Here is a 72,089-nt window from a genome sequence, read left to right as displayed (position 1 = left end):
GAATCAAGAGACCAAACAATGCAGATGAGCTGAAGGACCTAGGCTTCCATACCACCTCAGCAGTGCCACAGACTGATCACCTTCATGCCATGCCAAATTCAGGCAGTAATTAAAGCAAAAGGAGCCCCTACCACGTATTGAGTACATTAAATGAACATACTTTCATTGGTCTTATATTCTAATTTTTTGTGATAGTGAATTTGTGGGTTTTGTTAAATGTGAGCCAAAATCATCACAATTATAAGAACCAAAGATTTAAACTAATTCAGTCTTTGTGTACTGAATTTATATAGTTTCACTATATAAGTTGAAATACTGAAATAAATGAACTTTTCCACGACATTCTAATTTATTGAGATGCACCTGTAAAACTTCCAGATATGCATTTTAAACATCTGTGAATAATGGGTTTTCTTGAGAAAAACAATGACAGTACCATTCCTTCACCATGATTCTTTATAGGGGTTTACTCATTGAAGAACCCATAGTGCTCTAAATGTCTTTTACAGCACTCAGGCAACTTTTTTTTTTGTCCAAAAAAAAAAATGGCTGTAATAGACTGTATCTTTTAAACTCTTTATTATTTATTTAATGTCTGATGAGAAACTTTAAATGACTAAACTTACAATTTACTTTAAATTAAAGTATTTTTTTAAACAATCTGCATGTTATTATTTCTAAGGGACTGTGGCTTTAAACTATAATGGATTAGTGTTTTCTCAACCAGAAAATCTACCATTTCTATTTTATTTTCAGAAAGTCTATATTTGAATATGGTCATAATTTTCCACAAGAACACATCTGTTTGAATTTGTCAGCTGTTATGGCTGAAGAAATAAATTTGCTGTCTTCCTACAAGTTTAGCTTAGTTTCAAAAGGAAATTCTATATTTACACATATGTGTGTTTGTATACTGTATACACAAACACACACACAGCAATGTGCAATAGTTTCAGGTCCCTGTGCAAAAAAAGTGTATAAAGTAAGAATGTTTTTAAAAATAAAAGTGTTAATGGTTTATTTTTTTTATCATTTATCAAAATGGAAAGTAAAAATGAACAGAGGAGAAATCCAAATCAATTCAATATTTGGTGTGAACACACTTTTCCTTCACTTGTACAGTTTCTGAAGGAACTTGGCAGGTTGGGTGTTCCAAACATCTTGGTGAACTAGCCACAGTTCTGTGGATGCAGGCTGCCTCAAATCCTTCTGTTTCTTTATGTAATCTCAGGCAGACTCAATGATTTTGAGCTCAGGGTTCTCTGGGGAACCATCTGGGGAACTTCTGGGACTCCTTGTTCTTCTCTATGCTCTATACATTTTCTGTATGTATGGGGTCATTGTCCTGTTGCATAATACATTTGAGGCCAATCAAATACCTCCCTGATGGGTATTGCATGATGGATAAGAATCTGCCTGTATTTGTCGGCATTGTGGACATCATTAATCCTGACCAAATCTCCAACTCCATCTGTAGACATGAAGCCCCAAGCATGCAAGGAACCTCTACCATGCGTCAATATTGCCCGGAGACACTCATTATTTGTCCGGTCTCCAACCCCTCGGCAAACAACCTGCCTCCTGCTACAGCCAAATACTTCAAATTTTGACTCATCAGTCCAGAGCACCTGCTGTCATTTTTTCTACAACTCCTTTTTCGCATGTTTTTGTGTATATTTGTATCGCATAGCCTTGTTTTCATTTCAGAGATATGGCTTTTTGGCTGCAATTCTTTCATGAAGACCACTTCTGGCCAGACTTCTCTGGACAGTAGATGGGAGTACCTGTGTCCCACTGGTTTCCAGCAGTTCTTCGCTGATGATACTGCTGGACATCTTTTTTCGATGTTGAAGTGAAGTAAGCATGATGTGTCTTTCATTGTGTCGTTAAGTTTCCTTGGCCGACCACTGCGTTTACTGTACGGTCCTCAACATTGCCTGTTTCGTTCTGCTTCTTCCAAATAGCTTGAACAACTGATTTTAAAACCATGTACTTTAAATTTTTTGTCTAGGTGAGATCTTGCTGATGCATTATGAATACCTTGAGTCTTGTTGCTGTTCTCAGTCTTGCCATGGCGTATGGTCTATGACACGAAACAGTCTTCCACAACCTCAACTTAGAAACAGAATTAAACTGTTCCTCAAACAATTTTAAGCCTCCTGTTTGTTTTATTAAGTTAATGACTTTCAACCTACATATGAAATTGATGATCATTAGCACCTGCTTGGTATAACTGGATAGTCATACACCTGACTCTTATCCTACAAGATCTCTGAATTTTTACAAAGTGTGCAAGCTGCTGGTTTTAAGCTAAAGGGTATTGATTTAACTGTAATCTAGATTTATTTATTTTTATTTTTTTACATTTTACATATTTTTGTTCTGTTCTGTTAATTGTACACACACACACACGCACATGCACATACATAAACACACACACATACATAAACACATACACACACACACACACATATATATATATATATATATATATATATATATATATATATATATATATATATATATATATATATATATATATATATATATAATAAATTGTTGTATATATGTTATTATATACAATATATAGTCATATGTTTTGTCTACCGAATTAACCAAGCAGACAGGGTGGTGGAATAGATATCCCTTAAATTTTATTGAAAATAAAATCATATCAACAGCTTTTACTATTTTATTATTACCTGGGACATTATTATAGACATGGGAGACATTTATCTATAGTTTAATAGGTGTTACATACGTGCTGCTTGTTGTTGTTGTTGTTGTTGTTATTATTATTATTATTATTATTATTATTATTATTATTATTATTATTATTATTATTATTGCGTAAATACTGTAGATGTAGCTGCATCTGTATGAACCATGTTTTAAAATACAAAATGTCCCTTATGCAGTATAATGGTACTGTTCCATTTGTCAGAGCACCATAATTCAAGGCCTTTTCATGAATACAGAAAAGAACTCATAATAACAGCACTTCCCAATGAGGCTATGCCTGTGTGAAACTGTCTTTTCTAAAATGACCATTGTGTATAGAATTTACTATTCAGCCTTCAAGGTAAAAACAACATGCACTGGGGGAGCTGAGTGGTAAATGCCTTGACCTTAAAGTAAATAATGCATTCAAATGGCAGGGTCCAAGGAAAATAAGAGTTGATGAATATAACATTATTTTCTTTCAGCCCTACTGACACTCAGTAAAATTCAAAATAGGTGTGGTATGCCATAACTAAAAGTTCAAACTTTTCTTTTATTCAGATAAACTCTTATGTCCGCTAAAGCACTAGCTTTTTAAAGTGTAATTTTACATTTGATTAAGAGCAGCAGCAAGAGCATTTCCTCATTAATCATTTACAGAGAACCACTGGGTTTCAATTCATCGACACCTCTACTTGTATTCAGCATCCTGAAGATTCAGTAGTGAAGCTGTTAGTCTATTAATTGATCACTGCAGGCAGAACAGAGAGAGATGAGCTGGATATCCTTGTTCTGGATTAAGTCCAATCATGACAGCTGCAGTGACTCTGAACCCTACTCTGTCATTTATACTGGAAGCTAAACTGCATGAATTATTGCACTGTAAGATAAAGTAATTTTTTATCTCAATTAATTGTATCTGTTATTGCTGCAGTCTTACCCTTTTATTTGTGTATCTGCTGGGAAAGATCTAATGCTGGTCTAATTTATACAGCTGTAATAACACCAACAGGCCCGATTTATCACTATTATTATGGCAAATACCCCAAAAGCCGAATTTATCACTAGCATAATGTAATGTAAGCTACATTATGTCTTTTTAAGTAGTGGTCATAAGTGATTATTACATTTTTTAACACTACATCGTTATCTGTGTAATTTTGCAAATCCTTTTTTAATTTTGGTTAAAATTACATTTTTAATTTTGATACTTCAAAATGTTCAAACATTTTAGTTTCCAGTGATGACTCTGTTAGGGCTGTGATGATGAAATTCTGTGCAAAATTGATTTTTTTTTTTATCCAATTAAAAGTATTTTTTAAAAACAGGGTGGAGGCGCTAAAGCACAAAGGGCCAAAACAATTAGACTGTATACGGCAATAGCCTTTGTTCTTTCCTGCAAAACCAATCAATACTTTGGGCAGATGGTTTAAATCCCTACTCACCAGTGTGATCCTGTAAGATCCCTGTCCACTTCCCTCCCTGACCAGTCATTACCACCCAATTCCCTCCAAATGCCATATAAAGCTTGCTTATCCTACTACAAAGCCCCAATACCATGCATTGTCTTGCTACCAGGGCAGTTGAAACAAGCACTACTACCAATGCCTTGACATGGAAAATGCAACTGACACAGTAAATGTACTGCTTTATTGTTTTGTTGTTGAATGGCTTCTTGTTAATCACACTCTCATCTAATTTAGCTTGATATACGTGGCCGCTTGGCTGGGTGACTCACTCTCTGCAAATGAGAGACATTTCCACAAGCTTCAAGACTTCAAGATTTTATTTGTCATGTACACAGTTAAATACGGTATAAAACTTGCAGTGAAATGAAATCCAGCCACTGCAAATTGTACTGCAAACAATGTACATAAGAAATTAAATCTTGAATCTTGAATGTTTGACTTTTGTATTTGATTTTACTGTACTTTCTCAAATCATAAGAAAATGTAGTAATAGGGAAATGTTTGCTTATTTGCAAAGTGTGAGTCCTGCAGTCAAGCAGCCATGACTGAGATCCAACTAAATACAAAGATTGTATTCAGGAAATAAATTCAAATACAAAGGCCTTTATACAAATTACATACTGTACAAATTGCATGTGTACCTGTACAGTATGATTGCAAGATATGGCCAAATGTTTGTGGACACCTGACCAAGATGTACTCTTTGTGATGTATTCTTTTGCTATTATAATAACTGTCACTCTTCTGTGAAGACCTTTAACTAGATTTTGAAGTGTGGCTGTGGTGAATTGCCCATTCAGCTATAAAAGTGTTATTGAGCTTAGATGCTAATGTTAAGCGACGAAGGCCTAGGATTTAATATTCCAATTCACTCCAAAGATGTTCAGTGAGGTTGAGGTCAGGTCATCATGTACTGTAGGCCACTCAAGTTCTCCCACACCAACCTTGACAAGCCACATACTTACAGTATGGACCTCACTTGCCATGCTGGAACATGGGTCCCTTTTGTCCTATTGAAGGAAAGTCTTAATTGTTCAGCATATAAAGATACTCTAGAAAAATCTGTGCTTCCACCTCTGCTGCAGCAGTTTCAGGAAGACACATGCATGTATATGATGTTCAGGTGTCCACATATTTGTGGCCATAGTATTGGTGTTTTGTTTGGCAGCCTCATTCTGTCCTTCAAGAGTAAATAATATGTCCTGGTGAAAGTAGAGGGTAGAGGTCATTGGGGTGGGCCAAGATCAGCTGACTGACATGTATAAGAAGCATGTGGTGAGGAAAGATTCTGTGGTGATGTACAATTCTCCTCTTGTCCTGGTCAGCTCCTGCATGGTGAGTTATTGCCCTATGTTTGTGCTTTACTGTATGTTGGGACACATGGAAACCCTTTTTCACTGATTTAGAAACACCTATATCTATCTAATTAATTCCACTGGGGATCCTGTGTGATACCTATTACTTAAATGCAGATTGACCTCTCTATATTTATCTTTTCTTCATTTGCATTAATGGATCTGCATGCTATTTTTTTTATGTCATCTATGTCATGCACACATCCTATATATACACATATACTGTATACTGTATATATAAACACAAATCCCAAATATCCTGTGGGAGTTATTATCTACAATGTTTATTTATTTATTTATTTATTTATTTATTTATTTATTTATTTATTTATTTATTTATTAATTATTTTAAGTGAAAAGTGAAGAAAGATCTCTCTCTTCGCACATCTCTTATGGATCATAGACAACTTACCCACTATACAGGAACAGTACCGAAGCACATTCAGCAGGACGCTGAGACTCCTATGTGCGCTACAGAATGCCTCAGAAGGTAATTCTACTCAGTTGCTATCAAAATCTACAACACCTCCCTCTTCTGTCACAGGGGCTGGGCATAGATGCAGTTGCACTATCGACACCTTTGCACTATCCTGCATCAAACTGTAACTGTAAACAGTAACTGGGTTAATATATTCAAAATTCTGTAACCAGCTTGCTTCATGCTGGTCTTTATCAAACATTTAGTCATTTAGGCACTTCTTTACTTTAGTTATTCTTTGCACTTTTATTATTTGGGCATATGCTGCACAGTATAAAATCGAGATTGTCACTTATTTCACTTAGTCCAAAGTTCAGTCTGATCAGGTGAGGAATACATTGTTCATTCATTTGCCAGCAATGCTGCTGTTGTTAACAAGCCCTGCTGAATTGATCTTTAGTTAATTCTAAAATTAAATTGTTTTCTTATTGGACGCTGGGGCCTTTAATATAGTCTTGAGCAGTCAAACATATTCAATCCCTTTTTTTCTACTTGTGCCAGATACACATGATGAAATATTAGGTGACAAAACAGTGTCAAAATTAATGAGAACAACTCAGTCGACATTTGCACAGTACCTATGGCTATTTAAGTATTTGTATTTCTTGCCAAGCATGATGCTGTTTACTGACAGGTTGATTATTAAATCCCCATATTTACTTGCAATGACATGTTTCTAAAATGAAGATGTTTGTCATGGCATCCTACCACCTGCACACCATCAATTTTTTATTTTTTTTAAATCCAATAAGTTAGTAGAGCTCAGTTAAGTTATTTTAAAAGGTGTAATTTATTATTCTTCATTCATTCATACATATGTTTTTCCAATTTTATTGGTGGAGGTCAGAGTGACAACGAACTGACTTTTCTCTCGCTGGCCGCAGTTTCCAGCTCATCCCAGCTATCCCCAAATTTTCTCAAGCCTTCTGCCAGATATAATCTGTCCAGCAGTTCCTGGGTCTGCCTTAGGGACTCCACTGAGTAAGACATAGATGGTATAGCTCTAAAAGAATAACAAAATGCAAATGGCCAATCTTGTTTGTTAAAAAAAAAAAAAAACACTAAGCTCCTCTCTCACTACTCAATTCTGCCAATACTTTTACTCACAGACTGTGATCAGAGATGAGTAAAGGGAGCATAGATTGTAAAGCAAACACAAAACGGAGCACCTGTCTCACACCATACACTAGTACAGAAGCATTAGAACAGCTGGCCTGATCTGTTTGTCAGTCTCACACTTTCATCTTCTATCACTTGTGAATAAAATTCCAACGTAATTATACTCCTCCACCAGGGCCAAAGGTCTATCCTGTCACTAGAAAGAAGCATAGCACTCTTTTCCAGAGGAGAAGCACAATCTCATTCAGATAAGTGTTCATTTTCATCCCATTCATTTCACACCTCTGTCTTTGTCCCAAGTTTTTTTGTCCGTCTTTGCTTCATCCACTGCCTATGCTTGAACATCTGCTGAGCTCACTGCCTACATTTTGCCCTCTGATCTTCCCAGTGGTTCTGTCTCACCTTCTGTTCCACCCACTGTCTCTGTCTCAATCACTGTTCTTCCTGCTGTTTATCTCTGTACCAACCCACTTGTTCCTAGCCTGTAAAGAAATTAAGTGTAAGTATTAAGTATTTTAGCAAATCACTAATAACTGTAATGAGCCTGGGACAGCAAGTGATACACAGTAAAATCATGCATTACTTTATGTTTAATAGCAAAGATTAAGGGCAAAAAGGTGATCTAACAACCTACGAAGAGAAGACACTTGCAGGGATTCTTCAATAAACATCAAACTGTAGTTTAGAGAGACATAATATACAGTAGGCTCGGTCACTTTACATTCTCACACGTTCAGGATAGGCATGCTGAGAGCAATTTGTATTAAGCAGGGGGGCTAAAGACAGAGATAGAACTAGACAGAGGCTCTCAGACCTAAGAAGTCACTACAGAAAGAAAGAGTCAGTACTTATTTGAATGTGGTCCCTTTTCCTCTGAGAACTCAAAAAAAAAAAAAAACATAACTGAAAGCAGAAATCCCAAGAGTTGAGCATAGTTTAATGTTCCATTTGTGAACCAGTCTGGGTCTTTTGTTTTTTCAAGAGTTACAGTTATTACTGACCTAGAAAAGTACCCACTCCTCCATAACCAGTCCTGCTGTGGGGGAGCTGCACTTAGAAGGAGCTCATGGCCAAGGATGAGAAACCAACTAGGACAGGCAGAAAAATTTATAAAGCACCAGATAACAGACACTTAGTGAAGGTTATTCTGCTCGTACTGTATGAGTTTCATTTTGCAAATTTTAGCAATGATGAAGTGTAATGATGAATATTATGATGGATACAATGATGACGGTGTAATGATTAACTGAAGCTTTTCACCTGTACGGTATCTGTATGGCTTTATGCACTGTACTGCTGCCACAAGATTGGCTGAATGCGGTATTTACATGAAAATTGTTAGTTTATCTTTAATAATCAACGAGAATAGGAGTATACAATTATTAGAATTTCTTTAAATAATTTATTTTAACTTGAAGACACATAGGATGTAATTAGCGTCTTATGTTTAGGCCACATATGTATGTTTAGGTCATTTATGAATTTTATGGCACTTTTTATTCGGCAGAATCCGAAAGATCTGGAATAAGTGCATGGAGTGTCTTGGTTTCTTTATGAAGTATTTACTGCACACATTTATTTATTCATATAAGAAATTAATGAACTAATATTCAGCTAGGTGTGTAGCTATTTAAATATGGGATTTTAAGCATTTTATATCAAATGGAATACTCATGAAATCGATGACACTTATATTTAGTGTTTACTCTGTACGATCCAAATACGTACTTGGTATATTGCAGTGTCATAACCCATCTCAGTCTGCTATAAGTACTTTTTCAAACATTCATGAGGACATTGATCAAACAGGATCCAGGCACAAACATGACATATTTGGGATCGTGATGAAACAGTAAGCTTACTAGTGTAGACACTATTCTTTAAAACAAACTAAAGCCAAGCAGTGATACAATTTCTTTTATATGAACAAATATCTGTTTGTTAGACTGGATTAATAGATAATGACTGTGATAGAGAAAGGTTGTGTGTTTGCTTAAAATAACAAGCATACTTTTATGGCCTATAGTGCAGCTGCATGATGCCTCTTGTGTTCTTTTGACCATTTCTGCAGTCGTATAACCTTAAAGAAAACAAGTGTAAGGTGTTGAAAAAAGGGTTGAAATCACCATCACGATAACAAACTTTGCAAAACTTCACGTACGGTTTTATGTTAAAATATGAAGTAGATAAAGCCCTTGTTGCTTTTAATGCTGTAGGTCCTTAAGCTGCTCCCTGTTCGGGGTTACCAGAGCAGATTATCTGGTCCAGGTATTTGATTTGGCACAGGCTGTACGCCAGATGCCCTTTCTGACGCAATGCTACCATTTGAGTTAGCCCCTCAGTTGGTGGGATTAGTTACCTGCCCTCAACCTCTAGGGGATTAAGCAGTGTTAAATAATAGACATTAATGATTGTCTCATTAAAAATAGTGATTTTGGCATAGGCCATCTCAAACATTTTTTTTTTTGCTCTTGGATATAAATAATCTCTGAAAATAAGCAGCAATTTAACATGTGAAATGATATGTTCAGTCTGCTGCAGCAGTCAAATTACCTAGAACATATCTGAGGAATTCTCATATTTTCCCATGGATCTTCATCCTACCATTCTTGTTTGTAATACTAAATGTTAATTGTAAAATTAATTGAACTAATGATTAATTTTATAGCTGCCATTGCTGGGCCCTTGTGCAGGGCTCTGAACCCTTGTGTAAATAAGATAAAGATGCTTGTCGCTCTGGATAAGTGTATCTGCCAAATCGGAAAATGTCGGAAATGCAAGTATTTCCGATACCGAAGCAAGAATTTTAATGGAATTAAAAACTGATTACTGTGTTATGTCTTTTGATATTGTCATCATTACTCATCAGATGTATTAAGGTCTTAATTATTAGCCCACGGCCATGTAAAGATTAATGTTTTTTGTTCATTTTTGAACAAATGTGTGGAAGTATAGCTGCTAATTGATTTTTATAGTTCTTGTCTTTCATGTCAGCTCATCTGGTTTAGGTCTAGAAGATGCTGGTTTGTGGTTTGAGTCTTTTCGCCTCTGTTCTCCTTCTATGCCTCGGGCTGCCTCCTCTGCTGTCTTTTGTTCTATTATACTGATTTCTCAATTGGTTTCCAACTCATTGGAGAAGAGACCCAATGTTTCAGCATGAGCACATATCTTTTCATGTTTTATTTTACAGCTATGATCTTCTTTGAAGATCAAGGGGTTTGTCCGTTCAACTCAATGGCATGTGTTTAATAGTAGAATAAAACTCTAGCCACTCCTCAATTCTGGTCAGATAATAGGAGCAGTCACTTTAACATTCAAGTGTAAGTCTGTTTGCAGTGGAACAGGTTTGTGCTCCATTTTTGTGGGATATAATAATGTCAGCATATATTTAAATTGCAATGATTTTAGAGAGTGGAATATGGCTTAAAGGAATACGGTCTAAGGAAAGGAACTTCTTGAATATCTCAAGATTAAGTTTGTAATCTTGTATGTAACATATGGATAAGGTTAATGCAGACATTCATTACAGTTCCAATTAAGTTTGGTAATCTTAATAAATATTATATATTTAAAAGCTTAATAATCATGCTTAGTTTTTCTTTGTTTATTTTGCATTTAATTTGGAAGTGTAATTGTAAGATAATAATATTCTTGAGTGTGTGTATCTGCATCGTGTGAGTGTAATGTACACATGAATGCATACAAATGCTGCCATACCAATGACACAGGCAACAAAAATACAGTATAGTTTCACTCTCTATTTCATAAATGCCCCACATAATCTCAAAAAATTAAATATATACATATATTTATTTATTTTTACATGCCACTTTGCATAACACATTCTCCCACTATTTCTCACTTTTTGATGTGCAATTCGTGGCTTTCTTTTGAACACCAAGCATTCTTTAATCTGTAAGATTTTTAAAAGCTGCAGCAGTGAGATGATGAAAATGCAGAAATATATAAAAATAAAATTTCAGCCATCTCTGCAGAATGTAAGCATTTAACATTCTGTCAGTGTCAGTGCAACTATTCGTCTGATGCGTGTCAACATTATCTTTTGATGAGAACACTGTATTCAAGTCTTGCCAAATAAAGAGTGAAAAAAGAATGCCACATTGCTCAGTAAATGCTGACTAATTTTATTTATAATGCAGCAATTGCAGTTCACATATTGCTAACCTATTCCTGTCAGATTGGCACCCTTATTATAGTGAAGGGAAAACATCATAAAGCCGAACAATTCAAGCAAAGCACTTCATTTGCCTTGGTGTGAAGGCCAAAAATGATGAAATTGGAATTGGGTCAGGTCTTGCTCACAATAAACATCTTCTGTGACATTGCAGACAACTAACTAATTGAGATGCATCAAGCTGACATTTCAGAGGGAAAGAGATAAAGAAAGAGCAAAATAATCCAATAAACTGTGCATGGATGCAGTGAAATTGCACTTTTCCAAGATCAGCAAGACTATTAGCTATAAGCTAAAGAAAAAAAAAAATTTATATACTGAATATCTTCAGCAACTATTGTATACATACCCATACACACTTACTGTACATACACATTCAAATTTGAGTCAATTTACAGTAGAAAATCCACCTACTGGTATGTTTTTTAGAAGGTAGGAGGAAACCAGAGAAAACCAACATGGACATGTGGTCAACATGTGACATAGTCAACAACCCAAGCTCAGGACCAACTCTGGGACTCTAGAGTGGTGAGATAGAAATTCTAATCACATCACCACAATGCTGCCTTGTACAGACTAACAATATACTACAACTATAACTTTAATTGAAGGTTTGGGTTGTAAATAAATGTGTTTTTTATACATTTTCATTGTTGTTCTGAGATATAACTCAACTACTATTGGATCCTAAGTAGCCATTTGGTGGAACATAGATAAGGACCCTAGTGGGTACTATAGCTGTGATGAGTGACCATCTTGAATGATAAATAGCAGAACTTTACAGAATCAAAGTAGAATAACTCACTTTGTGAGATTCTAACTTTATTATTGATCATAAAATGCAGACAATTATATGAAGCTTATCTGTTTCAGTTACGTTTTCATATTTTACTTGGCATAAATATTGAATGCAAGACAAATAGGCTAGAGAAAAATCTACACCCTGAGACAATAATCTTTAGTATTAACTGTTAATTGACTCTATGCTGGTAGTCTTCAGAAGAAAGTACAAAAACTCTGATTTTCTCACCTTAAACCATCCTTAATCACATATTCAGGGCTCAACTGGAGAGTTTTAAAGTTCATTGTGAATGTACCCAGTTCTGACTCAGCATACCTGGTGTTAAGTTAACAAACTTTAATCCTTTTTTTTTTTTTTGGCACTCACAAATCTGCAGCCGTGAGATATGGCTTATTCAACACAGGGTTTGAGACTGAGTTTAGAAATTTTTAAGCCATCTTCCTGGAACTTCAGCTCTTGAAAGAGAAGAACATGAGCCACTTTAGTTCCTTAGTGACATCAATAACAAGTTGTGCCCTTTTCTATCTCACAGATTTTTGTAATTAGCTCCTGTTTCCCAACACAAAGCTCAAACACCTCTTGCTTTCTTGTTGCATCAGTAGTAGGATGTGCTGCTTTATTTTTCATGTATGCTTGTTCTCTCTCTGATCCCACTTCATAGAGAATATTAAGGATGTCCTGTTTACTCCCAAAGAACTTAGATTCTTCTGACACTATCATGTCTTGACTCAACAAAGGGATATTTCATTGTCTTTTGTTGGGCAGGCAGCACTACAATATGTAATATGTGAGAAAAGGGAAAAGTTAAATCCTTTCCAACTACAGAAGTTGAAAGATTCTTCAAGCTGTCATTTTTTATTTCATTTTCTTTAAAGCTATATAAGTGTAAATAAAAATAGATAAGAGATGCAAACAGATGTGTTTTTCATACAACAAAAATATGAATTGGTTATTTTTACTATATGGAATTCATAATGCTTAGTCAACCATGTAGTCTAAAATTAATCTATACTACATGGCCAAACATATGTGGACACCTGATTGTCACAGCTACGTGTACTTTTTAAAAATACTCTGCAGTGCAGTCGATATATCAATTCATTCCGAAGGTGTTTGGACTTGTCTGTGTAGCCCATTTAGTCTTTGTCATCAAACTTTGGCGTACCATGTCTTCACGGACATCACGTTGTGCGCAGTGCCATTGTTATGCTAGAAGGGGTTCTGGCCTCTTAGTTCCAGTAAAGGGAAACTGCAATGCTACAGCATGCAGAGACATCTTTTTTGCAGCAGTGTGAGGAAAACTCAAACGTGGGTGTAATGGTCAGGTGTCTACATACTTCATATAGTTTATATAAAGTCTTAAGCACCATTCAGTGTTTTCTCCTTCCCTTAAAAGCCCATTTTGTGCCTTCTACATTTATTTCAGTATTTCATTTTTTTTCTGTAAAAATCTAATAGCCTTATTTCCTTAGAAAACTACATAACATTGTACATATTTTTTGTTAGACTTTCTGAAGGTTTATCGTTGAAGGTATCTCGACTTTACAGAATTTCTACTAGATGACCCTAAAAGATTTGAACAGTATTCTACAGTCCCCTCCAAAGGTTATGAATTTCAGTTTCAGTTCTTGATTTTTAGATCTACGTATGTAAAAAAAAAAAACTTACAACAATTAAGTTTATCTTTTTTTTTAACAAAACATGCAGTCTGGTGAAAATTCAGACAGGTGTCAGACTCAGGACTCAAAACAAGGTTTAGAATTAGTGGTTGTTATTTGGTCAGCAGGGAACAGGAAACAGAGGGAAGCCTTAAACTTTGTATGTCTGCTGGGTGCTTAGAACCTGGTACACATCCGAGAGGGGGACAAAAAGAAATAGCCTTTAGCACTGCCAGTGGTCACTGTGACTACTGTGTGATGTAGTATGGGCTTTCCAGTACCTCTATAATGTTTCAGTTCCTGATCAATGACATCCTGAATGATATGCATGGGAAGTGGGAAGTCATTGCATATATTGAGGACACGCGTTCTTTGATGCTTATGTCCATCATGTCCTCCAGGTTCTCCAGTGCATCCTACATGAAATGGGAGAAGTGTGAATTACATCAACACACAATCCCATTTTTGGGATAGTTAATCAGCACTGAGGGAGTTTCCATTGACCAATCCAAGGTTGTCATCTGGCCCATTCCTTCACCCAACCTCAGTTGACCTTGTCTTATTGCCCAGGCTCCAAAAACAGTGAAGATTTCATCCTCCCCCCTTCTTTCTCATGGACACTATTAACTGGAACTGGATTGTAAATTATAGATTGTTAAGCTGCATCTCCTTTAATCGTATCTTTCTCAGCCTCCATTAAATAACAACCAGTAATCAGAGAATAGTAGAGCCGAAAGGACCCTGGTTAAATTTCCCTAAGGTTGCACTTAAAAAAAAAAAAAACATGAACATTAAGTATTGTTATTTTATCTGATTTTGAAAATATCTTTTTGTTCAAGCATGTTGTCTTTAGCATACAATTAGTTCCCAAGCATACACTGTAACTTGGTTTAACTGTGGAATCTTTTGGTCAGTCTAAATCCTGTGTGCCAAAAAAGATACAGATTTACACACACTGTAGCACCTTTTTTGTATATTTTTGTGGTTTTTCAAATACTTTTTTCAAAATAAAGCAATTTGTTAAATGTTATATATTAAAATTTATAGAAAATGTCTATGACAAATGTCACAGAAGATCAAGTTAGCAAGATCAGAGAAGGTAGGTGCTATACAAGCATCATTTTTTCATTGTGTATTCAACTATCATACTGTCAGTGAATACACATGATTTGATACGAATGCAGATCAAGGGTTATTAAGTGAAACAGGACAGACAAATGGCATTAATCATAATTAACTAATCAGGCAAAGAATAAGTTGAATGGTAAACAGGCTAGGCATAAACTAGACAAGTAACATCACTGAATAGGGCAAAGAGACGCAAAATCTGTATGAAAAATCCACTTGAGGATTGGTGTGTATTGCTATGAGGTGTGCTTGATTAAAGTTCAAAGGCATTGGACTTGTATTTGATTATGTTTTGTGTTTGTTGGCTAACTGGGGATCATGGGAAATGCAGTTCAGAGGTTCAGCAAACATCACTGAGGATGCAGGCATGACAAACTCAGGCATGACAAACCACTAATAAAGATCTCACTCTAAGCCTTTAGTGTACTGATTTACTGGGTCAATGCCTTGTGTGAGGAGGTTTAATAGGAGCTGTGGTGGACATAAATATCTCTGATGGCTTACAGCTCCTTGAGGTTAAAAGCCTGTTTGTATGTCAAAAAGGAAGTGTTCACCACCGCCCCATTTGAAACATCACTCCCAAGTTAATGCCCTCAAAACCGGGCCATTAGTTCATTAGTTATAATAATATCATAATATCTAGTAATAATGATAGTAATATCATTAGTTATATAATATCATAATATCATTAGTTATTTTAATATCATAATAATATAGAAATTCCAGGATTGTTATAAAGTTGGCTTTTGAGGACTGGCATCATTACCAAGGGGAAGTGAAGTGATAGAACTAAATAGAATGATTATCCCACATACCTATAGAAATCCATTAAGTTTATCAAATATTTTTACAGCTTTAAAGATCATGATGGGATGATGTAGCCTAAAACGTTTTACAAATTAGACGAAAAATTTCATAGCCTTTTCAAACAAATTTTACCATAGATTCTCTGAAGGAATTGGAAGTAAAATGTAATTGTGATGGCTGTACATCCACCGCCACATATAAACAACAGAAAACCTTTCTTTGCCCCTTGAGGAACATACGTTAAAGGAGCAGAGGTGGTTCAGCACCAAGGTCAATGAAGCTGTCAAAAGCTGGTGGAAGATCAGCACCATGGCTAGTGCCGCCATGTTAGTTTGCGAGGTGGGGCAACCAAAAGCCCACCAAAAATCAGAGGGTCAATCAAGACCGCCACTGTACTCTTCACCCTCCAGCAAATGAAGACAGCAAAAAGCTAAGCCCTGCAACCAGAGCGAGGTAAGGGGTCTTTTGGATGGAACTTCTTTTCTGCCTTTTCCCCACGGAATCTATGGGATAATGGAGTATCTCTCAGACCTCAATAACCTATTGATGATTAAAGCTTTCCTACCTTTGTCTCAAAACAGAAGCCTGGGTAGAATTACAAATCTAAGACCTTGCTTAAATGCAGTGGTCTCTATAATCCATGATTGAGGATGAAGAGTAGACTCAAGCAAGGAGCAATTGAGTAAAAACTTTGATGTTCATTTTCACACTGGTTGTGGAGGAGATGACAAGCATGGGATGAGTGATACAGGAGCACTGATATTCATTTCTAGTTTTGACCGAGAAGTGCAAGAATTGTGCAACTGAATCTTGGGAAGTTCTAGAAGAGAGAGAGAGAGAGAGAGAGAGAGAGAGAGAGAGAGAGAGAGAGAGAGAGAGAGAGAGAGAGAGTGAAATAGAGAGAGAGAGAGAGAGAGAGAGAGAGAGAGAGAGAGAGAGAGAGAGAGAGAGAGAGAGAGAGAGAGAGAGAGAGAGAATGAGAATAAAAAATGTGTAATGTTTCACTGTCCCAGTACTTCCTGAATACCTATTCAGGACTTGAACATGTACAGTATAGGTAGAGCCAGGGGTTGCAATTCAAGGTGGAATTGTTGAGGTAGATCTTGATTTATGAAGTTGCTGTGTTAATCACTGCTGTAAAGACTTGCCTGAAAGATGCACTACCACTGTGAGTAGAAAAGGGTTTAGAGTAAGAAACTGAGGTTAACCATGTGATTTCCATTACCTTGGTGAGCCTCGTGAGGCAGCCTAAGGGGAATTGAGCATTGAGCTATGACTTGGGTCACTTCCACCCTGTTAAAATAAAACCCGCTCTTCCAGTATTGCATATGTTTGTTCAGGGTAAGTCAAGCATGGCCAATGTGGATGTATTTATGCGACTCCTGAATTTCTTAAAGTGAAAAGGAGGCAATCCACATTGGTGATTTGTTTTCTCTAGAATACCATTCTATATATATATATTGTGAAGATGTATAGTGTCACATTTCTTACAGGGAGCATCGCGCATTATGAGACACAAAATAACATAACCGTAAATAACAAAATAATCATATGAACACACAAGACAGAAATGTAACGCATACCAATAACAAACAAAGACAGATACACAAGGGCAGGTATAAATAAGGCAACATGTTAGGCATAACAAGCAACAGGTGGGAAAAGGCACCAAAAAACCAGGCCTCCTCTGTGGCCTGGCAGAGAATTGTCCCAGAAGTTGCTGATAAATAGCCAGGCCAGTGAAGTTTTCCAGTGAAAGACGACTGTCTCTGCCTGCTAGCTAAGTGACGATATGTTTTATAACCCCTAGCAAAAAGAGGCTATAAGAGCCTTTTTTTTTTTTTTTATTCACAGCTCGTTGCTAACATTCTAAATTCTAGGGTATACTCAGCTCCAGTGTGTTAACCTTGCTCGCGGGTGAGGATACTTTTGCTGGCCTCTTTACCTTCGAGTAAAGATGATGATGATGATCACACAAATTGCAAAGAGTGTTATGAAGGAGTCATATGACTGTGATTTCACAGCTATCAGATTACACTGCAGTAGCTAGGTCACAGCCTTGTCAGGATGTCTCCTGACCAATCAATTTCAGTGGTTTGGCCTGGCTGGTGTTCATCCAACATTGTGTGAATGATGTTGTTTCCAAACTACTCTTCCATGGACAAAAAATGGCCTGTTGTAACCCTGGTTTGCCAGTTGCCCCTTGGTTTTCTGTCATTAAACACAGAGTGAATTAAACTAAACTAAACAACCTAAAGTCATACAGTAACTGTATCAGCACTGAACATGAAGGAAAGGTTTTGTTCTTTTAATAATTGACTATTAGAATGTATTTTACAGTTATTGTGCTGGTGGCAATTAGTTTTTTTTATTCTTAGAGTCATGACAGTGAATAGGTTACTTTTGGTTGATCACGTTTTTCTGTTTTGTTTTGTTTTGTTTTGTTTTGTTTTGTTTTGTTTTGTTTTGTTTTGTTTTGTTTTGTTTTGTTTTGTTTTGTTTTGTTTTGTTTTGTTTTGTTTTGTTTTTTTAGTTTAATGACTGACTGGCAATTATGTGAAATTTAGTACAGAGCTTCAGTGGACACAGATATGACTTCAGCACTGTAATGACTTCTATATCACAACACTTCATAGAGGTTGTTAGAAGAGTCATGGTCTCTGAAATTAATTACACAGAGGACTCTTAATAGGTCATTTGAGACAAATTATGATTTTATTGCTGTACCCTCTGCAAAGGCTTTATTTTTGCATAATCCTGCTAGTGCACATTTTAAACAGCTATGCTAAATTGAATTGGTGAAGGGATTGAGACAATACTGATTAAACAAAAAAAGCTTACACTAAAATATAAATTTTATTTAAAAATAGTAAAATTAGATTTATAATTGCTGTAATATTGAGAGGAGATCATACATAAAATAAAAATTTTGGAAAAGGACTGAAAAAACACATTCTCATGGAACACTCTACTAATACTGGTTAGGTCCTTTAATTCTTAATGGCATGGATTCCACAAAATCCAGAAACAATACTCAAATAGACTCTGGTACTCATGTAGTAATTCATATTAACTGGTCAAAAGTGTGCCGATTAAAAAATCCCCACACCGTTACACCATCACCACCAGCTTGGACACACAGCATGTTGGGTCCATACTGTAGGTACATGCTGTTGGTGCCAAACTTCTCTATTGACCTCAATGGACTTTTTCATCAATAAAGCATTTCTGTCTGCAAAACTGGTGCTCAGTGGATAGTTATAGAATTTCTCACACTAAACCATCTGGAATGTGATAATCATGCTATGGTTAAAATCAGTGAGATCACATTTTTTCCACATTCTGATGTGAACACTGCCCAAAGCTGCTGGCCAGGATCTGAATGGGTTTATGCACACACTAGGCTGATGAGGTAATTATATGAATGAGTAGATGTACAAAAGTTCATGATAAAGTGCTTAATGAATGTATAGACATGAACACACAATAAGAATTGCCTTATCTGATAAAGTCACTTGTAATAGCAAAATTTTAGGTTTTCTGATTAAGGTCTAAAAAGTGTTGCTCCAATTTCTTTCTGCCACTGCATTACCCCTTTTTGTCAGGTAGACAAAGTTGTCAGTCAAGCTGGCAAAGCTATTTTCCACTGTCAATAGGACAGAAGGGGAGAACGCTCCCAATAGTGGAGGAGAGATTAAAGTGTGACTGAGCTGAGAGCAGCTCAATTCTACTGCTGATATATTGACAGACAGATGAGGCTTGACCACACCACTACCACTACCTCACTACCCTCATCCACACACTCACTCAGTATTACTCTGAATGAAGTAGTTCTTCAAGGAATATCATTTATCTAGATATTCTCAGTGTCATGCAAAATCAAATTTAAAGCATTATCAATACATAACAATTATGTTCCCATTATGAACATTTCTTTCATTCAACTTTAGGCATGTGTACCAGGTGAAGCAGTAAATGACTGTGTATCCTTTCTCTGAGAATGCTCCAGCTACCTACATTTTAACAATCATCCCTTCGTTCAGTCAATATCAGTAAACATATATTTCTCTGCTTATGTCACCATAGATTATGGAGAAATCCTGATAACATGGAAGAAGGTGAAAGAATTCACCCAAGATAGTCTATCCATAAATACAGTTTTCAAAGATTTGAATATTTATATATACAGTAAGTCTAAAGTAGAAGTTCAAAATAGAATTTTAATAGCAAATGATTTAACAGGAAAAAAATTAATTTTCTTAAACACAATCATTGGCGTCACAGAAGACACTATGGCCTTTTCAATATATTTCAGAGTGAAGCAAAGCTTGAAGCACAACAGCTTCAAACTGCAGAAAATGCATGCAGCTCGAAGACCATTGGACATTAATTAAACACTGCTATGTAACATTATTTAGGCTATTACATTAGTTAGCTAGCTGTATTGTATATACAGTATATTACCTCTATTGTTTTATATTTATGCAAGTGTTTCCTATAGCTGAATAGTTTGGTTCTAAAAATACCGTACAGGGTTTTATAGCATGTTGTATTGTTTGGATGGCTGAGTGAATGGAGTCATCCTGTGAGGTGTTAGCTGGCCACAATAGCTGTCAGTAAGAGTACAGATATGACAACACTGTCTGATTTGGTTCTTTTCACTTTTGGCAGTAACACGACTTTAAAATGCTATAGCTTTACTTCCAGTTGAAATACAGTACACACAAAATGGCATACGTTTCAGTTCAGGAAAACTTCATGTAGAATAAAATGTAAAACATTCACCATGGGAAGGGTTTTCCTAGACTGCCAATCATATAGGCTTCCAAAAACTTTTGCCTAGTGGTGTTCCACCACAGATTTTAATACACAACATAGACTATATGCTTTATGACAAAAAGTGGACACATGACCATCGTTCCTATTTGTGAGACGCTTCACCAGCCTATCAGACCAAAGCACATAATTGTCCAGAATTTCTTTCTGTGTAAAGCTCTGTTCTATCAATGCCCAATATCACAAATACACTTGTTACTGAATGAGCACAAGTTCCTACAGCCACACTTCAAACATCTAACATTTGCCATATAAATGTAAATATGGTACTAAACTGAAATCTATGTGCCCATGTAGAGATAAATATGCAAAGTACTATAGGATTTTTTTTTTTTTTGCTCTCTCCCTTATCCAAAATGCCTGATTGAAAGAAGTAGTGTTTAAAACAAATCATCCAGTGAGAAATCACTGGTAAATTATTGATGGTGTGTGTTTGTGTAATGTGTGTGTGTTAAGTGTCTGCCTAGACTCCTCTGTGCAGACTGCCTACCAACATATCAGTGGGAAACTTTGGAAAACTAGACATCCACTAATACACAATAACTCACATGAACAATGTCAGTCTCTACAGACTCTAAATGTCTGTGCAATATGTCTCTACACACACAGCAGCATAAACACTCACATCCACACACACATACAAACACAGACATAAACACACCATTAGATTATGTAAATGAGAGTAGGGAGCATTGATTCCAGTTTAATTTTTTTTAAGAAGCATTTAATTTAAACTAATAAATAACTAGGCAGCATCAGGTGTTTTGTGAAGGGTATTGTGTAAATGTAGCGAGGAGAATGGAATAACAATCAGAGTGTTTGATGAGAAAAGTTCACTCGGCTGACACTCAGCAGTTCATTAGTGTACTATAGAGATTCACAATGTAGTATGTTTCTCAGTGTGTTGAGCACTATGTTGATCAACAGAGACTGAGACTGGAAACACTAATCAAATGATGCTCATGATTAAAGCTACATGTGGAGAATATTTTACCGTCATAGTCAATGACCTTCAATGTTTTGGAACGAATTATAGAAGATGGTTTGTTTTGTGCAAACAATATCAAATAAAACCAGCAATTACATCACTGGACTTTCTATGCCCCCAGTGTAACTGGTCAGTATAATTTCATTTATTGCATTTGCTTCCTTTATGTAATAAGTTCATTTTGTCACTGCTTCATTCTTGTAAGACTAATAATTATACAAAGGAGAATAGTTGTCATTTTTAATTTCAGTGATTTGACCTTCCCTGCAAAGACTATTTGCATTACATTACCTGATGAATCATGCTGAAGCATAAAGCACAGATCTTTATGGTTTCAGCTCAAATCTCCAGCAATTGCTTTATCCTCATTATAAGAGTCACAGTGGTTCTAAAGCCTATCCTATGAATGTAGGACGGAAAAACAGCCTGGATGGAACACTGTCCAGTCCATCAGACAACATCACACTCACACAATCACATCCTTATTTGAACCTAAGGACAATTTAGAGTAGCCAATCAACCAATGTTTCTGGCATATTTTTATTTGAATGAAATTGTCAGCTCAGAGAAAACACATAAACTCCACATTGACAGTTACTGAAACTCAGGATTAAACCCTGGACCCTAGAACTGTGAGAAACACACCTGATGTGCCATTGGGCTACCCCTCCTTAGATACTTACAGTACTGTATACCCCTAGAGATGTGTTATACAATAAGACATTCTTTGAACTCTGAGGAATTGTGGTGGAATTGCATGCTCTTGTCTTTGACATTCTATACTTTAAATAACATCCTATTCTTTATCAATATCTGTTCATCCAATTGGATGTAATCCAGATTTGTTTTTTAAGAATTTACACTGTTATTGAAAACCATGTCAAGTTCAAACCCTTTTGGCTTGCTACACTTTCACAATAATGGAGCCTGTCCTCATTAATACCTAGGGACAATTTATCCTACAACTACTAGGATGTTTTTGAAAGATGGGAGGAATCTGGAACACCCGAAGTCCATGACTCAGTACACGTGTTGAATACTGTATGTAAAACTCCACACATTCATCCAACAGCAGGAATGAGTCTGAGGCTCTAGACTGCATAGTGAAAAATCATGCCATGCCTAACATGAGATAAAAAATTTAATATGCTGTAAAGTGTTTGATTTAAGTGGTCTAGATTTGTTTTGCTTGGTTTTGTTTTGGGGTTTTTTGGGGTGGGGATTTTTGCTTTTTTGCAAGTGAACCACAGAAAGTCTGTACTGTATATGGAACCTTCGAAACAGAGCTTAAGGCCCTGTTAATGCTGCAGAGAATAATTTATTTTTATCAACACCTACAGTAAAAGCAGATGGAAATATACCTTTAGCAAAAAAAAATACTTTTTTAGTTCTGCATAATGATTGCTGTATCACCGCAGTACTAAAAACTACAACAGTACTGCAATAATACTGTGACTGTGCAGCATCCATTTTACTGCTCTTGGGCTGCATCAGCCCAAAACTAATTGGTAGTTAACTTTAGCAGACAGCTAAATGGTAACTAAAAGCTTTTACCTGCACATGCCAAATGTACTATTATAAATATTAACCACTGAAATATCCTGCGGCACTGGCATAATTTAATTGTAGACATAATTTCAATATTAAATTATATCACTTGCCAGACATCAGGATAGCAAACCTGGCCATGTCATAGAGGAAGCATGTGTTTGCCATATTGTCCATGCTCTCAGTTTTTAGCAAAAGGCTTGATCATTTTGACACTATTTGTCCAGTTCAGTGCTTGCCTTAGTCTCACCAGTAGTGTTCTTGACTTAAAACCCAGTGACTAAATCCCAGTTCTTTCCTCTGTGGCCAAATTCAGGACATAAATTAACTGTGTGTGGGTGAGCAAGAGGAGCAATCAGAAAACAGTGGACCAATTTCAGCAGATGAGGCTTCACAGGAAATCAGGCCAGTGTCAGGATTGAAAGTCACATGAATTATGGAGCAGGGGCACCTGTGTGTCTGACTCTAGAAGCATTCGCAATGGAGAGATATTTTACATTATATATCAGTAGCAGTTTTTTTTTCCCGACTCATTTTTCTTCCCTTCGTTGCAACAGTGTGTGAATTGTAATATGACTACAGTGTTAAGAGTTCCATAACAATTCAGAGAAGAGGTAGACGGTGCTTGGAGTTTATACTTTTTTCTTTCCATGACACATTGTTCATTCTTCTATCAATTAAATTATTTTTAGTGCTGAAATTCTTTCATAATACAGTCTTTTCACATCTATGTTTTCCAAAATATATTTTTTCAGTACACACAGTATATAATTAACTAAGCAGCATTAAGAAATGTACTCGGCTATTAAATATCAATATGTTTGTATTAAAAAGTAACTGTTTATATATATTATTTGGAACACCAGTAAACCATTTGGTAGCTGTGGAATGAAAAATAAAATCACACAGAATACAGGTCAAAAGCTTCAGATAATGTTCACATCAAAAATTGGAAAAAAGAATCTCTGTGAATTTCATCATAGCATCTCCTGTGTTTTTCCACACAGAAAAGTCTTTTATTCAGTTTATACAGAACAGTGCACAGATAATATTTTTTTTAACTGAAGATAATGACAGTTCTGTGGGTGGAAATGCTTTGTTGATATTTGAGAGACCAGAAGAAAATACCTAGATTGTTTTGATCTGCCAGGAAGCATATAATGACTCAAATAGAACCTGTGCAATTGTGCAGGAGTTCCTATTGTTTCTAGGGTTACCCATACTTGCAGGTCAAAATAGATGGTGATTGTAGAATATAAATTTGTATATATGGCAGGTTAAGTGAATATCTCCATTAAAGCAGCACCAGTCAAGTGATGGGATATATTAGACAGAAAACAACAGTCATATCTCAAAATTGATGTGTTGGAAGCAAGAAAAACTGCCAGGTGTAAGGATCTGGGTGACTTTGACAAGGGCCAAGTTGTGATGGTTAGACAGCTGGGTCAGAGCATCTCCCAAACAGGAGGACTTATGGGGTGTTACTGGTATGCAGTGGTTGGTACCCACCAAAAGTGTTCCAAGGTAGGACAATCGGTGTACTGGTGGCAGGGTTACAGATGCTCAAGGTTTACTGATGCGTGGGTTGCCAAAGGCTAGCCATCTGGTCTGATCCCACAGTAGAGCTATTATAGGACAAATTTCTAAAACAATATTGTTGCTCGTGATCACCAATCAGTTAACATTAACACAATTTAACTAATATAGTTCCACTCTTTGTTCCATTAAAATAGACTCCACTAAACCTCTAAATGACGTATCTGGCAACAAGATGTTAGCAGCAGGTACTTTAAGTCTTGTAAAGTTATGAGGTGGGGCTGACCATGGATTTGACTTGTTTGTTCAGCACATCCCATAGATTGAGATCTGATATTGTTTTGACTTTTCCTCACCTGTTACTGTAGCTTACTGGTTTTTATTAATTTATATCACTATTATATCACCTATATCTTGTTAATAGTAAATTACACTGTGTATATAGTACTTTGAATTTATGATCGTGGTCATGGAATGTTTTTGTTCATTGGTTCATGTTTCACTCTTTTTACCTTCTAATTACCTTGTGTATTTAATATTATACGGTTACAATTTTATCCTATGTACAATCCTATGTATTTGTGTCTGGCAAATCCTCCAGTTCCTACAAATTGTGTTAGATCCAGTTAATCAAATTCAACTTTAATAAATTGAACACAATGGTATTGGTCATTAGCCTTTTCTGTAAAAAGAGCTGCATGGGTGACATTATTAGCTAATGACTTTAGCTCAGCATATTTTTTATCGTTCGTTCTAAAACTCAGTGGATGTTTTTCAAGATTTTCAGCAAAGAATTCTAAGAAACATAAACATGAAGCCCATTCATAAGCAGAATTCAATGTCACATTTACATACATATAGCTGAGGCTAGCTACAGTATCTAGCAGCTGTAACTTAATAAAAACTGAAAGTAGTAACCAGCACTGATTGTCAGTAACTAGTTAGCTAGCTGTGATAGAAGATAAGCCTCCAGTTTATGAGCATACTGGAAGTGAGATTATAGGTGCAGGGAAAATAGAACTTTAAGTTTCAATAAGCTATTTGTCAAATATTGGCAACCTTAATATTACAATATTAAGATAGTGATATTTCACTAAAGAAATCATTTGATATAGTCTTGTAGATTTAGCATGTGGGTTGCTTTAAAAATCATTTTTACTTCAACCACCCATTTGGGAGACTGAAAGAATTTTCTCTTCTTCTTTGGAGTCCATGGAATCTTACTTCACAGAAGGAACAAGAGAGTGAAATGACTGGTAGTGGGAAAATAACAAGAAAGAATTGTACATGATTTTGCAACACTTTCATGTGGTAAAATTCAGGTTTCAAATATGTCAAGCTGTCTCTAAAAAAACATTACATGCTTTTAATTATTTAAGAGTGAGAGTCCTCACTCTTTATTTATTTATTTATTTATTTATTTATTTATTTATTTATTTATTTATTTATTTTTAACAATGCTATATTATAGAGAGACCTTTAGAGAGAAAATGTCTTTACTGACACTGTTGCAACAATTGGAGAAAACCCATTGTAGACCCCTGTGTGTTTGAATGTTGTGGAATATTAATAATGTGGGAGATTTCCAGCAGAACTCTGCACTATTATCACAATACCTTTTGGAACACATTCAAAATCTCAAACAAAAGGCACACCAAAAGAAAAAAGAGGCTTTATCAGCTAGTGGCTTCCTCCTGTTCAAGTTTAAAGTTCAAGTGCACATGTGGGTGTGTTGCACAGTCCATAAGCTATGCCCCTCCTTTCATTTTTTCTCTCTGTTTCTCTTTTTCTCTATATATATACAGTATATAAGTCGACTGGCATCAGTAGGACACTGGTGAGAACCATCATGTTACCCTCCAGTTCACCTTGCACCATTTAGTGTATCACAGTTACAGACCAACTCACCCACCTTTAACAATCACACCATCCTGATCAGGGTCATGGCAGAGCTAGACCCCATCCTGGTAACAGTGGAAGGGGGGAGGATTCACCCTGGACAACCAGTCCGTCACAAATAGAGCCCAACTGAGAGCACAATTTTATCAAAATTAATTTTAGAAATCAGTATCTGTTGATAAGCTGCCGTGAGTCTTAAGCAAGAATTTGGCTGGTTCCCGTAAACCCGCTCTTTCCAAATGGCACGATGCATAATTTCACACATCACAGTGAGATTAGCCATGTTGTATTTATTAACATGGCTTCTATGTCTGACTTTTATGCGTATTTGAGCATAACCACAAACTGGCTTGTAATTTATCAAGCATACCTACTTTCCACATTTTACACTGAATATTAATACATGTGATTTATGCATAAATAAATGTCTACATACCATTTATAAATGAAGGATGAGAAGTATGCAGAAACCTTTGAAATGCAGTTAGGACTCGAGTTCTCTGCTGTCAGAAGGAAATGAAATCTGTTTCTGAAGCAGCTCCTTTTAATCATCAACGGGCTGGATTTTCTGCTGGAAGGAAGGGACTGAGTTTGAAGAGGTCAGAGGACACTTAAATTCTTTTTCTTGATGGATTTGATTTAGAGGTATTGCACTGAGGGGAGATCATGTCTGATTGTTTTTGAGACCTTGTGCACAATACATTCAGCTTTCCTCTTAGTGTCAGTCAGCATTGCCAAACTAGATAGCGATGGATTTGAGTATGTTTTGGGTGATTGCAGAGCAGAATTGTATAAGCAGCTGCTTCATTACTCTATACATCTAAAGTTTTCTGAGGAGGTAGGGCCTCTGTTGCACTCTCTTGATAATGCTATCAGTGTTCAGGTTCCACATAAGCAAGCTTATGATATATGTGCCTAGAAATTTGAATGTCACTGAATTTACATTTACGGCATTTATCAGACACCCTTATCCAGAGCGACTTACAATTATCTCATTTATACAGCTGAGCAACTGAGGGTTAAGGGCCTTGCTCAGGGGCCCAGTGGCAGCTGGTGAGTTGAACTCACAACCTCCTGATCAGTAGCCCAACACCTTAACCACTGTGCTACCATGTCCCCACATGTAATTCCACACATTTCATTGGTTAGGTGTCAGTTTTGTCTAAATCATTGTGATATGGGAATTTCCAGAAGGCTACAATTAGTTCCTTAGTTTTGATGTGTTGAGGATGAGATTGTTATCTTCTTACCATTGTATTGCTGTTATCCTGAAAGAAACAATTGTTTCTGTCATCCTGATTCTGAATGCATTTTACCATTAAATATTAAGTACAGCACAGAAAGATTTTATATAGAGCTGTAAACATTTATTACTGAAACAAATTATTCATTGTTAACTATATGTAGTCTGCAGTAGTAAATGTAAGAGTCCATTTAAAGGCATTGATTTCAGCAGAAAACTGAGAAGAAATCTTTAATAAGTAAGACACAATGCATTTCAAATCATCCTCGTGGGTTTTTGCTGCTTCAAATTTGTAAAGCTTATGCTACTTTAAAACCATGACTATTCTTCTAGCAAGATTATAGCATTTGGTCTCAGTCAGTTCCATGCCTTAATGTGCAACACTTTGCTTTGGATGTGTACAAAGATGAAACAGCACTGTTGTTTATTACCGAAACTATGATTAATATTAGATGTCGGAGCACCTTGTTAACTGGAGTCTAAGCTGTCAGTAAGATTGATACCAAGCATGAAGCATGATATGTCTGTAGTAGCCTGTGTCATGCAAGTTTAATTCGAAAATTACTCGCTAACTACTTATTCGTTGTAATGTACATTCAGTGTAATAGGAACAGATGCAAACTTGTGCATTTATGCAGTTATATCAATAAACCAATCATGTGGAAGCAGCAAATGCATAAAATTCTGCAGATTCAGTACAAGAGCTCCAATGAATTCAATTTATTTGTATAGCACATTTCACAATTCACATTGCCTCAAAGTAGCTTTACAGTCGTATAAAAACAGAATATCTTTAATCGCACACGAACGATCGGACGAAATTGTATACAAAACAAAAAGTGATACAGCTCCCACATACTTTAACACACAGGGGTGAGCCTGGTCTCATTGGAAAGAAGTGATTCTCTAGTTTCAGATACAAGTGTCAGATTGATTCTAGGCCTTACTGACACAAAGTTACAGAGGCTAGAATGGAAAATTTTGATTTTCGCCTGAGGTTTTTAATTTATCTTATTTCTCTGGAACATGTTAGGTAACATTTAACACCTGAGGGTCATAGCCACATGTCTTGGCTTTCACCAAAAAAAAAATCAAGTCAAAAGACCCAAAAATGGCTTCAATAAAACTATTTTTCTACGGACATGTCCATCCAGTCATGTGTTTCTTGTTTACTTGTTTACTGTATAACTTTGAATTAAAAGACTGCATGCTCAGTTTAAATGGCCAAAAACCAGCACAGCCTCTCTCTCTACTATTCTGCTGTGTAAAGAGGCCTGTAACCTGACACCCTGAGCTGTGAGAGTGTGAAAAGTTCAAGGATTGCGCAATAAACCCATCGCGCACGATTTTCGCGCAGAAGCCAGCATTAGAGAGGCGGGTCGTGGCATACCGTTGGAATCGTCTTCTTATTGGCTAAAGAGCTGTATAGGTCCCGGCCAATTTCATTGCTATTGGAAGGAGTAATTGTCAGTCAAAGGCGGGTTCCCAAAAATGATGTCTGACCTCATTGGCTTCTCAGCCGTCTATCTCTGCAATACAAGCACCGATTGGCTTAAGTGAGGGCTTGTTTGATTCGTTGCGCCCTGGGCTATAAATATGACGTAAATTTAGAATTTTTGAATACCCCAATGAGAAGTTAGAGCCGAAACAAAGATGGTGGCGCACCACTGTTTCCAATTTTTCGGAATATTTGCGGCGCGACCAAAGCGTTTTGGATTAAAAGGCTTACAGATTTCAGTTCCTTGGACCTGTGTGGATTTTTGTGGAATATATGTTTTGGAATATATTACCCCAGTGAAGAAAGGGATGCGTCTAAAGGTAAGGAAAAACTGGTCTAGCGCCACCTAGGTCAGTTTTCTCCCAAAATTTTTTTCTAAGAGTATGACGGCTATGAATCATATTATGCTTTGTGCGTGGGCTTAAAAAAATATTGAGAGTATAAACTTTACTAGAAACATAAGTTTTTTCGTGTTTTTAGAGGATTTAATGCTTAAAAGTTACAATGAAATTATGCAGCTTCAGCCCCTAGCGGTAGTGTTCCACAGGTGGAACGGTGTTCAATAACAAGTTCATCTTTCCCAAATGAGCAAGCCAGAGATAACAGTGGCAATGAAAAACCCCCTGAGACGATATGATGAAGAAACCTTGAGAGGAACCAGGTTCAGAAAGGAACCCATCATCATTTGGTTGACACTGGACAGTAAATAATGTCAATGTAAATAATGTCCTTTCTACAACATGTGTGATATGATAGGATATGTGTGACTTAAACTGTGGTATGGTAGCCAATGACAGGTGGAATGGGTTGAGTATTTCAGAAACTGCTGATCTCCTGTAACTTTTACCAGTTTCTAGACTAAAAAAAGAATGGTACAAAGAAAAATTAAATAAATAGTATATTCATATAAATGAATGATAGTCCTATAGATGGAAACACCTTGTTCATAAGTGATGTCAGAAGAATGTGGTCAGATCTAAACATTTTTCCATCATGTACAGTATATAATAGTACTGGTACATTGAGTGGCCTAACTCAATGTACCAGTGCTATTATATACATGATGGAAAAATGTTTAGGTACAGTAGATAAATACAATAATAAAAAGACATGAATTAATGCAAAATTGTGAGACTTGTTAGTCAACACACTGATTTTCTTCTGAAAATATTTATCTTTTTCTATATTGTTTTCAGTGTATGAAGCATTGTGTTCATGCAGAGAGAGGCCAATATGAAGATTTTCATTTCTAAGAAAACTATGATTATATTCATCCAAATTGGATGACAGCTGGAGACACACATATACATGGTCTGGGTCACTGACTTGGATCTGATGTTCAATAAGAATAAATCCAAAAAGTAGATTAAGAACTGTCTCCCTCCTGGATAGTACAGGACAAAATTGGCAACTTAATAATTAAACAGCAAATGTTGGGAGGTTGTTTTTGGAATAGCAGGCTAAGAGACACTCATGTCTAGAACCCCGCCAGCAACTGTCAGAGAAAAACAACTAAAGAAGATGCCAATTACAAAACCTCCTGACACAAAGTTCTTTATTGTGTTCTTCCCAAATGATTTCTCTTTTTGCATTTACAAACTTTTTGCATTTTCCAACCTTTCACCTTGTAAATACCTGAGGAAATAGATTGTTCTGTTTATTATCGTTCTTAACTATTGTAACTTCACTACAGAAATGTAATATCCACTCTAGCACGGATGTTGGAGGATGTCGCAAATTTGTACAATGCCTTCAGTTCTCTTTCTTTCTTTCTTTCTTTCTTTCTTACAAAACAGGATAAATAAAATGAGTACTGATTAATAATATATATTAATAATAATAATAATAATAATAATAATTATATATATATATATATATATATATATATATATATATATATATATATAATCTGGGGTTTATTTGTTAGTTTTTTTGCTTGTAAGTCCTGACATTTATTTTCATTTTTTTTATTTTATTTATTTTTACCTGCTAGTGCCTTTCCACAGTGCTATAAATGAAAAATCAAATAATTTATTCAAATAATCATTTTGATATAACAGTTGATTAATGTATTATTTTCTTAGCTGAAGAGCAAAAAGCATTTTTAAAAAAATGTAATGTTCCAAAGATTTATTAGATATTTCTATTTCTCTAAAAAATAATCATCACCAAGGCAACAAGTGTGACTTTTTTTTTTTTTTACAATTTAACATATATTAATTGATTTGATATACAAGCTTTTCTGCTTGTGTTACTGAAGAAACCGCGCTTATCCAGCATCAAGGGCAGCACATCTGAGTGTGGCTCCAGGATGGGGCGAACAAAAGCCACTATTCAGGACCTTACTGTATGTAATATCTTCTAGTCACATGTAAGCAATATGAATAAATATGTGATCACCTAATGTCTAAGGAAGCTTATGCATTAAGAGTCAATGAACATATGAGTTAATAAGACACATTTACAGCATAATATTGAGAAACAACCCCTAAAAACACGATTAATTTAATAACAACATTAACAAAAAATGGTGAAACTCTGAGTAGAGAATGCAAAATGTATTGTTTTACATATAAGCAGAATTTCCTGCCATACTTTGCTGCCATACTTTTACTTGCAAGAATACATTGATTCAGTGTTGAATGTAGTATAATGTAGTGTTGCTTAAATATTATGTATTATAATTGAAACATCACTGATTTCTGATATTGTTTGACAGTTACATTGAATATTGTTTAATGATCTCTGTCTCTGTTTTTCACTATCTTTATGATTACTGAGAGAGTTGAATTAAGACTGATTCAAATATATAATGAATTGTGTGAACAAATGAATGAAAATATGTATGATGTATATTAGTCAAAGATAACTTTTTAAAATGAAGGTTTTTATTATTTCATTTGGCCCTGTGTGAAAAAGTGTTTGCCCCTAAACCTAATAACTGGTTGGGCCACCCTTAGCAGCAAGAACTGTAATCAAGCATTTGCAATGAGTTGCAATTTAGTTCCAGTTATCACAGCAAGTCTTACAGGGCCTGAAGCAGCAAAACAGCCACAGACGATCACACTACCACCACCATATTTTACTGTTGGTATGATGATCTTTTTTCTGAAATGCAGTGTTACTTTCAGGCCAGATGTAATGGGACGCACATCTTCCAAAAAGTTCAACTTTTGTTTCATCTGTCCACAGAGTATCTTTCTAAAAGTCTTGGGGATTATTAAGATGTTTTCTGGCAAATCTGAGATGATACTTTATGTTCTTTTTGCTCAGCAGCAGGTTTCATCTTGGAACTCTGCCATGCAGACCATTTTTGCCCAGTCTTGTTCTTATGGTTGAGTAATGAACATTGAACTTAGATGAGGCAAGAGAGGTCTACGGTTCTTTGGATGTTGTTGTGGGGTCTTTTGTGACATCTTGGATGAGTCGTCACTGTGCCCTTGGGGTAATTTTGGTGTGCCGGCCACTCATGGGAAGGTTCACCACTGTTCCATGTTTTTGCCATTTGTGGATAATGGCTCTCACTGTGATTTGCTGGAGTCCCAAAGCTTTAAAATGGCTTTATAACCTTTTCCAGACTGATAGCTCTCAATTATTTTCTTTTTCATTTGTTCCTGAATTTCTTTGGATCTCAGCATGATGTGTTGCTATTGAGGATCTTTTGGTCTACTTCACTTTGTCAGTCAGGTCTTATCTAAGTGATTTTTTGATTGCAAGCACTTTTTCACACAGGGCCATGCAGGTTTGGATTTTGTTTTCTCTTAATAATAATAACCTTCATTTAAGATTCAAGTGTGACAGATGTGCAAAAAATACAAAACCAGGAATGGGAAAACAGTTTATATATATATATATATATATATATATATATATATATATATATATATATATATATATATATCATAATATTTCATTCATTTGTGTGTGTGTGTGTGTGGACACTTTGTGTGTGTCCTGTCAGAATGCATGCAGAGAAGTGAAAAATGCAAAAATAAATAAATAGATAAAAATAAAAAAGACCCACACAAAGAGAGTAGAGTGATCCATAGGGAAAATTCATGGACTTCCTGATGGACAGTCTGCCCCTGTCTCTACAATGCCTATCTCTTTCTTTCTCTTTCTTTTTATTCCTCAATACTTTGCACTGGGTGGTCCTGATATTATCATGAGTCTCCCTTAGAGGATGACTTTAAACATTTACTGTCAATAGTTCACTCATTCACAGAAAGCAAGTTAATGTTAGTTGCTGGTGCAAATAAAAGTTAAATAAATGCACTTAAATTTTTACATTAAAGCAGATCAAGTAATCCAATATAAGTCAGATAATTATAATAAATCATAAAATATTGTCTTTGTCAAGTTCTATGACATTATTATTTGTTCTATGACATTGTGATTTGTGCATTAAGAAGCTACACCAAGATAGATGTGTAAATTAAGATTCAAAATGGTCGTGGAAATAACTACAACTGGCTTTAGTTAATAAGCTTCAATTACTACTCTAAGCTGTTTATTGTACTTATACTACAATAGGGGAGCCTGTGCCTATCTCAGGCGTCATCGGGCATCAAGGCAGGATACACCCTGGATGGAGTGCCAACCCATCGCAGGGCACACACACCATTAGCTACTTTATTCAACAATAATATATCAAATTTCACTGTGGCACGTGTTTATGCAGGAAAGACATTCTTTAGAACTGCTAAATAAAAAGTGCACACACAGGTAGATGCATGTTTGCCAGTAAGGTGATTAGAGTGTTCTCTGTAGGGGGGATGCACAAATGTGTGATCGTTCTGCTGCTCCGGTTAATCATACAACAGCATAGCAGTGAAACGAGCTGAAACTGCACTCACACTCACATGCAGCACCAAAGCTTAATTAGCTGTGGATAATATGGCTGATTTGAGCTCTACTGACTTCTCCCAGCAGTTGAAAATAGTACATATTGACATGTTCATACACACACACAAAATATATATTTTTGCTGGCTGGAATAGCAAAGAACATGGTTTATTTATCAAAAACAAATTCTTGTGTAAACTCTATATATTGTTATGTTTGAAAATCCCGGCTTCTGAAATACTCGATTCAGCCCATTTGACAACAACAGCCATGACGCATTTAAAGATTGCAAAGTCACTGATTTCACAGTCTGAATGATTTGCATAACTGCACAAATGAGAAGTACGCAGGTGTTCCTAATGAAGTGGTTGGTGTGTCTGTACTGGAAAGTATAGTCTTTAAGGATATAACATATAATATTTGCCATTTCTCTTTCTTAGAATAACTTTATAAGGACCCAGTCTTCTTTTTTAATGCTTTTTCAGGCTTGCACCACTTTCAGTAGTTTGTTTGTTTAGGGTTTTTTTTCCCTTCAGTTTCCTTTTCCTTTTGAAATTCTGCTCAGTTGGTTTAAAATCTGGTGATTGATTTTCATTTTTTTCCCTGAGTCTTTTGTTTTGTTGTCAGTTTGTTTTGGATCATTGTGCTGCATGATAAAGTTCCTCCCAATTACACTGAATGCATTTCTATGTAAATTGGCAGAATGTTTCTGAAGACTTCTAAATTTATTTTGCTGCAACCATCATAAATAAAGATTAGTGCCCTCTCAAGAAGAAGCCATGCAACCCTAAGCCAGGACACTACATGCATTGTCCTTGATCAATGAGCTTTGTATGTTATTTGTACATTTGTCCACATGCTGGCCTTTTTATTATGTTTATAGAAGGTAATCTTTTTCCAGAACTTGTGTGGCACATGTCTGTATTTCTGAAGCTGAAGTTCTGTTCGATCTAATTTTGGCAGATCAGTCTTTATTGTATAGCAAAAACAAAATAGATATACATGCAATTCCTTCTTGTATAACACATCCACTTGGCAGTTCAAGTTCCTGTGGTTGTAAAGAGTGATTATTTTGTTCTAAAGAATGAATTGTTATTCTATGTACCTCCTGGCATTTCAAACCAATCTGTTCATTTTTCTCTGACCTCTCTTGTCAGCTAGGATTTTCCATCCATAGATCTGTCGCTGTATTTATTTTTTTTAATGTTGGATTTTTTACCGTTGTGTGTGAAAAGTCAGGGAGATCAGCAGCTTCTGAAATACTTACACCAGTCCATCTGGCACCCACCTACAACCATGTCACGATTAAAGTCACAGAGATCACATTTTCCCCTTTTTCTGATGTTTGATTTCAGCATTTTTGCTGCTGCCACATGATTGGCATGATTGGCTAACACAACCACACACCACACACACAAACACACAAACACACATATGTCTTTGTAGGTCTTAGCAAATTTTTGAAAAGTGTCTCTGGGCATTTATCTGTTGATGGAAGATTTATGTTGGACAGATTGGCCAAGCCACACTGCCCCAGTGTTTTAAAAGTGGAAACACTCTCTAGTGGGATGTGAATTTATGACTGTTCTTAATCTGTCAAAGTGTTTGGACAGAAAGCACTGAGGTTTAGAGCATTGAAAAAGGACAGTTGAACACTCGACTACTCCACTATCTACAGGGAGGTGACCTAAAAAAAATTCAAGAACTTATTCAGTTGAAAGACGTGATCTGTTTATATTTTTGCTACTTCAGGTACTATAGATCAATGCAGATGAATTTTTATCCTAAAATGGAGAACTAATGAGAAAAAATATCTGGTTGGTCTATAAAATATCAGTTCAATTACTGGCTTGGAGTGCAGTTGATCTAAATGTGATTATCTATAGTTGAAAATATTTGTAACCCAGGTACTGTACAAAGAATGACACCATAATAAAATAATAAAAAAAATGTAATAAAAAGGGAGTTGAGTTAAATTGGAAGTTTAATTAGTTTTAATTTAGAGTAGCATGTAGCGTAACATATGCATAAAACAAAGAAACATGTAAACCGGAAGATGCATATGCATATAGATGCATATATATATTTTTTTTTACAATGTAATAATATGAATGTGGAAACGGAATGCTAATTATTGTGCAGTTCAGTATACAGGAGAAAAAAACACAATTCAATTCATTACAATTTCAAGATGGTTTTAGAGATTACAACACTGGGATGTGGTAGCCTGGTGGTTAAGGTGTTGGTTGGAAGGTTGTGAGTTCAAATCCCAGGTCCACCAAGAGCCCCTGAGCAAGGCCGTTAACCCTCAGTTGCTCAGTTGTATTAAAAAAAAAACGAGATCTAAGTTGCCTTGGATAAGAGTGTCTGCTAAATGCTGGAAATGTAAATGTAGAGAAACATACTGTCTAAACTTCTTTGCTTATTTCGCTGTCTGTACACACAGGTTGAAGTGAGAGAACTAAACTCCCAGGATTTAACATCAAGCTGACAAAAGGAGGAATAAAGATTCTCTTCCAGTTCATCCCCACTGTCAACTTGATGGAATTCTTCCCATTGGTGGGATTTTGGAATTTGCAAATTTGCAAACAGTCGAACAACAAAACTGTTTTTAGAGACTGATGAACCTTTTTTGTTTGTTCATTTCCAATTGTATGTTTTCATGTGTATTATTTTTTGGAAAGGTGGATATTGTATCCTATTACTGAAGTTGTGAATTTTGGGTTAGTGAACCGAATGTATTTTTAATTTGAACCATCGTAATACTGTGACATCATAATACTGGAACAATTGGTCTCAGGTTCGGCAAGGAGCAATAACTGTAAACCCTAATAATTTAAAATTAAAAAAATAAATAGGAATATGTGTATATATAATACATCCATCCATAGGGTGTATCATTTATCTACCATAAACTGTCATGCTCAAAAGTGAAATAAATTGTTAAACATTGACATTTATTTGGAAAATAAATAAAAAAAGATTTATTTTTATCTTTTATTCAAGGACAGTGGTCACGTGAATCATTAATTATCACATAGTTGTTTGACTCCTTTTTAAAAGCCTAATGATAACTCAAATCACCTAAACAGCCCTGATCAAAAGTTTATCTTTGAATTTGGCCAGATTAAAGCCCCTTATGAAGAATTCAAAATCAAGGTCTGTGACGTTGCCCGGGGTGGCCGGGTCTTACCCCACGGGGCCCGGCCGGGTTCAGCCCGAAGGAGCGACGTGGGTCCGAACTCCCGTGGGCCCACCACCTGCAGGAGGAGCCGTAAGGGGCCAGTGCATTGTGAATTGGGTGGCAGTTGAAGGCAGGGCCTCGGCAACCCAATCTCCGGACACGTAATCTGGCTCTGGGACATGGAATGTCACCTCGCTAGCTGAGGTGGCTCGGGCATCTGTTTCGGGATACCTCCTGGACGCCTCCGTGGGGAGGTGTTCCGGGCAGGTCCAACCGGGAGGAGGCCCCGGGGAAGACCTACAGTAGGACACACTGGAGGGACTATGTCTCTCGGCTGGCCTGGGAACGCCTTGGTATTCCTCCGGAAGAGCTGGAGGAAGTGTCTGGGGAGAGGGAAGACTGGGCATCCCTGCTTAGTCTTCTGCCCCCACGACCCGGCCCCGGATAAACGGTAAAAGATGGATGGATGGATGGATGGATGGATGGATGGATGGATGGTTTGGCCAGATTATAAACACACATGTTGACGCATTTAAATGGCTATTAAAGGGATATTTCCAGATCTGTGACTCATTGTAATTAGTGTCTGCATATATAGTCAGTGAGTTTCTCAGCTCATGTGGTGATGCACTGGTGTGGCTGGATACTGTACTGTGGGTAAGACAAAAGAACTGCCAATACACCTGCGATATAAAGGAGTTGAACTCCATAAACTAGGAAAGGGATATAAAAAGGTATCTCAACACTTGAAAATGCCAGACAGTACTGTTCAATCTCTGATAAAGAGGTGGAAAATAAGAGGTTATTTTCATACTAAGCCACAGTCATTTAGACCAAGAAATACATCACCCACTACTGCCAGAAAAATTGTTTGGGACACAAAGAAAACCCCACAAACAACTTCAAGAGAAATATAGGTTGCTCTAGAAAAAAGTGGTGCTGTTGTTTCAAGTAGCACAATAAGGAGATACTTGGACGTATATTACCTGAATGGTCAAGTTGCCAGGAGAAAGCCGTTACTGCACCCATGCCACAAAAAGGACCGTCCTTCAGTAGCCTAGATTTATTTGGAATAAGTTTTTATAAATTTTACTTTATAGACACAACCATAAACACTCTGTTGAAAAAAAAAATGTTTGGAGAAGAGTCAATACAGCCACTGTGAAGCATGGTGGTGGATCCTTTATGTTGTGGTGCTGTGTGAGCTCCAGTGGCACAGGGGAGTTAGTACAAATTGATGGCAAGATGAAAGCAGCATGTTATCAGAAAATACTGGCAGACAATTTGCATTCTCCAGCACGAAAGCTGCACATGGGACGAACTTGGATGTTCCAACATGACAATGATCCAAAGCACAAGGGTAGGTTGACCCTCCAATGGATAGAGCAGAAAAAGGTGAAGGTTCTGGAGCGGCAATCCCAGTCACCTGACCTTAATATCATTGAGACACTTTGGGGATATCGCAAATGTGCAGTTTATGCAAGACAGCCAAAAAATTTACAGGAACTGGAGGCATTTTACGAAGAAGAATGGGCAACTACACCAGAGAGAATTAAGGACCTCATGCACAATTATTACAAAAGACTGCATACTATCATTGATGCTAAATTAGATTAGATTAGATTCAACTTTATTGTCATTACATATGTACAAGTACAAGGCAACGAAATGCAGTTTAGGTCTAACCAGAGTGCAATAGTAGCAAGTGCAGGATATACAGTTTGTACAAGATTTAAATAAGTTACGTAAGTGGTAATATGGAGTGATTTACAGTTGTGTGCATACTATGAACAAATATACAGATCTACAGAAGGAAATGTGCTGTAACAAAATATATGGTTAATACTATGAACAGTAATTTACAGATATGTATGTCCTATGAATATAATATACAAATGAATATATATGTCCTATGAATAAAATGTACAGATGAATATATATATATATATATATATATATATATATATGTATATATATATATATATATATATATATATATATATATATATATATATATGTGTGTGTGTGTGTGTGTGTGTGTGTGTGTGTGTGTGTGTGTGTGTGTGTGTGTGTGTGTGTGCTGTATATGTGCTATGAACATAATATACAGGTGTCTATTACTATAAACTAAAACTTACAGAGGGTATGTGCTATAAACAAAATATATTGTCATTATGCTAAACCGAAATATACAGGAGGATATGTACTATGATCATAATATAATATATTGCTGTTATTATGAACAGAAATTAGGTGTGTATATACAATGGCAAGGCAAAGGTGAGCAGTAATGCAAAAAGGAGAGCAAGTGTGCAAATGAGCATGATTTTATGTAACCGTCCATTTGTGCAATAACAAATTGTCGGGTGTGATTGAGCAAATGTAAAAGTGATCAGAGGGGGCAATACACGATACTAAAGCAAGCTTTTAAACAGAAATAATTTCCTTTTCTTTTTTTATGTTTTGGTTGATGTTTGTGCCATTCTGTTATGTCTTTAGTTCTAAAAGAAATAAAATACCTTTGTTTGCCTTCTCACTTATGTTTCTTTAAAAAGTGGTACACATCTTGCAAATTCTCCCAAGATTTGCAAACTTTCGTTTTGTATAACTATAGTTTATATGGTTTATGTAGTTATCTATATATATATGCATAGAATAAGCTATGAATTAAAGTCATATCATTTAGGTTCATTCACTTAGGTAGCACACAATATTTAATGTAGAGATATATCTGTTTTTTTTTTTTTCAACATTATTTTTTCCTTTCTTTCCTTAAAAAATGTGCTCTGTATTCTGTACATTGTTCCTGTTCCCTCATTTTTGTGAGTTCAGCCAATATATATATATTGGTATAATTTACTTGGGGTTATTGTGGGTTTTTCTTTGCTTCCCTTATTGACCCTACTCTCCCAATATGAACCTGGATAGTGGTACATTATTTGAGTGCCCATCCATGCAATTGTGTCTAAAGAGGAAGCACCTGTTATACAATGGCAATGGCCCTTATTTATAAAATATGATTGAAATTAAATCTGATATCAATATAAATATACAGTATGTAAATTACTTTAACAGTTTCTTTAGCATCGATTTCATCTGTCTGTATGATCAAACTCATGCCTGGTCACTGAGTGCAAATTTAAATGAAGCATATAGAAGACTTTGAAAATGCTTGTTTTGTATTTACATAATTGAACAACAAAAATGAAAAAACACTGATAATCATTATGTGCATACAGGAAATTCCAACTGAATTTATTTCGTATCATCCGCACTCGAACTTGCCAATGATGGTTCATTCAATTTGTTAATTTGCTTTTCAGTGTTTGATTTGTATCTTTCATCTTTTTTATTTATAAAAAATAAGTTAAAGTTTTGTATTTAATTAAGATACATTTAATCAATTTGTTTTAACAGGTGTTCCCTTTCGAGGGAACTCGACGCTGCGTCAGTGCTGACGCTATGGGCGCCTTTGCAGGCTTTGTCGATCGTCCCCGCCTGCCTAGAATTTGCCCCCGGCATGTCCAAGGCTATCCTGCACCCCAGGCCGGGATATGTCCCTAAGGTGCTCAGGATGGCGGGTTGTCCGATAATCCTGCAGGCCTACTGTCCCCCGCCCCATGAGTCAGCGGAACAGGAGAGGCTGCACTTGCTTTGCCCGGTAAAGGCCCTGAGGACTTACGTCCACCGCTCTAGCTCGTGGCGTACCTCCTCTGCCCTTTTTGTCTGTTTTGGGGGACGGAATGGGGTAATCCGGTTTTCAAACAGCGCCTGGCGCACTGGTTGGTGGAGGCCATTACTCAGGCCTATGAGGTGCGCGGTCATGCCTCACCTCTCGGCATCAGGGCCCACTCCACTAGGGGTATCGCCTCGTCGAGTTCCCTTCTCAGGGAACCGGGTTTCATACGTAACCTGGTGTAGGTTTCTACCTACAGTAACTGTGCCACTGAAAAGATTTGGTAATAAAACTCAAGTCAAGTCAAGAAGTTTTTATTGTCATTTCAGACAACATTTCTCCAGGACCATGGACAGAGCTAAGGACTTTAGTAAGTATTCCTAGTAAGTAAAGTGCATCTGTGCAACTTGGTGCAAATAGTGCAAGACAAAAGACAAGAAGACAGAGCAGGACAAAAGACGGTGCAAACAAAAAATGCAAGACATTACACAAAAGACAATATACAAAAACAGCACCGACCAGTGTAAATACTGTATTTCCAATTAATATTGCATGTTCAGAAATACTGAACACATCAGTATTATAGCAGCAGTTACATGAGGTATTGTAATGTTGCAATCAACTGAAATGTGAAAGACAGCAAGTGCAAAGAGCAAAAACAGCATGTAAACAGTTTGATATGGTGGTTCTGTAGACATGGATGTAAATTTGAAGAGTGTGTATACAGTATGGTGTAGGTCATTGCAGTCCATACAGTTGCTTGTGCTTGTGTGTGTGTCTGTATTGTGCTCGATTCAGTTGCTATTGCGGAGTCTGATGGCTTGTGGAAAGAAATTGTTACACAGTCTGGTCGTCAGGGCCCCAATGCTTTGGTACCTTTTTCCAGATGGCAGGAGGATGAAGAGTGTGTGAGGGGTGTGTGGGGTCATCCGCAATGCTGTTGGCTTTTCGGATGCACTGTGTGGGGTAAATGTCCATGATAGAGGGAAAAGAGACTCCAGTGATCTTCTCAGTTGTCCTCACTATTCTCTGCAGGGTCTTGCGAAACGAGATGGTGCAGTTCCCAAACCAGACAGTGATGCAGCTTCTCAGGATGCTCTTAAATCCTAGTCAGTATGGGGGATAGAGATTAGCTTTTCTCAGCCTTCGTAAGAAGTAGAGATGCTGCTGGGCTTTCTTGATGATCGGACTGCTATTGAGTGACCAATTGAAGTTCTTCACCAGATGAATGCTATAGAATTTGGTGCTCTTGGCAATCTCTATGGAGGATCTCTCAATGTTCAGTGGAGAATGGTCACACCGTGCTCTCCTGAAGTCAACAGCCATCTCTTTAGTTTTATCAATATTCAGAGACAGGTTGTTTGCTCTACATGCTGTTGTGTCATCAGCGAACTTGATGATATGGTTCGATCTGTGCAATTCTATCAGCAAGGTGAACAGCAGTTGGTTTAGAATGCAGCCCTGAGAGGCTCCAGTTCTCATTGTGGTGGTGCTGGAGATTCTGTTCTCGATCCCGATCTCACCAAAGATCTTAAACATCTTTTTATTACCTTGAATCCACCTCAGATCTTGATAGCCAACTGGATGTGTTGATATTTTTGGATATGCCTGGATGTGGATTACTGTTATTTACACAGTATCACAACATCTGTATAAATTACCTTGGATACATGGTAAATTAGGCACGTTGAATGCATATGGAATGTAAATACAGAACTAATGAGCGGCAACATGTGTCCACACAGCTGAAATTTATATGAAAAGTTACTAACTATTCGGCCTCTCATACACTAAGCGTAACATTAGGGGCTGGGTTACCATTTACAGTACAACTTATTTTAACATTATTCTAATTTAAACCTTTCCATTAGACCAGCAAAATTGTAAATTTCCAAGTCATGTCAGCACTGAGAATGGAACTCACAAGATTCATAGCTTCCTAATGGATACGGAATGAACAACCCTTCGATTTTTGATCACAAATATTTTTTTTTAGAAACCAGTCGATTATCATATTCACATTAATCTAACAGTTTATCGGAGTCATTACTGTATTTAAAAAACTAAATTTACTGTTGTGTTTATGTTGTTGCAGCTACTAGAATATCCTGTGTTTCACTGTAGGCTACAAAGACCTTAACTCAATTTAGCTCATTTTAGCAACATGCTGTATATTGTTCCAACCTCGGTGCCAGATGGTGACTTCCTGCACTGCTCTAGCTTTCATAGCACTTAGAAATTAACACCTACAACAGAGCTGAAATAACCTTTTTTTCTATTTTTTTTTGATAAATATTTGTAATATTTAATTAGTATAATTAGTAAAGCCAAATTACTTACTGTATATACTTATACTGTATATAAAAAAACACATTTGAAATGAGATTTTAATCATTTCAAGTTTAAAAAAAAATTCTGATCAACATAGTTGTACAAAAACATTTCCTGATAACTGTACTCATATTTCCAATATTAGAAAGATTTTCATACAGCACCACACTAGCTTTTCTTGTCTACATTTTTTTTGTGTGTCTTAATCGTTGCAGAAAAACAGTTAGGTGAGAACATAGGTGAAGTGTTTTTATGAGCCTCTAAATGCACCTTGATACACAATTATTGCATTATGAAAAGAAAATATTTGAAATGCTTTTTTTAATTGACTTTTTCAGGCCGTATAGTAAATGTTTTAATATTTTGATGCAATTGAGTCATACACTCATGATATTCAAATAATGGCTAAATACTGTTATTTAACTTTCTTTCTTCTTTCCTTTCTTGACTCCTTCCCTCCCTCCATGCTGTAGAAACACTCCTAAAGCTATTTCTATTTTAAATCACTTGCTAGTGTGTTTCTTAGCTAATCTAATGAACATACAGTGTACCACTGTAGCCCTTTGTGACAGCAAAGGCATGGTCAAGGGCTGACTGTGACATGAGGCAGAAATTGAATGAGTGAGTCATCGGTAATATCTAGATCTACTTCTTACATTTCCTATCGCCTAGTGCCTACCACCTAGTTCCTTCAATCTACTTACTATATGCACTTTTCCTTAAGTTAATCACCGGTGACAAAACGAGAAAAAAATGTATACAAACAGCTTTCTTTGACGCTATCTCCACTGCCAAGTACTTGTGATGAATTTGGTTATGCGTCTTGCTCAGGAACCATGTGGTATGAGGCAAGCTAAAAATGCAGGCAATTCATTGGTCAAATGCAGTCAGTATAAAAAATCTTTAGCAGTGTAGTGACCACTGACTTCTAAGTTTCATAGTTTCAAAGGGAATTTTGTAATAATTTAGTAAGTTAGTTTATATTTTTAGCCAGTTTTATACAGGCTAAAAGTTATTGTAGATAAAATGATACATTTATTTATAGTTTCTGTGATCCATGCAAACTTCACCATTTTTTTATACATCCTTAATGGCTTCCTTTTTGCTTTGTTAGTGCTGTACATTCACTATGTTTTTGTTTTGTTTTGGTTTGGTTTTTTTATCATTATTATCTGGTAAGGTTTGCACTTACATCTCTATATTTCTGCTAAATATTAGTTGTTCGACTTTGCTGTGTTGGTGCACTTGTTGCCACTAACTGAAAGATTTTTCCTCTTTTTTTTTTTCTTTTTTTGTAAAAATTAAAGAATTTAATGCATCTACTGCCATATTAAATTCCATGTGTCTCTTGCTTACTAGTTCAATCTGTGATAGAGATATTTTAATGTTAAATGCCATTTCAACAATTTTTTAATAGTATTTTAATGTCCCTGCCTATCACTAGTCATCTCCAGATAACCTCCAGAGAAAACATTCACAAACTGACACATGCATTTGTCCTAGATCAATGCCTGGGATTGGATTTGATGCTGAGCTTTGACAAGCTGTGCAGCTGAATAGAAAATAACTAATAATGACTCAGAAAAAATGGCAAAGAAGTTAAAAATTAAATTGTCCTGCATAAAAAAGCTTTTAGGCTGCCTCTTGTCTCAAGTCTTTCTACTCACACAGTAATTCGATATGAAATGTAGGTTAATAAATGACAACAAATTGTGATTGTTTTTAGGGGCTCTGTTGAACTGGATAGTGTTAGCTACAGTAACTCAAACAGCTAAATGTGGTTGAGATGCTTAAGTTTCCATATAAATTAAAGTAAATTTACTGCATTCATGTCATAAAAATATATTTTCTGTTATAATTTTGGATTATTTAAAAAAATATATGGTGAACATGCATGGATTGTGATATAAGAAGAACCTGGTTCAGAAGCAGCATGGTGGCACAGTGGGTAGTGTTTCTGCCTCACAGGTCTGTGGTCCCTGGTTCAGTTCTGAGCTCGTGTAGAGTTTTGCAGTTTGACCTGTATTTGTAATGGTTTGATCACACCATCCAAAAATATGCAGGCAGGCAGCTTTTTCACACAAAATTGGCCTTATGTGTGAAGTGTGTCCAGTCTTCCCAGGATTGATTCTAGATCATCTGAGAACCTGACCATGATAAATCGATTATTGAAAGATGAATGACTGAATGATACTGTTCAAGAATTGGTTCACACCGAATATTCTGCTGTGTGAGATGAGACGTGACACACGTGCACATGCATATATCAAAGTGATCTGTGGTCTCCCTCTGTCACTCTCCTTTGATCACTCTGCCCCTTTGTTCTTTATTCCCCACAACTTCTAATCACATTTGGTCTACCCCAGATGCCCTTCATAAATCGTTTCTCAAGCAACACCAACATGATTGGTTATCCTAGTCAATGACAACAAAGAATTTCTAAGAAAGATATATCTTTCACATAGTATGCTAGGGGATTATTGAAACTACCAATAATCTTTTTCATATTTATGTGACAGAGACACTAGCACCCTTAAAATTGAAACTACTGTGGTGGTACTGAAGGGACAGCTCCAATTCTGCACCATGTCTTTTATGGATAGCCAGCAAGCACATGGGGCGGGGCAGCAAAATCCAGCGGGAAATCAGAGCGGAGTTCCAAACTCTTCACCCTCCTGGAGAGAGAGAGAGCTACATGGGGTGTGGTGCTTCCAGGGAGGAAAGGGGTCTAAAAAAACTAATTTCTTTGTCTCCCACACAGGAAGTCCAACAGAGACTGAAGACAACGAGGCTCCCTGAGCCTGCCTCATGCCGCCTCCTGCTCCTAGGTCCTGCTGTGCCACCACCACAAGCCCACGCTGCCAAAGACGCCACTGTTTAGCTGACTGAGTGACGTTTTTTCATTTCTGTCATTGTCTGAGTACGATAGGGGGTAATCGGACTGTGTAGTATTAACAGTGTTTTGTTTAAAGGACAATTCTATGTAAACCACTGTTTATTCACGACAACCTACCCTTGCTCTGTCTGTGTTCTGGCCCTCACAGCTTTGAGTTGCCACAGTATACAATTCCATCTGTATCGTATGATTGCTGTAGTTCCATTAATTCAATGCTTTTTTATTAAAGTTGTTTTTAACATGTTATGTCTTGTTTGTGTTCTTTCATTGTCTGACTTTTGTAATTAATCTGTTTAACAAATTTGATCCTTATTCATTTAATCATTCTTCAGAGACGTTAAAACATTGCTAGACAAAACTGGTTGATAATACAGGCTACATGTTTTTGAGATCAGAAAATTATTTTAGCATGAAGAGTTTTTTGAAAAATTATTTTAAAATCATTTTTATTTATAATATATTTATAAATTGGATCCAGAATTTATAAAATGAGTTGGACTAAAATCTAAATTGCACTCAGTTACTATATTTCATGCTATGTCCATCACCGATTATGGGTTAGTTCTATTTCAGCTGATCCTCAACACTGGTGCTCCTCAGGGCTGTGTCCTCAGCCCACTCCTGTACTCCCTGTACACACACACGACTGTGCAGCCACACACAGCTCCAACATCATCGTCAAATTCGCTGATGACACAACGGTGATAGGCCTGATCACTGACAACGATGAGACGGCCTACAGAGAAGAGGTGAGCACCCTGACTACATGGTGTCAGGAGAACCACCTCTCACTCAACATTGACAAGACCAAGGAGCTGGTGGTGGATTTCAGGAAACAGAGGAGTGAATACAAACCCATCACCATCAACAAGACACCTGTGGAGCGGGTGAGGATCTTTAAGTTTCTCGGCATCAACATTAGCGAGGATCTCACCTGGGCCATACACACTGACGCAGCACTGAAGAAGGCACATAAACGCCTCTTCTTCCTGAGACGGCTGAGGAAGTTTGGAATGAGCCCCAGCATCCTCAGAACATTCTACACCTGCACTATAGAGAGCACCCTGACGGGCTGCATCACTGCCTGGTTTGGAAACAGCACCGCTGGCAACCGTAAAGCTCTGAAAAGGGTCGTGCGAACTGCCAGCCACATTGTTGGAGGTGAGCTTCCCTCAGGAAGACGTCTCCGAAGCATCCGATCCTGCACCAGTCGACTGAGGGATAGCTTTTTCCCTCAGTCTATCAGACTAATTAACAGTCACAACTAATACACCCTATAGCATACTTCTACAATATGGTAAGCCACACGCTTGACATTAACTTCGGACTATCCACTGGACTATACACTCACACTGCACTAAACACACTGGACTATACTGTACATACACACTGCATTATACACACTGGACTATACATACACACTGCATTTAATGCCATAATTCATCTGTTACCACTAGATACCATCCGATGCACATCCATGTCACTTCTGTATCTGTACAATCTGTTTTACACCTTATACTATTTTATATATAATATATTTACATATATTTACACATATACATATATAAATACATACTGAATATAATGTGTGGTGTTACTGTAAGAATGCCCAATAGTACACTGTGTGTACTGACACGTAAGAACATATTGCACGTGTTCATTTGCTGATTCCATTATCTGTTTGTTGACTGTACATATTATATACACATTGCACCGGCTATATATATGAGCATAATGCACATTTCATCAGTTGATTTCATTATGGTTGTTAATTGTACATATTGTACACACATATTGCACTAACTATATGGAAGAGCAAATTGCACATTTTCACATGTCAACTCATTATCTATATCTTTATCTGTATATCTGTTCAACTGTTCTGCAATTTCTGGAGTTTCCTCCTAAGAATTTCACTCATGTGCTGTGGTGATGGGACAATAAAAGTGACTTGACTTGACTTGACTTAAATATTTTGACTGTCACTTTATGTATAAATGGTTTTAATGTTGTTTTTTAATGTTGCCTTAGATATGTGTTAGAGAGGATTCACTCATATTTGGGTTGGGTTGATCTATCACCAAAACAGATGAAATAACTAAATTATCTAGGTTAACTGTGTGGTAAAGATATAAAAGTTTTTAAATTCAGATAAGACAGAGATATCCAAAAAGCAGAACACAGAAGCTCTCACAATTTAGAAGAATGCAGTGTTAATACTAGCTCGACTGAAAGACCTGGGTATTATATTAGACAGCAACTTGTCTTTTAAAAAATCATATCGCCAATATTAAAGACAGTCTTTTTTTACCTTAGAAATATTGCCGAGCTAAGAAACATCCTATCTGTATCTAATGCAAAGTGACTATTGTAATGTATTATTAGGTGCTTGTCTTGCATCTTCAATAAATAAACTACAGTTAGTCCAATATGCAGCTGCCACAGGTCTTGCCAGTTCAAGAAAATATGAATATATATCTCAATTCTATCTTCCCTACATTGGCTACCTGTTGGGTTTAGAATCGATTACAAATTGCTGCTACAGTACTTAAGTACAAGGTGGTTTAGCTACCAGTCTTTTATTGCTCTATAATCCGTCACACTCTTTGAGATCACTTTGGAATAGACTTCCAGACTTCCAGGCTCAGACACACTCTCACAGTTTAAATGTAGATTAAAGACATATTTTTTCCTGTAGTGTGTTGTATTGTCTGTCTGCACTGTCGTTTGTCTTGCACTGTTTGCACTAGGCTGCACACGTTGCACTTAATGCGACTAGGACAACTTACTTTAAGTCCTTAGCTCTTTGTTGTTCTATGTATCTCTGTTTTGGTTTATGTAGCTCTATGTTGTTTTTGTCACACCATGGTCCTGGAGAAATGTTTCATTTTACTAAGTACTGCATCAGTTATATATGGTTAAAATGACAAGAAAAGCTTTTTGACTTCTTGAAAAAAGTATCCAAACCTGCTCGGATCCCGAGGCACTAAGAGATGTACCAGCGCCAGTTTGATTCCACTTCATGAGGATTTTGGACATTCAAAGAGGAAAGGCCAACTACATGTGGTCTCTGACTACATGTACAACTTCCTTCAATTTTCAGATTGTATATGACTGTAGAAAGGACATGATTATACATAATAACACTGTCCCATGTTTATAACAAATTATAATCACACCCCCATTGTCACCCAAATGAGGATGAGGTTCCCTTTTGAGTCTGGTTCCTCTCAAGGTTTCTTCCTCTTCCATCTAAGGGAGTTTTCCTTTCCACAGTCGCCTCAGGCATCATCGGGCATCAAGGCAAGATACACCCTGGACGGAGTTCCAACCCACCACAGGGCACACACTCTCATTCACTCACACACTCCGGACAATTTTCCAGAGATGCCAATCAACCTACCATGCATGTCTTTGGTCCGGGGGAGGAAACCGGAGTACCCGGAGGAAAACTCCGAGGCACGGGGGGAACTCTACACACACACAAGGCGAAGGCAGGAATCGAACCCCCAACCCTGGAGGTGTGAGGCAAATGTGCTAACCACTAAGCCACCATGCCCCCATACATCAATATATCTTATATTAATCTTGACCGTTTTTTACAGTATTTCTTATGTTCTGTAAAGCTGTGTTGACATTAAGAATGTCCACTGTTAAAATTGAATTGAATGTTAACCTTATTATCATACTTGTCAATAACAAATATAGAATTTGTAAAGATTGATATCACTAATTTGGGGAATACTAGATAACTATAAAACTTTTTTTATAATCATGCTAAGGCAACAGTATAAAAACGTATGTTGAATTCAAATACTCATTGCATTTGCTTTCAGAGAGCTGCTTAACAATGATAAAGTAATAAGTGCTCCATTTACTATAGACAGTGCTAGAGTTAATATCAACAGGGAATAGCAAAGTGAGCAATGAAATACTGTATTTAATGAATAGACAGCACTTGAAACTATGAATGATCCTTATTCAGTGCTCAAGACCAGCATTAACTAAAGGTCATTGACATTGTATCTCTCTATTTAGAAATCGTAAGACATATTTTTTTCTCACGTTGAAGCTTTCTCATCTCCATATAAAAAAAAACTCACTCACACTCACATTGCATGCTTTCATTTACTCATTTCACTCGTTCATTTATTCTATTTTTAAATGCATGTCTGTGTAACTATTTGTGTTAACAGTGCTTGAATATTATTGCTGTATAATAGAGTTCTGCACAATATAAATCTTTTACACCGCAAGCATTCATTCTTCTGCCTGAAGGAGAATGTATATTCCGTTCCCTCTTGCATTCTAGCTTTGTGTCACATAGATTGCATGTGCACCCTGTGTTGGATTATGTATCAGGGTTATTGAACCTTCTAAGACACATACAAGTGACTCTTAATACAGCTCTGTAGAGTGCACACATGCAGCTTGATATTGTTGGTAAAATCAGGTTTGGAACAATGTCAGATGTCATGCTCTTGATATGATGCATCAATGAAACAGCCTTGTGAATATGAATTAGTCCCACTAGCGTAGGACTAATCTACATAGCAACAGACCTGACAGAATGATTTTATATTTAAGAAAGTGTAAAGGCGGTGAAAAAGATGCAAGGCCACTGTAACATGGAGGATAAATGGTGATCAATTCAGCATTAATGATCATGATTAATGATCACTTATGATCAGCATTAATAATGTGTGAAGATATTTACAGAACTGTAAAGCTTTTGATTTGCAGTGATTTAGATTTTTTCTGGCAGAAAGGGAAGAGTAAATCTAATTCTATGTAGCAAGTTTAGAAAAACATATTTTATTTTAAAAAACTACACTATAACTATATAATTTTTTATTTTATTTTTTTATGGAGTGTAAAAGAGGATTATCGATAACAAAAATTATGAAAAAAAGGTATTTTTTGAATTCCAAAAGCTTGGAAATAAAAGAAAGTGGTTTTAACTTTATTACTGTATTAGTATAGAAATGTATGGTTGCAACAGATAATCAACAAAATAAATAAAATCAAACAAGATCTGTCAATAAAATAGTCTGCGTGACAAATTATTCACATATTTCACACGTTTTACACAAATTAGCAATGCTGATTTTTTATTTGTTCTTTGCATATTCATAAGTGTTGTAATTTAAAGCATTTATGTGGATCTGAAAGGCACCACAAGAAGCAAAGCTGTTTGAATTGTTTAGCCTGTTGGTAGCATTGTATAATATTTTATATAATTTACATTTCTAATGAAAACAGTTTGTTGTTTTAATGTATGCTGTGTGTCAAGTCATCAAGTCTCTATCCTCCAGTTCACATTGTAGATGTTTGGAGTCAATCCAAAAGAGGTAATTCCCTGATATTTTCTATTACAGGAAAAGTGCATTTAATACCTGAGTATTTCAGTCAACAGGCCAGCCAGAGCATATTGCATTTTATTTTGAAACAAACAGCTTAGGGCTTAAAATGCAGGTATGATTTTCTTCCAACAGCTGCGACCATTAGCCCATAGTCAATATATTCACTCGATGGCATTTCAGTGCCATGACAGGTTGTCTGAAAGATGTCAATAAAACAATAGTAGTTAGTGACCTGCTTTGTTGATTAAGCTTAGTAACGTGCTGTAGAAGTATTATTTGACTGAAATACTCTAAAGAAATATTTTGAAATAAATTTTGATATTTCATACATCCGTACACATTGTACATTTTTCCTTCCTTTCCTTTCTTGTACTGTACATAATGGAGGTTCAGAATCATGAATAAAAGTCACAAACTGTTTAGCAGCATGTCCAGTGACAACATTTCTATTTACTCTTCTGAGGAAAATAAAACCCTCAATGAAAATTATTGTATAGCGCCCTTAAAAAAAGGTATGGTCTGAAATATAGGAAGAGACAAAAGATTTCCCCCTGAATGTATGGGCACATTAGTTACATGGGCCAATGGACCAGTTCCCCTGGGAAAGCACCCTTTCCACCTCATCATGATGAATTCTTTAGATGCAGGCCAGAGAGCGAAGTCATGACTTCTACAGTGCTCACCCAGAATATTTCTCCTCCCATAGCTGTAGACTCATGTTGTAGACGGAAATGTCTCCAAAGACTGTTTCTAGGTAATAGAGTCATCAAACTCACACACTTTAATTTCTGGCACCTCTGCTCTTCCTAGTGGCCTCAGTAGAGACAAAAACCGAAAGACTGAAACAAAGAGGAAAAAAATAACTATCCTGAACAAAATGTTAATTGCTTTATCCATAACTGACATATTCTTTAAAGGTCATAGTATAGCTTGGAAAATGAACATTGCTAGAACTGCATCTCATTTCAATGGGGATATTACACTCTAATTCTCAGTTGTTCAAAATATCTTAATTAATCAAAAAATGTTTATAATTTTGTATTGGTAAAAATAATGTTGTAGCATACAGTATTTATAATTGGGGCATGATTTAAAGGTTAGTGTGTTTTCCTTGCATTTCCAGGGCTGTGGGAGCTTCTTGTTCCAATGTGGCATAGTTCTTTTTGGTTGAGGTCAGTTTCCTGTGAAAGGTATGTGGCCAGTCCTGTATTTGATCCATCCATGTGAACGATAAAGGGGAGGCTGAAGTCTGGGTTCCTCAGGACGGGTTGGTTAACGGGGTCCTCCATGAGGCAGCGGTAGGTCTCTTCTGTAAAGTCAGTCCACTGTACCCGATCCAGTTGGCCTTTCATTTTCTCTTTCTCTTTCACGCACATGCCTGTTTCTTCTTGTTGGGCTGGGGGTACTCCCTTACTGCCTTATTCTTTTCCTGGGGCGTGAGGAGGCCCTGGCCGATCTGATACCCCAAGTACTGTGCTTTGGTCAGCCCCAGGTGGCACTTGCGTGGATTGGCCATCAATCCAGCATTAGGAGGACTCTTAAGGCCTCCCCTAGGCTGAAGAGGTGCTCGGACCACGTAGCCGAATGGATGACAACGTTGATATAGGTGGTGGCATACAGATGATGGGGCCACAGGAAGATGTCCATCAGGCATTGGTATGTGGTGGCGCTCCATGTAGCACAAAAGAGAAAACTTGGTGGGGAGGTTTTGATCTTTGTGTGGCGCAACGTATTTGTTCAGCCGGAGAATACGCCGGATATATATATATATATATATATATATATATATATATATATATATATATATATATATATATATATATATACACTCTTGTGTTATACTTGTGTTTACTCTTGGACAAAATGTGAATTGTTAGTCAGCCTTCTAGTGTTATAGTGTCACTTGTTAGTCCCATCCTGTGGTCATTGTTTTAAAATAAGAATGTTTTTAATAAATGGGGGATTAAATGTAAGTCACTCTGCATAAGAGTGTCTGCCAAATTCCATAGATGTAACAAAAGAGATTAAAAAAAAACTGTAGCCATGTAGTCATGTAACAATGTCATTTCTAATTTCACCTACATCGCACAAGTGGCTGAAGTGCCGCTGTCTGTGCTCCTCAGACTAATACTGTGTTGCATCAGCATCAGGAGAAATAATGAAGTTTGAAGCAGACCAATGAGACTTGAACTTGTGCTGGTAAACTGGAGTTTAAGACCTGTACATATTATATGAATCTGCTCTCATTTCTATTCTTCGCTTAGCCACTGATGCATATTAATGACTGGATTGAGGTAATCTCACAACTAGAGTTTTAGTTAACATAAACCTAAAAAGAAGAAGAGTTCTTACTGCATCGGTCCATTATGAATGAGATGGGCTGATGCATACAGTACACACACACACACACACACACACACACACACACACACACACACACACACACACACACACACACACACACACACACACACACACACACACACTTACACACACACACACACACACACACACACTTACACACACACACACACACACACACACACACACACACACACACACACACACACACACACACACACACACACACACACACACATGAAGAGGAAAGATGTCTTACCTACATTAAAATTGGAGTTTTTAGGATAATATTTTGACTGGCTGTCATTAAACCTTAATTTCATGGTTTTCAAGTCCATTAATTAAAATGGACAGTGAATTTTAAAGTAAACAGTGCCCCCTCTGGTGGAATGTGATATCAGCGTTTCAGAGGTGTACTCACAGAAACAAGGGTTGCAGATCAATGAAATTTAAACAAATGCAGTTCAATCAATTTAAGTCTCAAAAATACTAAAAAATTGTAAGATATTTTATTGTCATTGATTGGTTGTGTGGGAGGTGTATTTATGTCTTATTGGTTATAAAATATCTTAAAATCTAAGATAAAATAAAAATAGGTAAATAATGTTTTCTTTTTGTTTCTTTGTGTGTGTGTGTGTGTGTGTGTGTGTGTGTGTGTGTGTGTGTGTGTGTGTGTGTGTGTGTGTGTGTGTGTGTGTGTGAGTGTGTGTGTGTGTGTGTGTGTGTGTGAGTGAGTGAGTCAGTGAGTCAGTGAGTGAGTGAGTGAGGGAGACAGTGAGTCAGTGAGTGAGTGAGTGAGGGAGACAGTGAGTGAGTGAGTGAGTGAGTGAGTGAGTGAGTGAGTGAGTGAGTGAGTGAGTGAGACTAAACTGGTTGAGGTGTGAGATGCCACTTGAAAAACACACTTGCAGCACACACTTTTCTCTTCTAAAATACACTCTATAAAAACTGCATCTTTAAAAGTCTATATGGTGCAAAAGTAAAGTGTGGAGCCGTTGTTCTGAGATCTCTGGTTAGTAATCTCATCTACTTGTCTCAAATCAAGGCTTATCACCAGACAGTTTATCACTCTCATACTTGACAGAGGTCTAAAGGACTCTCAATCTCTTGTTATTTGAATTTCCAGATAGTATAAAGTAGTCTCCTGATATATGTCCTGCAATTTCCTCATACCAAATTACAAAGATATATCACTTTCCTGTGTGATGATATGAATATTTGACATGATTTATATATCTGCATTGGAGAATAGAGAAGGTAATGAAGGACTGAGTGAAGTCTTGGACCCAGTCCTACTGAGGATATTCATTCCACAGCAGGGATGAATGAGAGAATGACAGTCTTTATTCCTTTTACTCTCTATTCCCACCCCCTGCTGATTTACATCTTTGGGTTCTTCCCCTTCCAACGAGCTGTCACTGTAGGCAGATCAGATTGCTCTTAGTCTGATCTGGACATCACATCATCCATCCACAAGTTCATATTTTATGAGGTGTCTTTCAGTAATGGAATGCCATTGACATCTCCTGCAATCTACTACCATCTGTTTTATTTCCCTGAATATCTCTCTCTCTCTCTCTCTCTCTCTCTCTCTCTCTCTCTCTCTCTCTCTCTCTCCATAGCATTCACTCGTTTGACATCTGTCAATTTCTCTTCTCTCTCTCTCTCTCTCTCTCTCTCTCTCTCTCTCTCTCTCTCTCACACACACACACACACACACACACACACACACACACACACACACACACACACACACACACACACACACACACACACTCACACACACACTGTCTGTACTGTAGCTATCTTGACTTGTTAGAATTGGTCTCTGTGCCTCAGATGGAGGTCTTTTAACAATTCCCTTCACTTTTTTCAAGGATTTCTTAAAAGCAGCTGATCAGTGGTCCTTCTGGATCACTCTAGCTGACACTCATAAAAAGAGATCAAGTTAATCATGAATGAACACAAGAGAGGAAAAGTAAACAACTTTTGAAAAGCGTGAGCAGAGGGAGAATAAGGTAGAAAACTACTTCAGGGAGAGGGGGACCAATATGGTCTCAGAATTAGAAGAATTAATAGAATTTACGTGAAGCATTTAATATAAAGGGAAGGCCTACTGGTGCAGTGGGAAATGCTGCTGCTTCACAGCTCCACAGTCTCTGGTTCCACCCTGAGCTCAAGTCAGTGTGTGGATTTTCTCATATTCTCCCTGTCTTTGTTTGGGTTTCCTCTGGGTTCTCTAGTTGCCTCCCACTTAAACAAAATGCCACTAGATGGAGGACTGGTTGAAATAAATTGCCCCTTGTTGTAAATGAGCTTTTGTTTGTTTATGGTACAATGCAATAGACTGACATCCCAAGCAGGGTGTATTACCAGCATAGGCTCCCGATCACATGCAACCCTGAGCAGACGATTAAATGCATTTCTAAAAAGTTGAAAGAATAAAGAAATCATTGTATTAAATCATGAACAGAATAAGGTATATACTGCGTTAGCAACATTAGTTTTCCAATCTGCTGCTCGGGATGGTCCAAAATGAATTAGAGAATACAATCTTAAAGACTCTGATGCACACAATGGACAAGCTGTCAACAAACTCAGTATTGTTTTGTGTTATAGAACAGCTGTAGAAGAGTAATTATTTATAATCACCTTATAGTCTGGTCACCCTGAAGAGTTGTGTTTCCTTCTCAGTCTGGTTCCTCTCAAGGTTTCTGACTCATGTCATCTCAGGGAGTTTTTCCTTGACACGGTCACTTTTGGCTAGCTCATTTAAAAGGAATATATAGGTAAAAATGTAATCAAAGTAAACTGAATAGTCTACCTAATTTGTAGAAAGCATGGCTGTTCCAAACTTAAGAAACAAAATAGTAAGGTTCTAACCTGGGAACACCAGGCATGAGGTGAGTATAAGGCCAGTTTATCACAGGACACCATGCACATTAGTACACTTTCGCATTTTATTCTAGTTGTACTGGCTTTGGTTATTACCACTGTCAAGAGATATGTGTTTTTTTACACCCATAGATAATGCAGTTCTGTACAGAAAAACGGTAAATATCGCTCATGATGTTCCGTCTTTTGACTACAAAGAGTCATCTGTAGGTGACTCTGCATAATGCTGTATGCCAAATGCTTTTGTGATTTCAATGTCATCTTTGGGGAACAAATAAATGGCTCTACCTTCATTTGATTTGCACTCGCTCTCCCTGAATGTTGATTGCAGTCATGGACCTGTGAGTACAGATGAACAGAGGGGAGTTTGAGTAGTAGCAGTTGGTAATCAGTAAAAAATAAATAAAATATATAAATAAATCCATAAATAAATTACTATTTTTTAGGTATTTCTGTACATAGTTTTGACATCAGTCTAAAAATTCCAGTCTGATCTCTAAGGGGCTTTTTACACCTGGTCACTTCATGCGTTTTCTGTGATCGGATCGCTGTCCGATGGATATACTGTAAACCCAATCGTTCAATCACTTCAGGAGGTGGTCTGGGACACATTTCAGATGAAACTGGACAGGTATGACACTGAATGTGGTTGTTCAAGCTACATATGTCAGCACTATACTCCTCCCAAACGAAAGTATGTCACTCGCAGCGAAAATGCAGCAAACAGTAAATGCTGTTTTTTGTAGCATAACCGTTAAGATATTTTAAGTCTTCGTTTTAATTGCATTCTGAAAACCGCATACACCAAAACGTGTTCCATTTCAATTACCCCGAAAATGAGGTCAAATATATTTGCATATTGGGCGGGAGTAGAAAGAGCGGATTGAGATCCGATTCGCCGAGACGCATTTATGTGGCCTAATGTAAATGGAACAGTTTTAACAAATCAGATAGCTATCGGATCTGAGAAAACACAGGAAGTGACCAGGTGTAAAAAGGCCCCAAAAAGAACATGTAAGGATGCTGCAGCTTTATTTAGTTTAATTTTGTACATATTAATTCAGAAGAATCGGTGTGCACATTAACCTCTATCCTTAATCTTAACTTTAACGTCTCATATTAATAAAGACAAAATCTTCATCTTTCAGAACTTATTGAAATGATTGGAACCCTTGTGAATTTTGCATGAGAACAAGCATTGAGAGACCACTGAAATATTGGTTTCCACCTTTTTTTACTTGCGGATGCAGTCACAATGATGACATCAGTACTAAAGAGAGAGTAACATAACATGATTTCCGAAGCATAGGGAATCAGTAGAGCATGAAAACAGAAGGTAAACCCACCTCCTCTGTCTCCGTCATTTTTAGATGAATGAAAGAGTGCCCTAAAAGAGCACAGGCAAGCATATAATTCGTCTCACTAATCTAAAGGTTATCATTAAGACAGATGACAGATGTGCCTGCAGACCACTGCCTTAGCAACACATTACTTCACACCAGGGGAGAGGCATTTGATTAAAGACTGTCTAAAAAAAGTTTTCAAAGCAGTGGAAACACATGTACAGGCATCAAAGAATATAAGTAGTGATTGAGATTTGACAGATGACTTTCCTGTACATGAGCTTTAAGAGAAGAATTCTGCACACATAGCATATAAAGCTTTACTCTTCTTGTCTTATATCAGTTCCTTTCTAATATGTCTTACTGTTATCACACTTTTTCTCAAGTGTCAGTGATCAATGATGCTGCAGGATTTCTTGTTATCATTGAAAATGAACTGGATTTGTATGTAAATATTTAAGTAATCTATTAATTATTGCTGTGTAAATAATGTGACTGAATTAATTAATATCTCTCAGTATTTCTCTTGAAAGGAATCTCTATGCCTATCTTTACCGTCTTTTTTATACAACAGATATCATGTATGATCAGCCTGAACTCTAACAGCTGTTACTTACAATGAATGAATGAATGAATGAATGTACAGACATGGTTTAATAAAGTCTATGTTTTCATTAGTACATGCTAATTTATAATCTCACTACTTTACCTAGTATCTTATTAAACACATTTACTGTGAAGGAAGGCAGTATGAAAGTTATTATTATCATTTCCACGAATATTAGGACAAAAGTTATATGTTTATTACATTACCTTTTTTTGTTTGTTTGTTTGTGTGTTTGTTTGGGGGGGTGGTTTTATATCAGCCTACTTTAAATCCAATTTTTTTTATTAAAAAAGAGGTTGTATACCAGTCCAAATAAATTTTTCAAACAATTTACCTTTTGTCATAATCTTATGTGCAATCATATTTTTGGTCATAACTAATGCTAGTGTACAATTTTCCACAGTTGTAAAAAAAAATTAAAATTACAAAAAATATGATAAGTTAATTTCACCTCTTAGATTAGTAAAAAAATGTTTTATAATATTTTGTTTACATACAATATATTTTACAAATGCTTCAAAAATGAATGAATGGATGAAACCGGATGAAAGGCTTCATGGTCTTTGTTGATAATAAACCTTTATATTAAAGAAGATTTGTTGGTAAGTTAGTTGTGTAGACATCAGGAGAAACAGCATTAATTGCAAAACATGTCATTGGATCAGCACAATGCAGAGTGAGACCTTGTACATTTGACAGTCTTGAAACAATACAGGAATTTCAGGGAGAGTTTTGTTTCTTTTTTTTTCTATTATTTGAAGCAGTGTGTGGGAACACACACAGACACATACACACAAATACAAGCACAAACCCAAACTGATGTAGTCAGCGTCAAAAGTTGAAACTGTTAGCTGTTCAGCATGCTCTCTCATGTTCACCCCATAAATCTGAAACTGAGATGAGGGACCTCCATGATGGAGATACAGCTTTCCCACCCTCCCTTCAACAAAGACACTAAGCTCCTTAGGGATTAACTCTGCTGGGTTAGACAACCACTAAAAGTGTCAGTGTAAAAAAAAAAAATAGAAAAGAGAAGTAGCAGAGAACTGCTTCAGGACAGGGAGGCAGTCATAAAAAGAACTATCAGAGGTCAAATACATAATGAGAAAAGAACTGTGAGAGGTGAGATGGATATGAAGCCAGAACTGTCTGAGCTCTAGAACTAGCTGCTTCAGAGAAACAGTAAAACCGAGGACTTTCCCTTGTTCCTCTTTTTATACACAGTCAGCTGTAAGTTGCATTTTTCCAATACCTGTGTATAACCAGTATACATAATATGTAGATGGGAAAACAGTGCAGTGCCATGAAACTAAATAATATTGTATCTGCTATGCCCTAAGATTAAAACAACAGCTAATAATAAAGTCCATTTCATAACAGACCTGTTATATGATTCAATAAGTTTATATAATGATAATGATCAGTCAAAAAAATTGTGATTTAAGAAACTCTGTACACTGGACTATAATTTTCAACAGGACACAGATATTATAGTATTTATTGTTCTGTTGTTTCATCCCAGCTTTAGGTTTGGTACAGTATATTTCTCCCCATACTCATATGAAATAACTTTTTAAATTACTAACTGATTGATAGATTGATCTCAATAGCTAAAGCATGCATCCTTAAGCTACTTGTGCTGAGTGGTGGTGTGTAAGCAAAGACCAGTAATCAATCTATAAATAGCAATTAACCAGCAAAGAATATAATGTTATTTTTATGTATCTTGACAAATTCTACCTCCTTCTACCATTAGCTCGAATTCACAAGCAGGCCAATAAATTAGAACCAGACTTGGGATATTCCATTGCTTGATATGTGACCTTTTAAATGTTAACTCTATGAACTGCAGCCCCACCAAGCATTATTTTATTTTATTTTATTTTATTTTATTTTATTTTATTTTATTTTATTTTATTTTATTTTATTTTATTTTAAATCAAACAGTCAGTTTCTGTGGGGACTTTTACTTTCTACATGGAAACAGCAGCAGGAAATCAAGAAATTTAGGATGCAGGACTGATATTGAGTCAACTCTCTCTTCTCCTCAACCTCTCCTCTCTTCAATTTAAAAGTGCTTCTCTGCTCTACGTCTCAATGTCCTGAACTGTCATATCATTATCGACTGGAGGAAAATAGAGAGAGATGGAGATCAGCTCTTAGAAGGTCATATGGTGTCTAAGACTGATTCATGATGGCTTCCTCAGTTGCTCATCAGCAGGAATTACAGGAAATTGCGGCTTTGGAGAGGAGAGAAATAAGGAGTACTCATTTTAAGTGTGATGAGGGAATGAGGAATAATGCTGTTATAGCAGAAAGATTAAGAATCCCATTTGACTTGGAGAGTAAGAATATATATATAAATTTGAGAGTAGGCGATTTATTGAAAACTGCATTTAAACTCAAACAGTCTGCTCATCAGTTGATCAAAAGTTTAAGACTATAGCCTTCAAAAGTTAAAATCTGTGCAAAAATATGTTTTATTCTCTGAACAGAAAAAATGTAACCTGGATGGTCCTGATAGCTTCCAAAGATACTGGCATGTCAAGGAGATCCCACTGGAGATGTTTCAGGCACAGTGGAGTACTGTAGGCTCCATCAAGATTGGCGTGCTTTTTCCTTCAATGGTAAAACGGAGCTTCAGGTTGTGCAGGGGTGTCCAACGGCGGCTGGCTGTCTGGACATGTTGCAGCATTCATCCCTCTTGACTGATGGCAATCATCTGTGTGGTTATGATTGGGTCTTTCAACAGGACAATGCTGTAATTCACAATGACCACCCGGCAAAGGACTTTTTCCAGGACAATAAATTTGCACTTCTTGACCACCCTGTGTGTTCCCCTAATATAAATCCCTTTGAGAGCATTTGGGGATGGAAGGCAAGGGAAGTTAACAAAAACGGATGTCAGTACCAGACTGTGGATGTTCTCTGTGAAGACATCTTCACCACATGGAGCAACGTTCCCACCAGACTCCTAGAAACAGTTACATCAAGCATGCCAAATCCAGTGTTTGAAGTTATCAACAAGAACGGAGGGGCTACTCACTACTGAGTCCTTTTTTTGACACTTTTAGTTCTGTTGTGGGTATTTTTGAGCTATGTTCTTAAACTTTTGATCAGCTATTGAACAGCCTGCAGTTTTCAATAAATTGCCAATCTCTGTTTTTTGTTTGTTTGTTTGTTTGTTTGTTTTTTCTCTCCTTTTTCTTATATTGACATTTTGAAGCAGTTCTAACAACCTAGGTATGATCCACCAGCACAAAAGGCAAACAGCTGGAATGTTTCCAGCGGTCTTAAGATTTTGTTCAGGAGTGTACATATTGAGTAACTAAATAAGGTGAAGTACTGTAACAATACTCTGCTTTGTTGAGTGGCACAATTAACTCACAGTTGACAAATATAATGACAGTTTCCATAATTCCACCTTCGCACTCACTGTTAAACTTCACAGAAATATTTTACAACCTTTACCAAGCCTGTCAGTTAGGCCTACAGGAAACCAATTAACATTTTGTGGTCATTTAAGCTACTCTTTTTTTTTTTTTTTTGCATATTCTGTTTTGTGTCTCTTGGGTGGCTACTGTGAAGAGTCACACACATTATCAGTGTGAGCTGGGGGCCTCAATTACCTAGAAAAGGTCTTGTGTTCCTTTTGCTGTGTGACCAGCAGAGAAGATGAGCAACAGAAAGGCAGTGGTGGAGAAGAGCTGTAGGGAGAAATAAAGAGATGGGCTATAAAAAGGCTTTCTCTAGAAAGAGAGAGGCAAAACAGGTGGTGAGGTGTGGAGGACAAATGACGCCTCTGTCAAAAGGGTTTCCCCTTGGGGGACAGCAGATGATCTTTTACAATCTCATTAAGCCTCAAAGTTCCCCAAACCATCACCACTGTTCATAAAATATGTGCTGCAATCTTTTCTGTTTTGCCTTGAAGAATCATGCCTGTAATACCACTGGTAGCCATTTGACCTGGATTTCACAAAAGAACTATTTTATTCATTTATTATCAATATTATGCTCTGCTGGATTCTTCTTGTAGCGTAAAAAAAAAGTTTTGATTGTATAGCAGGTGATAACTTCTGCAGTAGCAATCCCATCTGCTCTATGCTGCCTAATGTATGTGTTAATATTAGTCATGCCTTTAATATTTGATATGTATAATTGCTCTGTTAATAATCTCTGCAGTAGGTGACATTTGTGCTGAGGATTGAGCAGATCTCTGCTTGTTATCCGGGTTTTAGTCTGCAGGTCTGGTGCTAATCCATAAATGATTTATCCTGACCTCATATTTTTTAGGCATTACTTAACACACAGACACACAGACATGTATACTGCATCCCCACTTACAGTACACACACAGACACACAATAGTGCTGTATTAACATGCACAAATATACATATCTATAATATTCATACGTAGAGACATGTAGTCTTCTGCAGAATTCTGTAATTGTGTAGTCATTAGTTATGGCATGTAATATTCACTCAGTGTCATGATGACTCATAGCATAATTATACACACCATCACACACGGACACATGGAGAGCAAAAACATGCAGTGTGGATGCAGCTTATGCAGACATGAAAGCATTTTTGATGAGGAATCATGGGCATTTCTTCTTTCCTTATGAAGAGATCATTTATTAGAAAGAGTAAATTGATATAAATCTTGCAAGCAGAACTGTCAATGCTCTTCTGTTATAGAAAACTAATCAATATCTGACCAATCAGAATCATGCATTCAACAGCACCTTGGCAGACCTTTATTAGGTAACAACTGGGTTCAAACCATGTCAACAAAATCCATCCCACTGCATAAAAGAGCCAAATAAGTAATATTTGTACACTCGCACTGTATTCAGCCCTCAGTTTAAGCCATCTTTGTACTTCTGCCTTGATTTTCCAGCTATTGTGTGATGTGTGATATATCTTTAAAATTATAATATTATTGTAATTTTTAATTATGACATCATCATAATTAAATCATTATACTGTTATATTTTTTCCCAGATATACAGCACCATATGTAATTCAGATCAGAGCAAATAGTATTAAAGATGAAATAAATCATCACAATAAATTAAGACTTGTTTAGTTTACTTCCATTTTTCTATTATTTTTAAGTGTTATAGTAGGTTTGGTCAAACTGCAATGGAGGAGCATCTAAGAAACGCTAAATAATCAGGTAAGATAAACAACAAGAAAGTTTCTGGAGAATAAGAAACCACACAATGCAAAATAGTTACCTAAAAACTGTAACAATGCCAAAGCTTGCTAACAGACTTTCAACAGTTACACATCGATATTAGAGAATTTCCAGAAATGTAACTGCTCCAATTTTTTCAGTTTTATCCTCCTTCTCTAAAGTTCAATCTATAAATGACCTATGGTATCTGAAATAGCAACAGACATACTGTATAAACAGATCTTTGCCTGTACAACCAAGTAATTCCCAGTGTTTTTGTAGGTCAGTTCCCTGTGGATGTAGTGCAGTAACTGCCTTCTCAACTGTCCTGTTCTGTAAACTGAACTTCAGGCTGCTTTCTGTCCAAACACTCTGACGGACATAAATTCCCATCTCAGTGGCAAGATTAGCTGCACATAATGGAGAACATCGGGATAGCATGGCCTGACCGTCTTTCCCAAAATAAATCATTTTAATTGCTGCTTCTAATTTGGTATTTGGCAAACTGTAGTTCAAGCAACAGCAGGACACACAGCAGTGGGCCTTTTAGAACAATTTAGCATGAAGCTGGGTATATTGTTGTTGTCAGAAATAGATAGATGTGAAGAGATTTGCTTTAGAAAAAAGACAAACCTGCACCACACTCACACTGATGGGGGGGATGATTTATATGGACTTTAAAGTAAATATATTCATAAGTCCCTATTCTGTAAATGTTTTAGAAGAAAGGAAATAAATTGGTACAGTTTTACAGTTTCGTGATTTTTTTTTTTTTGCTCTTTGTTTCTATTTATTTGAAAAAGGAATCAGTGTGTGTGTGTGTGTGTGTGTGTGTGTGTGTGTGTGTGTGTGTGTGTGTGTGTGTGTGTGTGTGTGTGTGTGTGTGTGTGTGTGTTTGTGTGTGTGAATAGTTTCCATAGAGATGAGTGAACATACCTAACAGATTTGTGGGGAAATGGGACCTCCTACCATCTGAGCCTCAAGTCAAGGCATCAAGGAAACAGTCAGCTGGTGGGAGAATGGTCAGTGGAGCTCAAACCTCCAGACAGCCATATTATCCACAGCTAATTAAACTCTGGTACTGCACATATGAGCAAGTGCTATTTCACCTCATCTCCCCTGCTCTCTCAGCTCTGCTGTTGTGTGATTAACTTCAGAGAGCAGCAGGATGATCTGCTCACACATTTACCCAGTTTCCTACAGAGATGAAAACACTCACCAAATACATTTTAAGAGAACATCCCAAATATATACTATACTCTGCTTCTCTCTATCTGTGTGTGTGTGTGTGTGTGTGTGTGTGTGTGTGTGTGTGTGTGTGTGTGTGTGTGTGTGTGTGTGTGTGTGTGTGTGTGTGTGTGTGTTTATGTGTGCATGCATGTGTGTGTGTGTGTGTGTGTGTGTGTGTGGTGCGTGCAGGTGTGCCATCAAGAAAACATATCTTTCATATATAGCTAGTATTATCCTTATATGAAACAAACCAAACCATTAATTTTATGGATTATATGAACAATATAATAGATTCTCCCTCAATATTCTGGTAAAATGATTCTATCATTTATTCCCAAGTCACTTGAATAGCAATACCATAACTTATAAATAAAAACACACAAAAGAAAAAGCTATACCTTCTGCCAACATAAAACAGCCTGCATTTTACGGCCCTGTATTATAAACTTTTATGAGATTCCAAAAGAAAAACAGCATACGCAGATGGCCTTCAAATGATGCCAAATCTACTTAAAGCAAACATATGCTTGCTTACGTTTTACATACTGTGAAGTTTGGACTGCACATGGAGCCAGTTAATACCTAAAACTGCAATAGAAAGCTTTACTGACAAAACCTAATGCCTCTGACTATGGTTTCTATTGTCGCTTGACATGAGCTTAAACGGTGTTCAGGTGTGAGTGAAAAGTTGTCACACCAACAACCAGTTATTTCCTTATGCCCTTCAACCTCCTCTAAATAGCTTTTCCATTATTATCCTCTGGTTATTTTGGGGTAGAGCTATTTATTTATCACCTACACTTTTCAGAAATACACTTTTCAGGACTTTTCGAAATATAAAATATAATATAGGATCTATTAAATCAATAAAGAGCAATGATAGCAATATACTACTGTATATTGATATATTTTAGAAGCAAATAGCAGCTTTTAAAGTAAAACAAGTTCCAGTCACCTAGCAAAGAGTATTATTTTGTTGCTTTGCACCTTACCTTTCCTTTTTTCACATAACCAGTTAAATGTTATTTTTATTCTCAATGTGCTAACTCTTGTTTGTTGACAGCATCCGTCCGGATCTAAGTTCAATACTTTTAATTAGTGTAAAAAGCTCATTATTTTGCATGTCTCTTGTGCCGAGTTGTATGGGAATAACGATTAAATAACAGCTAAAACTATAGAAAAGGTATCTTTTCATTCTAAAAACAAGACTTGATATCAAATATCCATATGTATCAGTGTTTAGGAGGATAAAGGATTCACACAGCAATGCATACAGGTATGATACCCTTTGCAAACCATAAATGAATATGCTATCAACATCTAAAGATGTACACTGAGCACTAATTAACATGTTTTTATTGTTGTTGATTACTTCCAGCATCAGGATCTTTGATCAGGAATGTTTTTGTTGAATTAATGTGAAGAAGCAGTGAATTATTTTCATGCGGCAGAAGTGGATGTAGAAGCAAAGATGTGCTTTTTTAAACAAAATGCAGGTAGTAAACAGGTCAAGCTATCAGCAAGCAGAAAAGACTAGGAAAACCAGAATCTTAAAACAAAGGACAAAAGGCAATATAGCCAGGGTATCAAACACAGTAAACAAGCCTTGGAACAAGGGCATTGAATGATAATTGTTGGAAATACGGTTCGGAGTGTTTGGTGTGTGTATATGCTAAAGGTGCTGAGTGATATTAAAGGCCAGGTGTGTGTAATAAGAGGTTGGGTCACCGTGAACATGATCATGCGTGTTGTGTGTGTCGGAAATCACATTCTGTGACAGTATCTGCGGAATTGATTTAGCACCTACTGCTAGTTCATTGATGCAGTACGCACTGATCAGTATATATGTGTGTAGTATGAATAGAAGCTGGATATGCTACATCCTTGCTGATTCCAGCATAGGTATGATAAAATAAAATTCAAATAGAATTCAAATAAAATAGCTGTTTTGACAGTGCATGACACCATGTTGCATTAGCCTGTATAAAATAACATGAACGATTTCATGTATTATTATTCATATTACATGTATAAATATTCGTTAATAAATTATATTTGGTTTACAAATACAAAAGCAAGACCTCTGTTATGGCATATCTTTTAATAAGTAGGTAAATATTATTATGTGCAAGAAATATCTGCACTACTGAAAACTACACAGTTGCTTTTTCATGGTTTGACCTTTAATTTATTTTTTCTTCAATCTATTTTTAAGTGCAGATAATCAATTTCGAAAAAATGTAGTTAGCATGGTTACTTAAAATCATGAATTGCTTGTACCTTGACAAGTTAGAACGGCAAAACAGCTTGCCCAACACTGTAGATATTCTGAATGTTCCGAGATTTAAATATCGACTTGTTCAATCATTAACTGAGTAGTTTATATTATCACAAATAACCATTGGCATGGCATGGCATAACCCATGAAGTATCCTATGGTCCTAGGATCCTAACCAAACATTAGGATTTGACCTTCTGTCTGCCGCTGAGACATCCCTGTGGAAGTTAGACAGATCAAACACACTGCTAAGCCGTGCACTGAAGCCACTCCGACTCTCTGCCAGTACATTTAAAATAATCCCATATGAAAGGTGCTATCATACATATCATACACTTACTGGGTATTTTTTAGAAACCTGTTTTAAAGCATGCCAAAAAAGAAAAAACTTCACACTGAAATACTTTTGTATACCTTTTCGATAGTACACTCTGCTGCTGAACCCTAAAAAACACTAGACAAGAAATGCTAATACTGTCACCATCCAGCACCTCCATATGTCATTTTCTCCTGGTATACAGCAATAGATTCATTACTATCCATATGCACAGTTGGATCTTTTTTTCTTCCTTTCCTTTAGACATATTTCCATGAAGATCCAGCTTATATGAGCTTAAAAAGATGTGCATCACACCTGCTTTAGCTACTCATGGCTTATTTCTGAAGACAAACGGGCAGGATACTGAGTAAACACCACAGAGAGATATTAATGATAAACGACACTGAAGCTGCACTTGACAAAGATATATTGGCTCCATCCTGAATCACACACGGGAGGTTTCACTGTTCAGATCTAGTATGCCTGTTTAATCTTAGAGAAACAATTTAAACATGTCAAAACATATAAGTAACTAATGTAAATCATTGTTTTTGAAAGTGCAGGACTAAAATAACAGCAGTTCATGGGAATTTTCATTTAAGGTTGCTATTTCGAGGATAATAACATAAATCTAAAGCAACAGCTGTCATTACAATAAAGAATTTACTTAAGATGTTAGTAGTACCTAAAATGTGATGGTTCCTCATGGACAGATGTATCCTTAGAAAGCACATAATTACCCAGACAATTACTCAGGTGGAGTGAGTGTGTATATACTCAACAAGTGATACTAAAATAAAGGACTAATGAGGTGTCTGTGGTTAAAATAACATGGCAATTATTTACAGACTTCTCATTTTTAAATAACTGAAATTTTTAATTAGTTGCTTAATGTTTAGCCATTAACCTGAGCAAACTTTTTTTTTTTATGTAAAAATATGTATTAATATGGCAATTCCTTCATTTAGCCATAATGTTGCAAATGATACAGAAACAAATGGGGCAAAAATGCGATCTAAAGCAATTGTCTCTATTTTCAAGTTCCAAAACCCAATATGTACAGTTTCCCACAAACATGGCCACCCTGAACTCAACTACCCACAATGCAACAGTCACTACATTGTTCAAAGTCCCCGCTTTAAAAAGAGACTTTCGGACACTTACAGTATGTCCCAGTCTATTAATATTTGCTGTTTCCGCTCGGTTCTGGCTATACCAAGGTTTATTTGTAATTGTTTCGGCATTCCTGTTTTGCACCTTTGTTTAGTGACTACTACCTGGCTCTTCTTTCCGAGCCCATGTTTATATAATTTGTTGATCGCCTGACATGCATCTGTGTTCATGCATACTTCAAATTTGTCTGACACTTTAGATTGTATACTGTACCTTCATAAAGCTGCTAAATGTGAGGATCATGTTTATTCAGAAATATTCAGAAATTCTTCTTACAACAATTGTTGTGGCTTGTTGTAATTTTTAGGCTTGTATGAAACAAAATAAATGCCTGTGATTTTTTTCATACAAAAAGTCTCATTATATTCAAATTGTACTGTAATGAAAGTGATCCCATAACCCACCTGTGGTGAAAGGAAGATTGAAAGTGTATGAAAAAGAAAGCATGAAAGAGTGTGTAAGCATCTTTTTCAAAAGCAGTTCATCAAGCAGCTCATTTTGCATGACAGCAACTTATCCTTCGATTTACTAGATAATTCTAACAACTACTCCTTTCCTAAACTCATTCTTCTCCCTGTCGACAGTCACAAATTCCTTACTGAAATTGGCATTGAAAGACTGCACTGGTGGATGAATTACAGGAAATATTTAGTCTGGAATGTATACTGGCATGTACATATGTACATATGACTATGTAGGTTCATATTCTTTGCAATGCATTAGCTGCTACTGATGATTTCACAACCTGGCTAACTTGATATATAGCTCATGGATGAAAGACTTCGGTTTGCCATCTGCTATGTCTTGTTGGTACATTAAAGATCTTTGGTGTAATGGATGTCGAGAAAGCTGTGGGAAGTGGCATGAACTGACCTGTGAACAGTGTTAGTAGCCAGAGGAGAGCAGGGCAAGTTGAACATGAGGCATACGCGAAAGAAACATTTTCCACATCATTTGCTCTAATGTGCTAGCACAAAAATGGAAAAAGTGAAGTAAATACAGCAAATGTCATCCTAGGCTCCAATTCTAACACCTCCCATAAGGAGGACACTGTGGTGACAAGTGGAGGAGCATAGGAGAGGGATTTAATGGAGCTGATTCATCTGCCATTAGCAGAGCCTGTGCAACCATCAGAGGCTAAATCCTGTGCCCTGTAGGATTACACATTTAGACTGTCTGTCTACATCTACTTAGCTCTTTCTCGTTTTAAGTTCAACATGGTTATACCCCTGTGAAACCTTGTAAATGAGAATGTTATCTGTATTTAAGTAGGTTAAGACAGTGAAGTGAGATTTGGAGGTGTCTGAGAACATTCTGCTTCTTGTGTGCATCTTTTTAATGATCTACGCCACTGAATGTGTTGTTTAACCATCTATTTATATCAAAGTAGATCATTTTCCCTTTAAGAGATCATTACTGTTAATGACCATATTTTACTCATAGAGCATATAAGCATAATGGGGTGTGTTAAAACTTTAGAAGGCTTGTTCCTTTCCTCCTAAACTTTAAATGTTTATAATTATGTAAATTATATTGAGCATGATTAGTATCAAATACAAGGTGCAAATAAATATTCCACACTTTGAGATGACTGATAATGACAGATATCAAAGGTGCCTCAATATAATTTATTTAGTCCTAGCTGCTGAACCCCCACCCTTTCCTTTTCTCCTGAGACTTCACACTGTGTTTTTTTCTAGCGTTTACTTCATGCTGCGTTTCACCATTACCCCTCAGGGAGGGTGTGAAATAAAGGAGATGGACATGTTGTACCACAGCTACGTACACAGAGCAACTGTTCAGTTTAGCATTACAGTATTTTTTATTTCGTTTTCCCCGCAAGCATTTTTTATCTTGTATTCTGATGACATACAGTGTAAAGCCCAATATTGCTACTTCTGTTGAGTGTAATGAGGGAATAAACTACGCATTTTGTATTCAAGCCTGCAGGGGAAAAGAAAAATCTACAGGTTAAGTCAATCTGTTAAAATTCGCCATCTTTCTCATTGCTCATTTTCTTTTTGGGTGTGATACAGCACCAATTCCAATGAATGACCTTGGATGACATTTGCATATTTTCTCAGAGGAATGAGAATTCACAATAGAACATATAAAGATCCTTTACTTCCATTTGAAATATTTTGTGGCCCATTACACAGGTATACTGATTACTGATCTACCAAAGAAAAAGAATAGCAAGATGATGATAACAAAAAATGTATCTTTATTTCTTTTATTCTCTTCTCTTTTACATATGTCATGAAACAAAATAGTCCTTTTTCACAGCTTTGTCAGGAAGGCTGGTAATCAGGATTCTGTTGTTTTATATCTTTCTTGTTTGCTCTGACAATAGATGGCAGGATTATGGATGTCACTGCCTCTCAGCCTGTTATTCCAAAAACAACCTCCTGACATGTGCCATTTTAATTATTAACCTGCCAATTCTGTTCCAGAGGGACACGCTAGCCAGGAATGAGGCCTTAACTAATCCAACCTTTGGCTTTATTTTTATTGAACATCAAACAAAGTGAGGATGATCACTAAGTTTGTGGACATTTGAATTTACACCACGTTCAGGTTCAGAGCCAATGCACCAATTAGACTTTATAGTAACCATCTACAAGTCAAAATAAAACTGCTACATCTGCAAAGTACAAGTATTTAATATTTATGACAAAATGTCATTGTCACACCCGGGAGGAGGAAGACAGACCCATTCAAATAAATAGGTTTAATGACTTAAATACATGAAACAGGAACATGGACGAAACTAAACAGGACAAAGGACGAGGAAGAACAACATACACTGACGATGATTCAACATTCGGCACGGTTAAATAGACAAGACAATGAACACATAGGGAACAGGTGTGCAGAGACGGGGAGGAGTAAATAAAGGCGGGGCAGACACGTGACATGGAGCATAAACAGAAGCACAAAAGTCCAGGCTGAACCATAACAGTCATTTATAACAATTAAGCAAATCTAAAGAGGTTTTCTGTCTCATGAGATTGAAAGGACAAACCATCAGAGTGCGTTATGTTTATCATTTTTTAGTTATATTTATTATATTTCCACTTGAGAATAGCCATCAACTTTTCTATATTTGTCTTTAGAAACAAAAAT

At 36.6% G+C, this 72,089-nt stretch overlaps 1 long non-coding RNA gene across 1 annotated transcript; it reads left to right on the top strand.

Moving 5' to 3' along the window:
• Positions 1-29,541: 29,541 nt before the first annotated feature.
• On the top strand, positions 29,542-37,130 carry LOC113662547. Its single transcript, XR_007143739.1, has 2 exons — positions 29,542-29,600; positions 36,572-37,130. It is a non-coding gene; the product is annotated as an uncharacterized LOC113662547 (long non-coding RNA).
• Positions 37,131-72,089: the final 34,959 nt, after the last annotated feature.

Source organism: Tachysurus fulvidraco, chromosome 8, assembly GCF_022655615.1.
Source record: "Tachysurus fulvidraco isolate hzauxx_2018 chromosome 8, HZAU_PFXX_2.0, whole genome shotgun sequence".
Lineage (NCBI taxonomy): Eukaryota > Metazoa > Chordata > Actinopteri > Siluriformes > Bagridae > Tachysurus > Tachysurus fulvidraco.
Note: the sequence above shows the minus strand (reverse complement) of the source record. Positions and strands in the feature narration are given on the sequence as shown.